The 72,089-nt window shown below is 37.3% G+C and overlaps 3 protein-coding genes across 3 annotated transcripts in view; all 3 read right to left on the bottom strand.

The window, feature by feature from the left end:
* Positions 1–5,593, bottom strand: part of LOC124160278 — a 10,436-nt gene extending 4,843 nt beyond the window's left edge. Inside the window, exon 1 of the mRNA XM_046536103.1 lies at positions 5,310–5,593. Coding sequence (XP_046392059.1) covers positions 5,310–5,321 — 12 coding nt within the window. The 5' untranslated portion in view covers positions 5,322–5,593. The remainder of the gene's footprint in view (positions 1–5,309) is intronic.
* Positions 5,594–33,330: 27,737 nt separating this feature from the next.
* LOC124161144 lies at positions 33,331–36,496 on the bottom strand. Its single transcript, XM_046537380.1, has 2 exons — positions 36,389–36,496; positions 33,331–34,143 (listed from the first exon to the last, which is right to left on the bottom strand). Exons 1-2 carry the CDS (start codon positions 36,395–36,397, stop codon positions 33,820–33,822), a joined length of 333 nt encoding a protein of 110 aa, XP_046393336.1. The 5' UTR covers positions 36,398–36,496; the 3' UTR covers positions 33,331–33,819.
* A 14,355-nt stretch (positions 36,497–50,851) lies between these two features.
* LOC124161143 lies at positions 50,852–53,142 on the bottom strand. Its single transcript, XM_046537379.1, has 2 exons — positions 52,996–53,142; positions 50,852–51,632 (listed from the first exon to the last, which is right to left on the bottom strand). Exons 1-2 carry the CDS (start codon positions 53,125–53,127, stop codon positions 51,228–51,230), a joined length of 537 nt encoding a protein of 178 aa, XP_046393335.1. The 5' UTR covers positions 53,128–53,142; the 3' UTR covers positions 50,852–51,227.
* Between the last annotated feature and the right edge of the window lie 18,947 nt (positions 53,143–72,089).

The raw sequence follows: 72,089 nt of genomic DNA, 5'->3' as shown, positions 1-72,089 counted from the left end.
AACGCTGCGAAAAAGTGAAGAAAAAGATGACACACGATATTAAATGCGTACTTGTTTACATGTTTCTGGCGACTGGGTTTTCATGTTGTATTTTGCTAAGGTTTTATTAAGCTGCATTTTCTCGTTTTCTCATATTATGAGCAAATGTAAATGAATACTGCGTCATTGAAAGCTTTTCTCCACTAGCTTTATTGTACGTTAATGACTGATTTGGCTGAATAAAAGCTCGCTTTTAATTAGCTTCGTGCATTGGTAATGCCCTTCGATGTTTCTAGAGAAGTAAATATTCAAATGATGATATTTTCACGACATTTTATGATCATTTTCCATGATTAACTGCAAACGGTTGTTTGGACTATATGTTAGTCGAAGTTTGATGGTGTAGGTTCATTGAAGGTGGGTGAAATAGTGAAATTCTCTCGCGTTAACTTGAAACTGTACCAATTAATTTGAAGATTTACCGATCAGTGGTTGTCTCAGTTGGACGTATATTATGAATGATGTATGGGCGTTTGTTGAATTCTTTTGAGCTTACCAGTATTTTAATTCTTGGAATGTTAACCTAAGGGGTTATATATTTAGAGAAATGTACTTTCAATAATACCTACATCATCAAAACCAATGAATGAATGGCCACGCAATGAAACATTTTGAATGTGAAAATGGATTTATATCAATAAATATCTCTTTATCTACTTCAAATGATGCCTCGACATGTGAATACCTAACCCGAGTATCCATTCACGAATTTCGTAGTAAAAAATTTCAATGAAGTCTGTGATGCTGTGTAAATAAAATTTCATAACAATCTTACATCCTCGAGAAAACATCGCTTTGCTGCAGATAATATGATTATGAAGGAAAGTGTGTTTTACTTTTTATTGCTGCCTTTCATGACGAGATCTTATATCATCATTATAAACATTCAAATGCATAGACGAAAAACGAATCAGAAACTCGACTATAGTTTCAAAATCACAGAAACATGTTAAACGCGATATGGAGGCATACGGCAAGAGTACATTAAGCAATATTGAATGAAAACACTTAAAATACAATGCAAGGTATAGAAGCTAGCATTTGGCTGGCAACGACATGAAAATCAAGTCTTAGCGTACGAAGGCTATTGACGCCAATGTAAACAGAATTTTGCTATCATATTCAAGTATCTTTAAGGAAAATTCTAGAATATGAACGTATAAATAACCTAAGAATTCAACAATTAACTTGTATATAAAATCAACATAAATTATGGCAACCTGTTCAACCACTTACTGTGTTGTAATTATCACACGACCGATAGAGTTAAATTTCAAAATATAAGAATTGGGTCATCTCCATCAATACCGACTCGATATATATTCAGGGAAAAGACATATATTACTTGTCTGGTTATTTCTTGAAACGCGCCAGTTTGCTGCTGTGTTCTCACCAAAAAATTAGTTCATATTCATTTCCGTAACCCAAATATCTTCATATTTCAACTTCAATAACAGCCGGTGCAGCCATATTTATTCATCCGTAAAGGACACTTTAGCCCTAAAGTGAGCTCCGGTTGGGCACTTTACGGTAAAGTGACGATTCGGCCATTTTTCCTCTAAAGTGGCGTTTATGAAACGGAAAAAGCAGACTTTAGCCCGGCTAAAGTATACTTTAGCCTAAAGTGCCGTCTATGAATCGCACCCTAAGCTGTTCATTGTTTGTCTATATATCATGTAGGTTTCTCTCAATTTTTAACAGACAGTTCCTCGTCTGGGATTGTCCACATCCTCCTCAACATCCTATTGATCTGTTCATATCAAAATACACATCTTCAACAGAGTCTATCTATCTGAGTCTCTTCTTATTCTGTAAGTATTTAACTGCCCTTTTACTTAATTTTTGACAACTTAAACCGTCTTCCTTGCAGTAACGTTTCTACTTAGTAATATAGTGCAGCTATCTTCCCCTTAACTTAATTCAACATATCCCTTGAGAATGAAGATTGTGAGAGATTACTTATTGCTGCAAAAATTAACTCCAGCTATAACTATCGTTCTTTTTGCGAAGACGGTGCTCTAAATAGCGGCATCCGGAAAGCTCTTACGTCGAGGAAGTTCACATTAATTTATATATCCTAGTTTAACTGCACCCCACATCACAGGGTTGGATTTCCCTTCACAGTAGGGCATCTGTGTAGGTGTCCCTTGTCTTTCTTCTTTGGCGTATTAGTCTACTGAACCTATTCAGAATTTTCCATATGCTAATTCCCAACTTCTATCAGTATCTTATACACATATGCCTTTCTGATGTACGGAGCCTGAAAATATTTCTCATCTGAAAGCATTGCCTTTACTTCTATATCCTGGCTTATCTGCATCCCGCTTCACAATTTCTCCGAAACTTTCCGAGTCTCAGTTTTTCTTTCGCGTATCGTATCACACAATACGATTTCCTTCTATGAGGTATTGTCCGGTAAGTAACACTTTTATGGTTACATGAAGACGATTATATAAAATAATGAAAGAACTAGGAATGAACCCCGAAGCCACTAAGCGAATATAATTTCTCCGCTTTTAATTGATACCTCTATTTTATTACGCAGTCACGCAGTGATAATTCGAATTGATCGCAGAGATAGAAAATAATTTGACAAGAGAAAGTGATGAGCAGTAGATATCAAAAAGAGAGATTTATAGCTGAAAAACCTGTCGTCATCCGGAAGAACATATTGATTCTAGCAGAATTTTGAGTAAAAAGTGGAAATTCCAGGGTGACCATTGCATTACAAAAAGCTGTTTCATTGATGAATGAAATGATACCACTTTAGTTAAGCGCAGCACATGGGTTCTTATACATTCTACTTATTACCATTAACAGAACTTGGGCTTCAAAACGATGTATGTTTTTTGGAAATTGTTTTTGGTTGGTATCCCCCAACTCCAATAATCTCTCAAGTCAATTCTTTTATTGGCATAGAGGTATAGATAAAATTATAACTTGAAAGCTATTTCCACAGAATATAAAATTAACAAGGTCTTAGAATAGCAAAGGTTTCCATAATCATTAAAAATATGAATAAATAATTATAAATTGAATAAATTATCGTATCATTTGTAATTGTAGTTGAATGATAATAAATTTGAGTAAAAGAAAGAAGTTCACCCATAAATAATAATTAGGTAGTTATAGTATTAGAAAAGTTGGCGGAAAACACGTTGTAAATGAGGTTACATACCTATAAAACATTTTAAACCGCACTCGGAGCCGTTTTTTGCCATATGAAATAAAATTAGCTACTGTCTAGTAGGATTTCATTGGTGCACAAACCTGAAGTCTCCGTGGAGGAGGAATACCGTGCATCGGAAAAATATGTTCGTGATGGATTGAAGTGCAGTTAACTAACTAGAGATCATAAATATACGGAGAAAACCGGTTTTACTTATAGATAGATGCCAATGGTACAGAAATGGTTGGGCAATTTCGAAAAATATTTCGCTTTATAAGTTCATCTCAAAATGACCATAAGAAATTATTGAAGCGCAAGATCCATTTAATCTCAAAGAAGTTATTTGAATAAAACCGCCAATAGCCATTCCCATTAGACTAACTGAGAATTTAGCCATGAGTTATTAATGACGCAAAAAGTAAGTATAACTAAAAAAATTATTCTAATCGCAACAAACAAGAGTTAAAACTAATCACAAATTATAAACCTAAGCGTTTTCACGAGGGAAACTCCTAGTTAAAGTGAGATCTTACCTAACCGTAAAGATCCATCGATAGGAGCATCAAAAAGGTAAAAATCTCATCAAAAATCGAATAGTACTTAAGGTTTATTAAATAAGAAGTGAAAATTGAACATAAAAACAAGGTTACGCTTTTGACGAGTATTCTAAAAGATTTATACCTTGATATCGAATTGAATTAAAACATTGAAGATGAAGTTGTAATAAAATGTATTAGCAGTGCAGAATAAGTACGAGAGTGATCCTGATCAGATCAGATCGAAATCAACAACCAATCACTTCCAAGTTCGAAAAAGGTAAAAAATAATTTGTATCTACGTAAGACTACGCATTCCTGGCGGACTATTCGAGTGAAGTCTTCTCATGAGTTCCGCATAGTAAGTCGATCAGGCATGACCGACGCATCCATGGATAACTCCGCTATCGTCCTCAGGGCGTTCAGAGCCGACTCAAGCGTATTGCGGCCTGTAGTGTATGAGCATCCACTCACGTGACCCGATAATCAACACCTTGAGGAAGATGGTAGGGTTAGCCATTGAATCGTCGGCGATGCCGTATCAACTTGCCAGGTGGAATTCCTTAGGAGACTTCATCCGAATTAGTGCCAACTTAATATATACTTAAGATAAGACCCTTTTGAAAATGACCATTGATAACTATTTGGCAGACAATATTTGTAACACTCGTGATATGGGCGTTGGAATATAGTAAAAAAAGTAAATGGGAATCGTAACACTATAGAAAATAATAAATTATAAAAGTTTCTGCCGAAATACTGTGAGCAAAATTCCTAAACGTTATGCTTTCTTTAATCAGAGCTTTAAGCTATTGTGTTTGTGATTTATTTACAATAAATAATATTAAAATATTGTAAACAACAAACTACCACTCAGAAGCTCAATGCTCTGACGAAGGAACGAATAGCACCTAACGAGATTGCAGCCAAAGAGTTGTCCAAAATCATTTTCATAAGAACCTCAACCACTAATTAAACAATTACAGTGTATTCCGATTATTTGGAACAATTAGGGACTGGTACATTCTACCCTTAGTAAGCAGCAGCCCCATTTCTCCGAAGGATACTGTACATGTAAATATGTGAGCCATTGTACTATCCATGATATAGACGTTGAAATGCATTAAAAATAGTATATAAGAATCGTGACACTATTCAAAATATGTAATAAAATTACAAAATCCTCTCCCGATAAAACTATTGTGAGCAAACTAAAACTAACAGAAATAAACAACCCGGGGACCAATTAAGCAGAATCCTCTGCAGTCATTTGAATAAGGTAGTGCGAAATTATTTATTTTGTAGCGTTGCACAAAAAATTTTATTACGACCCTGGGTTTCAACTACTCGATTTTCATTATCAAGGTAGTTGACTATCTAGTACTTGAAACCCAGGGTCAGCATAATAAAGTTTTGTGGAACATTACAAAGTGAGTTATTTCGCACTGTATACATGAGTTTCACCAAGTGAAGCCTGAACTCTTGCTGTAGTACATATATTTAAATAGGGGTCAGGAAATCAGTAAATAGAAAATAATTTAGATGGATCACAATAGAATACGTACTATATGCACCATATCTTCTATTTCTCCTCTCTGTCTCAATTGGAAGTCAACCCTCAGAAGAGGGCCAAATACGTCTCCAACTCCTCAGCTAATCCTTTCCCCTTTTTTCCGATGCGTCAAGGATGATTGTTGCGGACTTATATCCGGAAGATCCTCTTCGTCAAATTCGTATTTTATCTACGAAGCGATCGAGGATGCTTTGATGCGTAAGGGCAACGCGAGAGCCTGAAAAAGGTCTATGCCAAGCGGCGTCTGAAAACTCTTTGCCCATTGCGCCCCGAATGTTTATATATACACCGCGGGCAAACGGCGTTCTTCTCGCGGGGGCAAGCGGAGTTATTGGCAACGGGTCTCTGTCGGGCGGATGGTCGTGCTTACGGTACCCATCTTTCTCTTCCTCCGTGGGGTCGTCGGTGGGGTAAGGGGAGGGGGTCAAGATTGAGGAGCAAATGGGGCGCGGGGGGGCAGGATACGGGCGTTGCCCCCTTCACTACCACCCCCGCCCCCATGGAGGCTGAATCCGTTGAATACAAGAGTGCGCGTGTTTTGAAAAAAAGTAAACTAATGGCAACAATCAAGGAGATACGGTCTCCGGGGGGAAGAGATGATCGTGTGATATGGGGCAAGGCTACGGCCGTATTGTACTATGGCTGGCATTTGTATGGCGTGGTATTTGTACGTGGCGACCGACAGGTAAGGTCATTTGCGTTGTAAGGAAAGGTAGGGAATTATTGATATTTGTTCATTATCACAAAACCGTTGAAAAGTAAAACTAATTGCAAAATAGAAAAAAATGATAAAAGAATCTCTAAATTCGCTGATGCGAAAAGGTAATAATAAAAAAATAACAACGAAAGGTAATCAAACAATATTGATAGTTGGATTAAAAGGAAAGAAAAAAACAAGCAAAAATGAAAATGAAAAAATAATACTTTTATTGTCAACTAATTAGTTTTAACGAATATTTCTCGGGTTTGCAGCCAGGTTAATGCTTTTATACAAGCCGACGTTTCGGGAGACGACTTGTCTCCCATCCTCAAGGATGTGCTACTTTATGGAAGTCCAATTTCACACTTTAAAATAACACAGTAAAAAGACACAAAAAAGTAACACATAAGTATTCACCAGGAAAAATTAAAATCGTTAATTAGTTTTAAGGTTCCATTTCTCACAAAAAACACTACTAAGGACAACGGTGAATATGCGCCATGCCATTTTCATTGCTTTTTGTAAACTGACTGATTGAGATGAGAAAAGAATAACCGGAACAGCATAAATTTACGCGCCTTCGAGGCGATCTTGTATTGTGAGGAAGGGTGGGAAAGAAAAGGGCATCGGCATTAATCTGCTCTTAACATAAGGCGCCAAGGTGACCGAATCAAGAAATGACGAGTGATAGAATTGGCTTAGAAATTCAGGTCGCATATCATTAGACTTAGTCCGTAATCTAAAACGGTTGTATTTTACATGTAACATGACTTTACCTTTCACTCAGTAGGTTTTCGCAGGTTGTTCACGCCCCCCTTCTTGTGTGGGCGTTTTCCTGCAGCGGGTTTTATCGCTGAAGGATATTACACCCTTATCCTCATGTTTTTTTTCCCACAAACAGAAATATTTTGTACACAAAATTTTCACTTATACTTGTTTATCTTTTTTGAAATTTCACAAATAGTGTACATTGTATATCTTTTGCATTGTAGACGTTTATCTACAATTTTTCAATATGCTTACATTGACGATATCGAGGGGTTAGGTGGAAGAGGGGACTTCTTTGACTCAACCTCGCCCGAATAAAGGCATATTATTATTTGGTTGGAAGAAAATTACTTTGCTTTTCTACAAAACACACACTTGATTATTATTAATCTTAAAAAATACAAAGTAAACCTCTAAGATTCGTCAAAAAAATGCTTCGAGTGAACAGAAAACTTTACACAGCTTTTACACAAATTATGTTGGGAGCCGTTATAGAGTAGGAGGCTAGACATGCAAGGCCCGACATCTATTAGGGCTACTTTTAGAGCGATATGGAGAACATCAACTTAATTTTGTAATGTAGGACAAGACTACGGCTATAAAGTGCGATAGCTGACATTGGTATGGCGTGGTATTTGTAAGGAGCGACCGACAGCTGAGGTTATTAGCGCCATCGGGATAGGTAGGGTAGGAAGGGTGGAGAGAAACCTGGTGTCGGGATTTTTCTGCTCTTTACGGAAGGCATCAAGGGGACCACGACTTAACGTCTCATCCGGCTGTCGAAATATTGGACTTGAAGCAGTCTCCACTCAATATTCGACCAGGTATCGGGTAGTCTCTGAAATATCTCCGCAACGTCAGCGTTTTGTTGAGATTGAAATTTTATGCTTCTGCTGTTTCTATAAATAACATGTTCATTGTGATTGTTTTTCTTCTGAGTTATTTGACTAAATAAAAATGGAAAGCTCAATACTTGAATCGGTAGGAAGTTCTTTTTGGTCCTGAAGTCCATAAAATCTACATGTTTGAACCCATACCCTCAGGGTGGGAAGCTAGTACCACACCAAACCTCTAGCTACCATACTATTGAAGAAATATAAAATCAATTGTTGATTTAAGGTGCACAACATGCTCCACGTTAATTTAGCAATTGACGGCAAAATATTTGTTAAAAATTCATTTATAAGATTGCACGACGAATGATTTCATGCTTGATTAGAAGTACGTACGCTGTTATTTCATTTTGGTATTAGATTTACTGCACCGCGCCAGAAAGCTAACGTGATGTGTCCAATCGTCCTTTTAGATTTGAACCAATTTCCTTTATGATAACACCTCTAATGATACCCAGCATTGAAACATCGGTAAAGATACGTCGATAGATTCCTAGTATCAGCCTAACCATCATCGTGGTGCTTTACCCAAAACAAGCTTCCAAAGTTGTGTACGTTGTCAAGGTGAATGTAATAAGCACATAAGCTGCAGGTTATAATGAGACGGGGGCCAAGATGCGGGCGTTCCTCTTCATCGCCCCTCAACTCCTGCCACTTATGTAGGCTGACCCGTTAAATCTGAGAGCATGCTCGTGTTTGAAAAGAAGTAATGACAACCATCCGGAGTAGTTCTCGCAAATGCTTGTCGGAGGCTCGTACCCAGAAATTTCCTTCGCGGAGTGGTTGAACGTTTTGCGAGTTCCTTACACGAGTATTTTTTTGCGCGTTTGCTTATATATTGCAAAAAGGCGCTATTGTATTCGGTTTGTATATACATACATATATCTGTCCTCACTGTCACGTCAATTTACAGAACACTATGCAACCTAACATGATTTATATGGTGGTTCTAGGTTCGGTATGGAATGCCATTTCCAAAAACATATGACGATGCCCAGGTCTCGAATCCACGATCTTAGTCTGACGCTATGTTTGGTTAGACATGATGATTTTTTTTTGCAATTCTCACGAATTTTGCAAAATAACTCCAATATTTTTTTTTCTTGAACGTAACCAGTATAATGCTATCAATTAAGAGAGCTAAAACGTATATTTTCAGAAAAAAGAAAGAAGATATAAATAAACAAGAATCTAAAGAAGAATCACATGGTTTTTCAAATTATTTTGATAAAGTTTAGATAGAAATATGTGTTCTTCAGGTAAAAATTCCATTCATTTTGCAGTATTGTGAAAAACTGATTCCTTTGAAAGAGTTGCCATTGAAAAATATTACTTCTAGTTTTATTTGCTATCAGTGGTGCCTATAATGCACTGTTTGCTGTAAAAGAAAAGTATTTAGTTTCCTTCGAAATTCTCTTTTGTCGGTTTCATTTTAGCGTTATAAACTAATCGCAGTTTAATATACTAGTCGCAGTAAAAAACTGATCTATACAAGAGAAAATGCGCTATTATTCACTCACTGCAGTGAGTACTGATCTATTTTTTATCAATTCACAGGCATCGGAAAACCATATATTTAATTGAATAAGCTTTTAACTTAATGTGAACTGAGCTGAAGTTAATAGCAGTGTTTGGTTATAATCAAAGGGACTTCTGTACTCAATCTACCTGCCCGTTGGACCGGCAGTCAGTCTAATCATGCACCCATGTCTTTTCTTCGCTACAATGATAATGTAGATATTACTCTATGTAATTTTTATTCCTCAGTTTTATGGTCTGAATATTTTCGTGAATTGAACGATATATTTTCCTTTTTGCAAAGGATACTGACTTCATTTTTTTCAACGTGAATCAAAGGGTGGTAGAAATTATGAAATGTGGCTATATCGAAAAATGGAGCGTGAGAGGATAGGTGCCCCTGGGCTAGTGATCTCCTCAGCAGATGCATCGCGTGTTGTCTCCACGAGGGAAATAATGCCGGGGGAGGGAAGGCTGAATCCCACGATATCCCCCTGTAAAAAAGAAAATTGATTTTTTTGTTTTTTCCTTTAACGTGATGCGGTGGCAGAAATTAAGAAATTTAACTGAAACGAAAAATGGAGCTTGCACAGATCGTGGGTACCGCGAAACTTATAAAATCGGTCACAGTGAGCAGCTGTCACACAATGTGAGGAGTATATAGGGGGCACAGACCAGACTAAGTGCCTGGTCTGTGCCTCGCTATGAGCCTGGTCTGTGAGAATATTTGTCACCTATCCATTAGGCAAAATATCGCTCTCAATTTAATGTTATTCTCGGATATGAAAATAGTATGGGGTTCAAATATAAGGTTCTTAGTGTCGCTTTGAAAAATATTTGTTTTTACTTGCTCAATTAATCTAAGCCTAGCGCTTAGCCTCTGAGTTATTTGCGGCTTATTTCAATATCCATGTAAACGCAGTTTTACGCTCTCTGTTTTCCCGTAGCAGATTTGACGAAATGCGCAAATTTCATGTGCATTTTATTTAATGAACGGATAAAATATTCCTGCGACGGATCCCATACGCCTTCCACGTATTGAGATGCGGCCATACTAGTATAAAGTAGCACATCTCTGTCACTTTTTCTTCCGAAAACCTTCCAAATATAAAAAATTGGGTGATCTTACAACTTTTCAGTTTTTTTAAGTTGCAAGTGAGGTTGAATGTTTTGGTATAGTATCGCAAGAAAGCAAACAAATACAGAAAAATTCAGCTTGATTGCGCAATATATGGCCCTGCTGAATCGCGTGCGAAAATAACGGCTGCATTTTATCGAAAATTGGCTTTTATACACGGGAAATTCACGGGTTTTTACGTTTCTTAATGGCAGACATTGCAGTTATGAGCAAAAAAAACTTTTGGTGATAAATCTTAACATTAATAAAAATTCTCCATTTTTAATAGGGTAAAAATTTTTGATAGAAACTTAAACCTCACCTCAATCACAATGGCCTCATACTGAGAGAAAATTCTGGACGACTGAATCATAATTCATTAACTTCTGCCATTTAGGTTCATTTTTGCATCGTAAGAGAAAATGTCCCTCTTGGCAGTGCAATTACCAATATTATTGAGTTTCATGTTATCATCAGATTTATAATCGTAAAATATGTTGAAAAAACTACTCACTTGACGAATCCTAGCTTCTTTAGGCCTCTTCCACAGATATTTGTAACTTGCTTTCCCCAAGGTAGGTTTGAAGTACATATGTATATGAGTCACAGACTATGATCGGGTAGAGGATGGGATACGGGCGTTGCCCCCTTCGCTGCCTCAACAACTCCGTCTTCAATGGAGGCCAACCCGTTGAATCCAAAAGCGTGGGTTTTTTTAAATAAAAAAAAGAATGGAAACAATCAACATGATGTGCTCGTGAGATACAGTCCGAGAGGAAGCGATATTTACATGCTATGGGGCACAGTTATTGCCATACCGTACCGTGGTTCACACGGTTAGGGGAGGGAAAAAAATAATGTATAAAATTCCAAATTTGCTCCTGAAAAATATGGGGATTGAGGGTATTTATTCAGGAATTCAGACAACATGCCACCAATTACATGGTCAGTAGCTAGGGGACATCTCTGATTATCGAGTGCCGTACGATATGTTAAAAAAGTCTGATAAAACACAAATTTTTAATGGAATCAATTGAATGACAGTATTACGTAAGAAAAACCAATTAAAAATTATTTAGCGCCTTTTACAGTGAAAAATAACGTAATTTTTATTGAAATTTCTACTGGGAATGCATTTTTATTACTTATATTCTGCAATGGTTGTCGATGTCTCCGACCTTCCCTTGAGATTTATACCAAATTATTACGTACATATTCTTTGTACATACATAATCTGATTGTGAGTAAAATGAGCCATTAATGATGTCCAGCATTGCAGCATACTGTTATGTTCGTTTATATCACTTTGAAAATCATGAATCACTAGTTTATATCGTAAGTGACACCGAGAAATTAATGCGTTTTAAAAACACGAGAAAATACGTACTTCAGTTTTATAGGTAAACCTGATAAGTTAATCAACTGTAATGCCGGTAATTGGTGGGGGTAAAAGCATGAGTGCCATCCTTTTCTCATCCTTTTTCCTGACGGAAGCTAACGCGTTGTTTGCGAGTGCTTGTTTTGAAAAAAAAAGATAATGGAAAGCATCAACAGCAAAGTTCGCGTGATATGGCCTGCAGTAAGAAATAATGACGTGATATGGGACACGGTTGCGGCCATACTGTGTAATGTTGTTATTGACGGGAAATAATACGGTCAAAGCACCATGGATGTTGCCATAGTAAGGTACTGACTGCAACAATGCCTATTGTGTCTCTTGCGCAAAAAAAGAAAGCAAGTGGGTGCATTCACTTCATCTTTGAATACTCAAATTAAATACCAATATCAATGAGAAAAGAGTGCGAGTGCCTGTTTTGAAAAAAAGATAATGACATCAACAAGCAAACCTCGCGTGATACGGCCTGCGGTAATAAATGATGAAGTGATATGGGGGTACGGGTATGGTAAAATAAATTCGATTACGTTCACCTAAAATGAGGCCACCCATCCACTTGGCAAAATTTGAGTTTGTTCATGTATTTAAAAAAATAACAATCGTAGATTTTATCCATCCTTAGCGATCTGGATCGATGGTATAAAAACCATGGCGATAAATTATGTAATTCCCCCACTTTAAATGGGTGAGTGATGATTTTGACACAGCAATTCAGATAAAAGGCCATTGAGTTGTACGCAAAGTACAACCACGTGATCATGTCAAGATTGTGGCTACATTAAATTAACTTGCATGGGGCTACGTGATTATACCTTATTTCCAGGCCATAAAAACAATTTTTTCTCTAAGAAATCCCTGAAACTTTCCTCCGCTTTATTTAGACAATATTAAAATCATATTTAATGGAAATACCAATGAACATCGATATTGATGACTTAGTGTCTGCTAAACGACATCCCAAAAATTTCCACAGTAACTTAACCTTGAAAATTAAAATACACTAATTTAAAGAATATTAAAAACTTTTACACCTATTTGTAATATTATTAATAATTAAAACTTGGATATTTTAACTGTTAGTAAAATTAATTGACAGCAATGCTTCGAAATAATGAGGGAGGAAAACATTGGGTAATATAGAACACGTGTTATTGTTACTGATCGCTCATAAAATTAGAAAGCTAAAGCAAACAGAAGCTCTTGCAACAATTACTGGCTCGTAGGATGGGAAAATCACGTGATATGAGGCAAAATACAATAAAAATATCAGAAAAAACTGTAGCAATTGTGATCAGTAAGCACCCTTAGAACTTGAGACATCACGCAAGGAGAAACTGATTTTAGACTGTAGTTTCGTTATTCGGGAAAAATATATCTGAGTCATTATGAAATATACCTTCAAGGTATTTGGCATGAAAATTAACGCCGGATTCATAAAACGCGAATACATATTTTCGTAGTTCAATTGAGCAATTAACTATTCTAGATCATCTCGCTAAGATGTGTTTTACCAATCATTCTGATTGATATTTTACCCATCACTTGGTTTCCATGGAGCTTAATGGGTATTTTCCTTCCATAATGCCCTGATACTCCAATACCGTGTATGAGTAGGCTACATAAAGTTTTCCTTATTAATATAACAAAGAAAACGAAATCCCCTTCATAAGCTCTGGAGGACTTAAATAATTTAATTTATTTTTCTGAAAGTTTCGAAAATAGGGAAAATTCACTGATAAATAAAGTTTAAAACGGACGAACTAATCATTAAAACACCTCATAAACTCATTTCATGGCACATGGACTAATAGATTAATATATTTTCTTTGTCGTAATAGGTTTTTTCCAATTTAATATTTAAGCAAGTTCTAAAAACTTAAATGCTTGCATCCAACTTGGGCTGCTGCTCTGTGTCTGCATGTCTGCTGGCGCTGTAGATCTCAATAAAATCGTATACCCTATTCGAATGCTTCAGACCATGACGTTATCCATGGCTTCTTGCCAACAGCGAAATGAGCGTCATTTATTTTCAAAAGCAGGATCTTCCATGATGCTCCATAGTCATGGAGGCTAGGGGCAGTGAAAAAACAGGGAGAAGATCATGCTTTCGATGATATCAGCAGGTTTCCCACACAACTACTGTTTCCTTACAGCTGTAATTTATTCGCTAAAGATTAAGGTGATACTGAAGACAAGCATTATCACATAGAAAGGGATGAAAAATTTAACTAGTTCAACGTTGTTCTTGGACTCTATGAATTTAGCATTCAAGGAATGATTATTGACTACTATTCAATAAGCATAAAATACACAAGGATGAGCGATCGGATATTATTTTGGCAGCAGATAATTATTTATTCTCTAAGGGCGCATTATGTGATTAAAAAACTAAACTCAACATTATTTTTGCTAAAATGTAGTAACATAGTTATTATATTATCAATGAATATTCTGAACATTTGTAGCTACTGCGTTAAAAAGAAACCAAAACTACATCGACGGACTTTGCATCTCGCCAATATCAGATTTCCAACCAATGGCAATGTTCGCTCCGTGTAAAAGGTTAGCGTTCGTAGTTCTCCAAAGATTTTTTCTTTTTTTTAACTTAATAAAATATTTCTATTCCATTTTACTTTGAGATTTTTATGTAAGAGGTGCTGTAGAGCTCCAGCAAAGTTCAAAACCATGCCTCAATAAAGTTGTAGCTTGTATTTATTACCCGTGAAAGGTGTTTGATCTATCAAGGCAGAGAATATTAAAATCCGTGCAAGATGGAAGAATTTTAGGTGAGCGGGAAAAGGTAAGAAAGATTATAGAATTTACGGCTAGAATGCAGGGGAATAGGTCCTATTGGGAATTGAAACGGAATATTCGATTATTGGATCAGTCGGTTGATTCGCAAAATTCTCCACGTAAACCTATCTTACCGTTTGAATACCTAAATGATAAATACTCCAAATTGGCCAAGTCTCGGAAAATATTTTACTTGTTTGAACTGAGTGCTTCAACATTATTGACTATATACATCAGATCATGCTCTGACAGAAAGTTAACAGCTTCTTGACCATAGTCAGCTATTTTACTTTCTTCATCAACAATAATTAGATCAAAATATGCATGACATGACTTCAAAACATATGTTACTTGGATGGAGGATAAATGAGGATTAAATTTAAATAAAAAAATTCCTAAGATTTCGTTGTTTGGGAAAAATATTAGTGATTCAGCATAAATTATGCTAAATTTTTGGCATGGAAATTAACGCCAAATTGCGAATAAAGATTAGTGTGGTTCAATGAAGCAATGAACAATTTCTGGATCATCACGCAATGATGGGTTTTACCAACCATTCTGGTTGATATTTTACCTGTCACCTGGTTTTCATGGAGCTTGATGGATATTTCTTTCCATAATGCACTAATACACCAAAAGCGCATATGAGTATGCCACAAAACTTTTACATCTTCTCTTTAGCATTTAAAGATACCAAAAAAACATTTATTTCAAGCCAAAAAATTTCTTGATGGTAAAATTACCAAAACATTATTACACGCTGGTAATCATACAAAACGGAATAAGGCACAAAATAGAAATCTTACGATCTAATTTAAGGGAAATTAAAATCACTTCTTACACTTCCCTTTACAATGAGGTGATAGTCATTACAGGGATTAAAGAGAAGCCACTGATGTAATGAGTAAATTAGAGCTTGGTATTAATGTGGTAATACCCGCAACGTTTTTTTCCTTCTTGGCTATCAATTAATTATCTCAAAAAACTTAACAATCTGTCAGGAAATAAAAGATCTGTACATAAGTCTCAGGTCATAACTTTAGGAACCTTTAGGGGTCTAAGTGTAAGATATCCTGAAATTGGGAATTTATGAATTTTTCCCAGAGCTATTAGCAATATAATCATTAAAACGTCAAAGAGAAGGATTTACTAATAGTTCACGAGCTCACTCCTTCTTCGAAAGGAGCGAACAATTTTTTTCGTTAATGGACGCTGCCAGCAGCACCGGGAGCAATTACTGTGGCCAGAGCTTCCTGACACACTCCGCATAACTGTGAATAATGAGATGAGAAAAAGGTCTCAAAGCGTGGGGGTGGTGATGGGGACGGGGATAAAGAGGGATGAGGGGAGGTTAAAATATCGCAGGAGGGGTTGAAGGAGGGAGAACCGTAAAGTGGAGAGGGGGGGAATTGCAGTGAGTGGATAGGTCTCGAATATTTCTCTATTGTACGCTCACTTTTTACTGTTACAAGGTTCGATGATCTAGTGTTGGATGGTGAATTATGTGAAAAGAATGTTCTAAGCCTTCAATCATCGATAGATGAATGACGGGGTCTCACTAACTTGGTCCTTTAGCTTTTCATGGAAACAGTATTCATGCATATATAATTGGTGTTGTCATTAGAGATATAAATATCATATTTAATTTATTTTTTATTCTTTAATTTGCTTATTTTTCAATTAATTTATGCTGGTAGTACATACTTTAACGTTATTGGTACGGTATATTGTGCCAGTTTTAGGGATTTACCGCTGTCCCTGAGAGTAGGCCAATACCTCTCTCACTAGTTCAATATTAGGCAAAGGAGGTGTTACTTTTTTTACTTAATGTTGCTTATGGAAACTAAATGGTGTACTTGGACTGTGAATACAGAGTTACATTGCGAATACCGTGGAGCCTATCAGTGAAAAAATTTCGTAACATACGTTCCTATTTTCCATTTTGTAGCTTTGCGTTCAAAAATTCATTAACATTTTGCATTCCGGTCATTGGGAAATAATGATTCAGCCGGCATTCACCGCTATGACAGTGACATCTGCCTTTTCTGGGTCATAAACTTCATAAGGGAATTTAAATGCTTAAAAGAAAAAAAAACGGTAGTTGAAAGTCCACACTTCTTCAAAACTATCTTTGAAATGAACAATCTCTCGCGATGACAGCAAAGTCGTATATTTTTCCAGGAATAAAATGAAATCTAAAAATACCCCTCCACCAACTTAAAATTTATTTGAAAAATGGCCCACAGTTACAATTTTCGATGTCATAAACCCTCTTAAGACTAATTAGTTATTATTTCATTATGGATATTTCCAAGTGAAGGGAAGTATACTAATGAAAATTGGAAGTAAAATATCTATTTTCTTACCATCATATAATTAACCTATGGGAAAGGTAATGTATTGCTTGTAACGCATCAAAAAAGCTTATGTCTGCTGCCAATTTTTGCGAACAAAGTTTATGTTTCTGCAAAGTATAAATCTTGTAATAGCTAATGGCCATGTTTAGATGGATTAAATGGAGTTACAGCAAGAAATAAGATGAAAATAAGGTGCAGGAAAGGCTAAATTTCCAGGTGAAAGCACACATATGATTGTAATAAATGTGAAAAGAAGTGACATCATAGTCATTGTATCAGGTAAGTTAACGATACAGGATATAATTACACGCTTATGTACACTAGTTAACATTAATTACACTAGTTATTTTGGCGTGCAGCCTATCATTTATAATAATCTTCATGATTTTTAGATATGGCTGAATTGATGTTTATATCAGTGAGGTACGAGATTATCAGCCGTTGGTTGGCCTTTCAGTGAAATACTTGCGGAAACTTGAAGAAACATTTAGCATACAGTGTGGGCAATACGGTATGAGGCTAAATCACAAAATTATAAAGTTTTGAGAGCAAGGAATCTGAGGCTAAGCATAAAAGTTAATGGTGAAAACTGGAGCACGTGAAACAATAACTCATTTAAGTTGCCAATTCTAAGACAGAGGAAACAGTCGCAAAGATACGAGGAAGAAAACTGCGTAAAATAGGTGTTTCTCAATGAATGAGCGGATGAGTGAACCATTGCGTAAAAGTGTGAATAAATGTCTTGTAAAAAGTCTGATCTATAATGGAGCGCTATACGGTGCGAAAACATGGACACTGAAAAAGGATTGCAATGGAAGACTGTAAGAGTTCGAGGAACCGAAACGAGAAGAATATAGAATGGGTCAAGAGATAGAGGAACGACGAAGCGCAGGGCGACAAAACTTTACAATACGAGGTGTACCACGGAAAGAAACTGAACATCGTAATGTACACACATACAGTATTGCAATCCGAAGGCTGGTATAGTACCGCTCTTCATTTTTTCCTATCCCAGCTGATTTGCTACCTCCCTGAGGCTTTTCTTCCTTCTATCCTAGATAGTAGCCTTCTAGGTACTCGTCCTTTGGCCTTCTTCTGGGGACTTTTTCATTGCTTTGTGTTTTCAGGGAACTACTGTTTCTCACTACGTGACTTAGCGCGATCTCTATCCTCACCTATCCAAAATAAACCCTCTGGTTAAAGGAATGAGTGTCCATTGGCCGTTTTCAATATGTAAATAGGAGAGAGCTGACGTGAGGATCGTTGTGAAAGATGTAAAGAGAAGACAAGCGAAGAGCCTGATATGAAGTGAGTGAAGCGCTTTACGGTAGGAAAACTAAGACGTGGAGTAATTTTGAAGAATGAAGGCCTTAGAAATTTTGGTATGGAAAAGAATAGAGATGGTGGTATGGAATGAGAGGAAAAAATACGAGTAGGTGCTAGACATGGTGAATGAAGAGAGGATCCATTTGGAGGGGATGCGAAAAAGATAGAGGGCTTTTGCTGGAGCGAATACTGAGAGGGGTTAGGATGTCAAAACCCATGTAAGAGGGTTACATTAGGTAAGCTGGAAAGAGGGTGGAAGAGAATAGGAGTTTTAGATTCGATAAAATGAAAGGGAGAAGGCAGTATTGTGAATTGAAGAGGGAGGTCCAATCAGGGAGGGGGGTGTCGTGATGGGGTGATTTGACGAAGTAAATTTACCTTAACCAATAGGAAACCGGAAATAATAACCATAATCATCTCAGTACTATCTCTCTAATGGCGGATGCTTCGTTCTACTTAATCAATTTATCTAGTCCCCAGCTCAAGATATCCTCAACCATTTGCAGGCTGCCATGGATTACACTTACCTGTAAATAAAAAATATTAATCATTATTGCAATCTCAATAAAAAGTGACAATTAAGATTTCTAAAGAATAAGCAGTATGTGACACTCAAGAAGTTATTATTATTATTATTATAGTATTCTACCAATTAAGGTAGGTTTCTATGGAGTTCTAAAGAAGTGATCTGGGAGCCTCCCTTTCCTTTCAGCGCTACCTTCTTCAATTCACTGTAAGGCCTACTCCCTTTCAATCTATCTAAAAATCCTATTCTTCTCCTTCCCCTCCCTCGTTTCCCTAACAATCTACCCTCTGTCAACCATTTTCAACATCCACTCCCCGCTAAGTATTCGCTCCATCCATACATTGTGTTTCGTCCGTACCTCATCTAAAAGCTGCCTCTCCTTACCCACCATGTCCAGCACTTCGTCGTTTCTCCTCCTCTCTGTCCATTTCACCCTCTCCATTCTTCTCCATACCCACATCTCGAAAGCCTCCAATCTTCTCTCGTTTTCTTTCCTCAGTGTTCACGTTTCCGCACCGTAGAGAGTTACACTCCAGATCAAACTCTTCATTAACCTTTTCTTTAAACTCTTAGATAATGATCCTCTCAGAAGCGCTTTCTTGTTTATGAACGCCTCCTTTGCTAGCGCAAGAAGTACTCGAGTAAAAATTTGATGGCGAAATAAAATAAAATAATAGCGGCTTATTTTGATAGTTTCATGTGTCTCATTAGGATTTTTCATGGTTACACTTATTACATTATAGATAATGACTAATGAATGTTATTTATGGGAAAAATGAGAGATTACTTAATGATTAATTATTGATGGCACGAAATTTAAGGTCAATCGAAAAAGCAAGTTTTATAGTTGTACATGCGTATGGCTATAGTATTTCATGTGGAAAATAAGAGATAAATATTTAACCGAGGACGGGAAGGGAATAATGCAATCGAAATATTCAGGAGGTCGTTCTTGCGCTCACCATGGCGTAATATTTTTCGGATCAGTTTCCGCGGACGTTTCGGGATCATCTAAGAACTAAAAAGAGTGCAAGAGCGTGTATGACCCAAAGTCCGTATTTGAAATCCTACCTATCGAATTCTGAAGAGAAAGTGGAAAACGTTTCACAGTACGCTCTAATAATAAATTTTATTAAATTAGTGATATTTTTCTCCTTTGAGAGCTTTAACCTTTCGTCGGGCGCAATGGATCTGACCGGCACGGTACGAGATTTTTTTCATTTCTCTCCGTGCCAATAGGCGGCATACACCATTGACGCTTATTGTAGCTGTTTTTTTTACTCTATGCAGGTTTCCACTTTACGCATTTATGCCGAAAGGTCAGTGGATGATTATTCAGCATAATTAAGCAAAATTAGATTAGTATTAGCATATTAGTAAAAAAAGCATTATTAGATTAGTGAGAAGGCAAAATAAAAAACACTGATCCTTATGCAATTTACATGCGAAAATATATAACATATAATAATAATACTTAATATCCTAAATAGCACGTTAAATCGCAACTTGCTGGATCGGTCCTGGGCCGTATGACGGCATGTAATCGGTAATGTAATGTACGGCCTATGCATACCACGAAAGACATCATATAAGTGTTCGACCACACTGATGATGGGGCTTTAAACTTTAAAGGTGTACCATTGAGCCATGCTAACGGTTAATCATGTTTTTTCACATCTGTGCCTGTCAGGCATATCGCGCCTGAACTCGGTAATTCCAATATTGACGAAATGTTAAATTCGATCAAAATTAATTTTCCAGTCAAAATTAACAATTGCGAGCAAAGGGTATTGTAGTGTGGGTCAATCAGGTACATCACGTGAGCTAGATTTTACCCATTTTAATCTTGGTTCCATACACAGAAGCCTACGCACCTTCTTGTATATTTTTCATCTGCGATATAAACTGGCAGCGTCAAAAATCCAGTCTCATGAATTTACATTTTCGTGCGAGGAAGGGTCTCGAACTTTCTCGGGCCGCGCTCTAGCGCTCGCGATTGTTTACTGTTACGCGTCGGAAGAGTGAGAGAGGTTGATGTGGGTGGTTTGAAGGGGAATAGAGGGCGTAATGGGTCGTTTTGAGCGGGCAGAGCAAAGCAACGGGAACTGGCGACGAGATAAAGAACTGGAGGAGGAGAGCGGCGTGTATAGGGCAGCGGAGGTCGCGAGGAAAGAGATTGAAGTCAGCCCCGAGGAAATGATGAATTCCGGCATTACGGGATCGAATCGGCGCGAAAAGTGGTGCTCGGAAAATATCAACGAATGCTCATTGAAGGTGGCAGAACCACTTCAGAATGAATGGAACACTGAAAGTTTACGATAGAAAGTATGAGTAAAGTGTACGAAATATAGCTTAAAACAAACTTTTCTGAAGACAGGTTCTACCTTTTTTTTGAGGGAGTTCAAACGATGAGGTGTAGTAAAATTTATAATTTATCTTTCAAGAAATAGTTTTGGAAGCATGCTATGCACAGAGAAAGATTCAAGACATATTGAAATTAATAAATATTAGAAATTACATAAAATGTGAAATTTATGTTTGAGATATTGAAAGCAGACCCGAAGAAATTGTGGATTCCGGGATTTAATCGGTCGCCCACCAGTGTAAAGCTATCTTTGGAACAAATCTACGAATGCTCATTGATGCACAGCCAGGGCGATTTATTGTTCGATGTAATTTGCACAATATTTGGGTTTCAAACAAATGTTACTGAAGCTGCATTTGCTTTGGGGGAGTTTAAACGATGGAGAAGAGTAAAAGCAATGATTTCTCTTCCAAGCAAAATGTTTGGAAGTACAATAGGCGAAGAGAAAGTTTAACAAATGGAAAGTCTGAAATGTAAAATTTGGGATTACAAGTGAAATTTTCAGTGGATGATATCGAGAAAAATAAAACGATAGGAGTTGCTTTTATGCGTGATTTTTGGTTTTCAAGTAAAAATTTGTTAAGGATGTCAGATGCAGTGAAGAGTGGAATGATACACTTAGAAACTTCATTCATTTTCAAGTCACTCAGGGTTTTAATCCGACAGTTACTTTAAGTATACGATGATGAAGGTCTTGGTGGCGGCGCGGTGGGGTAAAGTCCTCGCCTGCCAGACCGAAGATCGCGGGTTCAAGTCCCACCTGGTTAGATTCGCAAGTCTGGACTAACTGAAGCTTCCGCGATGATCACCTCAAAAATATTATAATTTTTATCTGATTTTAAATTAAGAGGAGAAAATCCAACGTTAGGTAACTTGAGTAACATTAGCGCGATTAAGATGATGACCCTTTAAGGTGAACGTTTGATTTACCATCGCAAAGGAAATATGATATCGGAAAACGGTGAAAGATGATAAATGCGATACTGATGATGCATCAATTGAATAACATGTGAAAATTTGTAATTCAATCCTACTTATTGCGGCCGCTACATATTTCACCATTAAATTTTACAGCACAAAAGATCACGTAGTTTAAATCTTTCCTGAATGGAGCTGAGAATGTATACATTTTTTGATTTTACTTAGGAGCAAAATCGTGTTATAATGGTGGTAGATCCAGGGTGATTTCAGTGTTCAATGTAGAGTAATGAGTACGATATTTGGGTTTCAAATTAACACTTACGATGACAGATACTATGATAAAGTAGAGTAAATTTAATGTTTTTCTTTCAAGAAAAAGTTATGGAAGTGCGCTACACGTGGAGAAAGTTAAAATAATGAAATAACATAATATTTTAAATTTAGTTTCAAGAGATTTAAGGCAGACACAATGGAACAAACGGCGGTCAGAAATTGATAAAACTGTGAGAACGACCACAAAAAGGCCGCGGGCCCTTTCTGGAGGTGGTTTGGGAGATGAGAGCCCCCTCAATTGAGCGAAAGCGAGCCTTAGGATAAGCCTCGGGGCTGCGACTTTTATAAGCCTTAGGAAAATGATCATTTTTTATCAACGTGCACTCTACAATTACAAGAATTTTTTTCGGGTGTAATCAAAAGTTTCACAAGAGATTTTAACCGTATACCTATGGTCATGGCCAAACGCTCGACCCACTAGATCATGAAACTTCGCTTATTTTCCATATAATGATGTGGAACGCCAACTTTCTCTCACCGGTAAATTCTGATGTTTTGAGATATTTTTGAGGGAGGAACATATGATAGGAGATATATTTTGTTAAGATTTCTTAATAATTCCTATATTACAAATTCTAAAGCATACGTTGTAAATTTTCATCGAGGAATAACCAATTTGGCCTCACGCAAGTCTGGGTAAACAAATGCTTCTGATGTGATCACCTCGAAAATCTTAATTTTTAAATTTAAATATACGAGGGGGGGGCCCAAAAATAACCGGACGGAAATCGTTGAGTACTTAACTCTTATATTTCGGGCTTATCCCACTAGATGGGTGTTATTTCATCTTTTCTGAGTCAGTATGCCAAACGGTGTAGCTTTAGACGGTTGTAGAGAGCCCTAGTGACAGTTTATATTCGTAGAGTTTTTTGATCTCTCCGATTTTTGAAATGGCTGAAATTCGAGAACAGCGTGTAGCGTCGAAAATTCGTTCTCGGCACGGGAAAATTTAACCGGACACGGTTAATGTCTTGGCTACAGCTTGTAAAGAACACTACTTAAAAAGAACTGAAGTGCAAGAGTGGTATTCGGAATTCAAACGCGGCAACATGTCGATCGAAGACATTCAACACCCGGGCCGGCCTTCCAGGTCCAGAACTGATGAAAATGTGGAAAAAATCATGCCCTTGTGCACGAGAATAGGAGGCGTACTATTTACGAACTCGCTGAACAATCTGATCTTTCTTTGAGTTAATTGCAGTGAATCCAAGCAGAAGATTAGCAAATGAGGCGAATGGCGGCGAAATTCATCCCTCGTTTGCTGAATCCTGATCAAAATGCGGCACGTGTTTCTGCTTGCTGCGACTTGAGTTTTTGGTAAAAACATTGCATGATACTGCTTTCTCACCCACCCTACTTACTAGATATCGCATCTTGTGATTTCTTTTTGTTCCCCCGGATGAAAATGGTAATTAAAAGGAGATGTTTTCATCACATTACGTAGGTAAAATGGAATCGAAGGCGGTCCTGCAAGGCATCGGAAACCAAAGGTATTTCGCGCAGTGGGAAAAAAGTTTTAACTAATGTATCAGTTTAAATTCAGAGTACTTCGAAGGTGACTAGCGTTTGTAACACAAAAAATTAAATTTAGAATTTTTTAAAAATTGTGACCAGTAGTATCTCGTAGAGAAGAAAACCCAATATTAGGCAAATAAAATAATATTGGCGCGATGAGGATGATGCCACTAAAAGAGAAACAGCTGATTTAATATCGAAATAGAAATTGCTGGCATTGGAGAACGCTATAAGACATATAAAGAGATATTGATGATGACATAAAATCATCGTAAAAATAAATAGCTTGGTTGGATGCTCGTTAGAATATGGGTATTTTCAACCGAATCCAATAAAAAATGATTCTATGATGGTTTCATACCTTATTCTGAATTCTGTATGGGTAAAATATCAACTCAAAATAAACGTTACAAGACTGTTCCGCGTAAAACTGAAGAGGTTTATGCGAGGTCAGGGAATCGAAAAATTTTTATAAAATAGTTACCGATATTATGACACAACTTTAAATATTTAAAGGTGATGTAATTGAAGATAATTAGAAGAAAATATCGATAAATGAAAAGCTGCAGTCAACTTTCCACTAATACCTCAATTTTACATCCGATCTGAAGATTAAAATGTGTTGTAATTGGTTGTCCAGTGAAATCTAAGTATTCAGGAATTTTTCCATCATCTTTGAATTTACTAATGCGATAGAATTCCATCAGAGTACGCCTAAAAATCTCTCAAAATGTAAAGCATAGTTTAATAGTTGAAAGAAAGAAGCCATTTGATATTTTTTAAACTATTTCTATAGAGTGACTATCAAATTAACCTTTTTGCTGTAAGAGATTAATGTTAATGAATGCATGCTCATGAAGGCGGTTTTTATCGACTTCCATATACTTAGTTTCAGCTCACAAGATGGAAAAATGAAATTGAACTGTGACCTCGCCGAAAACCCATTTGAAACTCTTACTAAATGTAAGGAAAAAATGCAGAATATATATATATATATATATATATAAAAGTTTTTTTTATTCCGTAAGAACCCACCTTAAAATTCATTATCTACTTCATTCGGAAGATATTCAGAGAAAATTTATGACGGCCATTTTTATGGAAATTTTCTCAAGTTTGAGCCTCTGTATCTCATTAAAGTGTGAGAATCATGTCAAGTCAGGTTATTTACCAAAACTTTCAATCATTTTTGAGTTAGCATGCGAAATTTTAAATTTCTAACAAAAAAAATGTAATTTGGGCCGGCTTTCTCCGATTTCTGATCACTGTGCATAGGTGCGAATGTTGGTTTATACTATTTCATAGCTACAAATAGGATCAAAAAGTCATATGGCTTTATTTGGTTTCAGTTAACCATTTGAACTCACTCATAACTGGCTAATGACATAAAATAATTCAGGTTTATTTACCTTTTTCGGGCATTATTTGATGATTTGAAGGGATACGTCACGCGTCATTTTTCCTGAGCAAACTATTCTAAACGACTACGTGAAAGCCATTAATATTTTTCATAATTTATAATCTGAGTGGATCATTATATTTTTTAAGCCCCGCGCAAGGGCGTCTCAGTTTTAGTTGCCACCACTAACGCGGCCACAGAGGTCGGGCTCGTAAGCAGCGGTCTGCGGTGGAGCATGAATTCTACGCTGCATGCTAATCTTGACCTCGTGCCTACCAAAAGATCAACATGCGTTCGTTCTTATTGTCCAATATCAAGGTGACTCAGTTGAACACACACCTTTTGGCGCCGCAAACAAAAGAAAATAAATGTTAAAAATCCTTCAAGGTCGGTATATCGATATTCTTGCCCTCTATAACCACTGGCGTTGTGCTGAAACTCAATTTAAAGATATATAAAGATGTTAATTCCAAGTTAGGAGCTTCTTGTAATGTCAAAAAAGCTATTATAACATCCATTGAGACGTAATTATTATAAGTAAAATAAAATATACATGTAAAAATGTTGGAAGCATAAATAAAATGCTACGTGAGGAATATTTCTAAAAAATTAAATAAGGGTATGATTTACAATGGCGTAGATAAACCCAAAAAGTTAGTTCGGTGGAGAGAAAAGGTGCAATTTAAGTGCTATACAACGTGATAGGTGTGTGGTGTTTTGCAACCGTTGGCCGACATTTAAGGTCATTTAAGCTATAGGGAACAGTAGGTAATGAAGAATGGAGAGAAACCTGGCGCCAGCCGAAACGAAATGCTCCAAGGCGACCACGGCTGTACCTGAAGTGCCCTCCACAAAGGCCTCTGAAAATTTTCTGATCGGGCTCTGAAAACTTTCTGCCGCATCTGAGATTGAACCCGGGCCCAGGAGGTGAGGAGTCATCACTTCAGCTACCTCGCCAACACGATCCGCATTTGATAAATACTTGAAAAATAATCACTAGAGCTGTTTTCATTATTTATAACACATATTTCTGGTAAAAATATATTTTATGAATTTACCTTTTTTAAACCAAGCAATAATAACCTTACAGCAGAGTTAAATTTCCTTTTCATCCTTGCCACAGATACTGTTTTCCACTTGTAAATAATACTAAAAAGTAATTAATGAATAATAGATACCACCAGATAAACACATACTGCCTAATATTCCGCCGCCTGCCCGAACTCTGCCCCTTGTCATCACTCCTAAAGTACCTATTCACTCATAATGTTGTGTTCTTCCTCACATGTCCTTATGTAAAGGAGAATGCATTTTTAAGGGTATTTTCGCCTCTCAAAACTAATTATACGAATTACCAGAAAAACAAAGCCCTTCGACACAATCATCCTCAATCTCCTATGGCTGAAGTCACATCAATCATACTTTTCTCATGGCCATCTCATCCTGTTACCTTGATATTTAACCACATCTCTATCATATATGAGTGGAACTGAAAGAACTGAGGTATTATCGTTTTAGATTTTAAATGCTCAGTCATGAGTAAAAATTTTCATGAAGGAGTGAAAAAAAACGTGTTGTAGTGACTTTTTAGAATTAAATTATCGGCTTGTGCTCTTCTCACAATCTTTCCAATTGTCTTAGGCATACCAGCTACATGCTCTACGCCAACGATCTCCAAATTTACCCCAGTTGTTCGCCCTATGAAATTGACGATGCCCAATCAAAAATTAATGAAGACATGTATGAGTAGAATAATCGAGTGGACCACTCGTCACGATTTCAGCCTAATTTCAAGTAAAACTAAAGCAATTGATATCGACAATTTTAGGATTATACGAAACATTAACCTCATTAAAACTACCAGCATTGTGGTTAATGGCGTTCCAATTCCATATTCCAGTAATGTGCATAATCTATGGATTACCTTAGCTGCCAACTTATCATGGGATTGCCATGTACCTAAATAATATTATAGCAAGATTCATTCTATGCTGTATCAGTTAAAAGTTAATAGATACTTCCTTATAATACTTGAAAAACATTCATATCTTCTATTATTTTCTCTGTAATAGATTACTGCTGTATTTTTTATAATGACCTCAACGAAGAAAATAATTTAAAGCTTCACCGGGCCTTAAACTCCAGCCTTAGGTTCATTTTTGACCTTCGCTTGGACGTACACATCCCACCTTATTATAAGCAACTAAGATGGCTAAACGTCAAATACCGTAGAGAATACCTTCTGGGACCCTTTTTGTTTGTTCTATTAAAAGAAATCACCGAGGTATCTGTATGTTGTGCTCCCTCTGTCTCTACAATGTACACTAGGTCTGATCCTAATATTTTATATTTCGCTGGGCATCGCACTACTGTTTATAGTAAATCTTTTCTTGTTACTGCTTGTTGTGTATGAAATAAGATGCCAACTGTAGTCAAATATTGCAGATCTGTTAAAAATTTTAAACCAAAATATTATAAATATTTACTGCTTCGGCATTAGCATAAGTTGCTCTTATTTAAAAAAATTGTGTTCTGGTTATCATGGTTCATTTTTTGATGTAGCATTTTTTTACTTGTTTAGTTAAGAATGCGTGGCTTTTGTTTGTGTATGTATCAAATCCGTCTTGGTGCTTACCTCCATTTGCCGTTTTTTACTTTGATTTCATGCTTTTGCTATGTTTGGTTATGTCATGAAATGGAATAACATAATGCATGTATATTTTTTTAAATCAGCTTATAATCATTTTAATCATCCGTCATGTATTTAATGTGCCTGCAAACTGTCATTTATTTATGAAATTTATAATTGGTTTGGTTCTTATGGAATTTTTTTCTGAACAATAAATATTTTTCTATCTATCTATCTAAGGTGGATTAATCTTTCAGAAAATGAGGGACGTAAGTGAAATGTTAGTAGGTGTATGTGAACCAATTTTAATGTCTACGAACAAAGTAACCTACAGATCATTAAGAAAACTAATGGAAAGAAAGAAAAGTCCACCCGAAGAAAATATCTAGCCCCGAGCCAACCTCTAGTTCTCTCCTCCAGCAGTGAAGATGCATCGGGATGCGACGGAACGCGAACGCGACGTCCGTCGGCACTCTCTATACATTAAGGTGCGTTTAAACTGTGTAACATGTTATGTGTAACAAGTTACTTGTGACATTTGTTTTATATTACATTGATTATATAACAAGAGTCCAGCGGAGCCAAAAATGCACAAATACCATGTTACAGATTCAGTCCTAGCCCACCCGCCAACCGGCTATCCCCACCATGCGCCTCACCTCTTTTCTGTAACATGTCACACACATTTTCCCACTTCGTGTGGGATACAAAAAACTTGCTATATAACACGAATTTTTATTTTGAAACACAATAATACTAGTAACTTGTTCCACGGATTTGTAACTTTTTCGTAAAACATGTTATATGTAGCTTGTTTATATATGTTACAAAATGTAAACGCACCTTTAGATTCCATCTCCTCTCAGAGAAACATGAACACTGCAACGCAGACTGCCTCTAAACCCCCAATTATGCGGACATGGAAAGGGGCAAAAAGTTATTGTCCTAGGAATTAATAGTACCTATTCTTTTTTGCACATAGGTACACAGCTTATCTTAATTGATTCATTTTTTTTAGAAATGCGCGAGTAGGCTTTAACTCTAGAATATTATCAATGCTCAAGATAGCACTTTTTTAGAAGCAGAATTCTTAACGCTCATGTACTAAAATACTTGAATTGGGGTTTCAATGATAGCTTTGGCTATTGGTAGCTGCGTAACCACGTTGAAAAGTTTAGTAAACTTTTTTCACCGATATGAATACCCTGTCTTCATACCATATTCATTGATTCACTTGTATCTCTCAACCACAAAAGTATTGTCCCACCAAACCAGTATCTGGTCTTATCACCAAAAATATGAAAATTGCATTTGTACACCTTGGCGTCTAGGGTCCTCAATATAAATATCGTTTTCTAAGTTTGCTAAAATATTATCGACGTACACATTTAGTACCATATCGGGGTGTTGGTAACCGGTGCGTTTACACTCTGTAACATGTTATTTAAAACAAGTTACATATAAAATGTTTTACGAAAAAGTTAATCGTCCGTTTAACATGCTACATGAAATATGTTACAAGTATTTGTAACTTTTCGTGGAACATGTTACATGTAACTTGTTTTATACATTTTATATAGCATGTTTATTGCATGACATGTTTCATATGTTTATTGTATAACATGTTTCGCAGTGTAAACGCACCTTTAGGATCGTCATGGCGTAACTTTGAGGAAAAGCGTCAGTTTATTGCGAAGATTTCAGATTCACCAGTGAAACGACGTCGAAGATCTGGAGTCTTCAATCATGATATTCAATTCGAGACTCCTTCAGTTCGCCTTGTCGCTGCGTCGCTGTTATCGTTTTCGCGCTGTCTCCAGACACGGGAGTCGTCTGTCGTCTGCGCTCCCTATACAGGTGGTTGTATTCCTTCCCACTCGGAGAAACTTAAACTCCGCGACGACGCGGCACTCGAGATGTGGAAGAAGTACGATCCCAGCCGCCTGCCCATTGTTGTCGTCTTATTGTTGCATTCTGGGACCGGGCGTCCTTCAGCGAGGCGGGGTGAATGGAACCTACCGCTCTCGGTCAATGTTAAGGTGAAACGCTTAGGCTGGGAAGGGAAGAGGACGATGAGATGAGAGCCTATACACACGCCTCGCGTTCACACTTGTTTATTTTCGCGGAGAAAGCAAGTTTACTGACTTTACCACGCGAGTACACCATAAAAACTTAATGGTGATCATTAATAAAACCCGATTATTTAGTACACAGGCTAGACCGGCAGTTTCATGGGGAATCTCCATTTGCGATCGCTTGTCGTGGTAATTCATGATTGTAGTGATTTGATTCGACCGTTGGCTCGAATTTTTGAGGGTAGAGGTCACAGGTAAGTGGTGAATAAAACCATAGAGTAAGTACACTTACTCCATGGTTTTATTATTAGAAATTATTATACAAGTTATATGGAATATACTTACTCTATAATAAAACCTATGCTTTATTAGAGGTTTATAATTAACGCACTTCATGGCACATATAAGGCGAGTTTGGAGGCCCACTAGGGTTTCCTACCAAACCTTAATTAAATAAAAAAGAAAATAGGTCTATCATATTTTGATTTTGCTTTGCACACAGTATTTTGGTACTGGGTGTAATTAAGAGAGGGTGGGATGAGAGGCTATTAGTACGCCTCGCGTTTCACCCTTTTCTTTTCACGGAGACAGCAAGACTACTGGCTTCACCTGACGAATGCAACATAAAAATCAGTGCTTACATTGCGATTTGTAATTATTTCCGCTAATGACATAAAGTAGACCAGCTGTTCTAAATGGAGGCCGTTCACCGCATAGTTAAAAAAAAACAGATATTGGCTAATAATATCACTAAAAATATTTGGGCAAGGATGTAATGAGGTATATGGAAGGAATGAAAACGAATAGGTCTTAAGAGGAAACTTCAATATGAATATGGAGGCAGGCCACGACGATCAGTAAAATATGATCCCTGTATAACTACCTTAATCACTATTATAGCTTTAGTAAAATAATTATTCCGATGTATAAAGAAATCACCATCGTCACATAGCAATCCACTGATTGGTTTGACGCAGTTCTGAAATCATTTTTCTTCTCAGCATATTTTTTAACCCATAATCTTTTGTTTAACATCCTTCATGACCCTCTCGATGAATAATGCTATGTTTTTTTAACCGATGGTTAAATCAACCATTTTTCATGCTCTTGTTCATTCCAAGATCTCTTACGGTATAATCTGCTGGGGCAGTGCATACATGAACACATTCAAGTGTGCACTCGTTTTGAAAAAAAAATAATTCGGATAATATTATCCAAAAAATCTTATGAACAATCATTTCCGTTGTTTGTGGCCCTAAAATTATTGCCACTAAGGCATTTGTGTTTATTCAATGTCCTAAAATTGTTTTATGCCAGAAGTGGCAATATCCCGAGTGGATGTGATAAATACAAATATAATTTAAGGAGTGAATAATGTGCAGTAACAAACAGACCAAGGTTAACATTATATAAACGTTGTTTTTATAATGGGGCCAAAGTTATATCATTTACTGCCAGAAAAATAAAAAATAAATCACCAAATAAAATTTTAAGATTTGCCAAAGACTGGCTTTTCTCACAAGAAATAATCGAACATTTACTTTGATGATATTTCTTTGAAGCACTCACGTATTATTTACTGCATTATTATTTTCTTTTACTGGCATAAATTTTTGTTACTTGATGGTGGTTCAACTCTGGTCATATAACCTTGGAGACCTCCTAAAGCTCCTTGTCTTGTTATCTTGTTATTCAGCTGTAAAATGAAACATGTAGGAGTAGGTAAATTATTATCATTATCATCTCATCCAAGGCTGTCCCTCCCTTTTACCTGTCCATAGAAAAATATGTTCATCAGATCTGTCTCATGATGTGGTTAAATATAAAATAAATACATTTTAAACGAACGAGTTGTCCTAATATGCTGGGGAATGATATTGAGCAAAATTTTTTTTCGATCCACTAAAAGTTATGCAACGGTGGAATAAAACAAGGAGTTAGGATTATCTTACCCTTATTGCAATGTGGCAATACTTAGCCTCCCATGCGATGGGGAAATTTTTATACTGACTTCACACAGCGCCTAAGCAGCGATAGGAATTGCCTTAAAAATTTCCACTGACTGAACAAATGCTGTTATTAATTTTACTCCTCCATGTCTCTCTATAGAAAATTATTAGCAAATTTTTCAGGCGGCATTACCACATGATACCTACTTTTGTTTCCCTTTTCGGATCACGTTCACTCGAACTAATGACTTTAAAATCTAATAGCCTTGTTTAAAGTGTTGTGGAGTCATTGGAAACATAATTGCTAAGGTAATTTCTTGCTATTTCCAATAAGTTTTGAATGAAATAAATGGAAGTTGAAGAAAAAACAGAAGAGCTTCTGTGCAGCAATTTTTTTCCAAAGCATTTCATCAGTTATGTCGGCAAAAAATGAAAATTTTAACGTTGACCCTTATTAAACGTATTTTTTTGGAGACGATGTATATTATTAATTATAATTAAGATACAAGCTTTCTCATCAGCCTTATATATACATTTTAACTTTCACTTTTAACATAAATAAGAAGTAAAAAGTCTATATTAAAATTGCAAAAAATTCTAAAAATATGGAGGTTGCACAAGGTATATATTAGCCGAAGAGCGAGAAGACCACTACAGTTTCATTTTTGAAACAGGGAAAAATTTTTGGAAGATATTTTTGGAGGCGAGAATAGTTGAGAGAAAAAAGATTGTTACGGACATGTATAAATGACTGCTAGCTAATTCTATACACGTAGCACGGACAAATTATGCATCAAAGAATACATTTCACACTTAAAAGATGCGAGCACGCTAAATTCAATGCCGCACACGTACGTTTTTCGAATAAATGTCCATTCGCTGATTTTTTTAATTTCCATAATTAGTGGGCGCACTGACGCGTATTTTTATTTCGCTAACCTGGTGCCTTAAATAATATTAAATGATTGCACCAACTCAATAGAATGGTTGATTTTTAAATTGTATAGTTTCATATCGATGCCAATATTCCCAGCTTGGATTGAAGATCTAAGTATCAATTCATAATTCACCATTATGTACAGTTGAAACAATTTTTGATTTCATTCTTTTTTGCATTCCATTAAAAAAATAAGAGCCAAAATTCAACTCAAGTTATTGATTTCTCTAGAGACGATTCCGATCAAACCTATCTTTATTTTTTGTGAGCTATTTTCTTGGGAGATATACCCAAGGTATTCGAAATACAAGGTGCTCGGGCATTTTCTAACAGTAACAACACTTATGAATTGCAATAGAAAAATAATGAAAATACGAAGATTGATAAGTATTTTATGATCTATGCCCATGCAGAGGAAATAGTACGGTACAATTACAAGGCACTTGGTAATATAATTTAGGAAAGGGAGAGAAGGCTTCATAGAATGATAACACCATTTTGATTTTGCTAATGACAGAAAATTTTTTATTGGAGAAACATGTTCCAGAGGGACGACCCAAGGTGCTTGGGACGAGTCTGTAGATGTTTTTTTGACTCACAAAAAAATACCGCCAAAAATTGCAAGTAGGAGAGAGGAGAATTGGCACAGCTGTGCAGGGCTAAGGAAGGGAGAAATTCTTGGGGGATCCAATACGCCATCCATTCCGCAAATCCGTTCGTAAAAACTCGTAAAGCCAGGGGTCTTCCGCTTCGGAGAGGCTGGAATTGTAGCTGAAAGAAGACCAGGGGCGGACGTCTTACACTGCTGGTGTCGGTGGGAAGGATTTTTTTTTTTAAAAGACCTTCTCTAAATCCATCCGTCTAGAAGTGGTATTTGACGAGGTGCCTCTTCAATTGTCCGCCGACTGGATACTTCTTCGATCTACCTTCCGGGCCTCCCTTTCGGCGGGTGTCGGTCGTGCAGATCCTGTTGACGTCCGTCATCTTACTCAACCTTCTCCACCTTGGGTACCACGGGCACGGTGTGGACGGGTGCGCCGTAGGGATAGGCAGCATATGCCACTGGGCTGTGGACATACGGATAAGCGTATGGTCCGACGGGCACGGGGTAAGCTCCGGCCGTGTAAGTGGTCACGACGGGCTTGCCTTCCACCTTGGTGAGGACGGGTGCCACCACGCCGTGGTGATACGGTGCCACATAAGGGGTGGCCACGTAAGGGGTGGGCTGCACGTAAGTGTGGGGCACCTTGACCACGTGCTCAACGGTGGCAGCGGAAGCTGCGCACACGGCAAGAAGAACAACAGCCAGCTGTTAAAAGGGAAAGCAGATGTGTCTGAGTCGAAGGTAAAACAAATATATAAGCTTATAATAATCCCCTTATTCTTGGGTAATTAGGATAATATTTGGAGGAGGAAACCTATAGCTAAGATCATTTCCGCCGTGAGGAAGGGTGGAGAGAAACCCGGCGTCGGCATTAGCCTGATCTTAATGGAAAGTGCCAAGGGAACCACGGCTTAACGTCTTATCCGACGGGCGGAGTGCTAAATTTGAAACGCCCCCCAAAAAGCACCCAAGTAGGGATAAAGCAGTCTTAGAAAAATATAGCAGTGACCCAATACGTTTATCTGCGAAGACTTCTCAAAGTAAAAGAGGCATTTAAAATTTTTGTTGATATTTTCTGGCCATCATCAGTCCTAGAAAGAGGATAATCTATAAGTTTTTTCTATCATGGTAAGTAACTATGAATTTTTCGTCATAAAATTGAATACTTTTTATGAGGAGACAGCGTGCTGCTGAGAAGCACTATCATGAAACAGTTTTAAATTCTCTAGGGAAATAGAGCGAACACGAAAATCAAAAGCTTTAAAATGTATATGAAAGCAAGAGCTGCTTACTTCATCAGAGAAGATCATCAAACCATCTAAAGATGACGAAAGCCACGTAAAGCCGTAGTGGAATAAGAACTGACTCCGAGATTTGTGACAAAATTCACTCGATGTTGTTAGGAGAGGTTGTTACTTTCTCTGATAATGCTACTGGTAATAATGCCACGGAGATAAGAGGTTATACCACGAAGATATTGTATTCAAGGTTCACTAAAACACGGTTTATTCCGTGAAAACTACATATTTTACTTAAAGGAACAGAGATAAATACCTTGTCACGTCCTTGCGGTTAGAATATATACAGTTAGAAAGAATAAGCGTAGTTTTATCGCACAAGGGCAAAGCAACAGTACCTCATAAGAGCGCCGAGAGATCCTTCAACGACGAATGATATTTCGCGTACCTATTCTTTTTAATTCAAACCAGGTTTCCTCTTAAGCAAGCAGTTTAACTATGGAGTTTAATTTAGCTATTTCAAGTGACGTGGAACATTGCGATTAACTATTTAAAGAATAAAATATTTTTGTGCCCGATTTGACATAATTTCCCCTATTCTTCCACAAAACAGTGAAAAATGGAAAAAGTTGAAGTAAATTCTCAAACCAATATGGAATTTAAATTACAATATGTTGCTAAATATACTTGTGAGCACTTAACACTGTTACAATCAGACAAGTGAATTTGCACATCACAACCGTTTAAAAACAATGATAGCAGCAGGAGGAGACATAGCAACTCTAGCATGGAATAGCACGAGAAATTAGGGAGACCTTCAAGAAGTTATGGGAATAAATCGAAAGCACAAAATAACAGGCGATTAAATTATAGTGTGCAGAGGAACTAATTAGAGGCTGTGTATGCGGCGAGGATATAGTAAGGAATAATTTTAAGGCTAACCCGAAGCATTGTTCTGAAGTACAAAACTTCTAACGGTACAATATTCGATGGTAAGGTTACCTATCAAACTCTAGGGATAGCTATCAACATCACAAAGAGAGTAAAACGTTTCCACTTGCACTGGTATAGATACAGAGTAGTGAGTAGCACCAAAATAATAATACTATGAGAGCTACTAGAGGCTAAAAAATTATTTAGCCCTATTAAAGGGCCTGAAATGGAAGAAGATACTTAGGGTCGGTTTTATAATGCCTGATTAACGCCAACTATAAGATGATACAGCCGTCCAATTAAATTGGCGGTGGTTGATGGTACTGGTCAGCCTCCGCATAAGATCACACTCCAAGTTAATCTTAAACTTTCAGCCACCGCCAAATAGCGTGGGAGGCTGTATTATTTTATGGTTTGCGTTAACCAGACATTGTATAACAGATTATTAGAAGCTCAAAATAACGCTATGGCTACTAGAGTACAGGTAATTTTCAGCCTTTTCTAAAAGGGTCTGAGGTGAGAGAGCTACCAAAAATCTCACAGTGAAGCCGTGCCTCACAGAAGCAAAGCAAATTCAGCCCATTCAACGGGTCTGAAGCGAAAGAAGGTACTAAGGAGACCATAGTGAAGCTGTGTCCCTTCGGTAAGAAAAATAAAGCGGAGCGATGGAGCAAAGTTCAGCCCATCCAATGGATCTGAAGCGAAAGAATGTACCGAGAAGCTCACGGTGAAGCCGTGGACCTCTGGTAAGAAAACTAAGGCGGAACGATGTAGCTTACCACCTTCATGATGATAGTTGGTTGTCTGAGAGACGTGGAGACGGTGAGAATACTCTGGACTCAACAACTGCAGGACGATTTGAGCCGGCAGAGGCACATCCTTATATACCAGGGGTGCCCCCTGCCCCACCCACCTCTGATGAGATGAGAGACGGTGGGGAGGAGGATTATGGGATGGGGTGGGGTGGGGTGGGGTTGAGTTTGGACGGGGCTGTAGGCGGTATTACAACGGGGAAGGGGGGAGGAGGAGTAAGGGGTTCGGGAACCTTCTTGCAGACGAGGACCATCAAAGGTAGGGTGGGGATGTACATAAGGGAGAGGGGTTCAGGGGGTGGGAGGAGGAAGAGGGCAAACTGGTTGCCATGGCAGGCAGGGGCGGTTGAGGACCTCACGGCTGCCACCCCTCGCCGTAATTCTGCATTAAAACCGAGGAGAGACCCCTATTCACCCGCCTCCACCCCAGCTCCTCCCTTCTTCAAAACCCTCCTTTTGCCTGTTCCCCCAAGAAGGTTGAAGCGACCACACCCAGTAATACGAACTTCCAAAAGGACTTGCATGCCATCATCACCGAGTCTTGAGGTGTTGAACAGTGAGGCGAGACACGGGTTACTATATCTAGAGCATTTTGGTAGGTACTTGCTAGATAGAGCTTCCATATGCTTCCGTCACCTATCTATGGGTATAAGAGCTCGATTCCTACACTAGGGGGGAGGATAATTTTGCTCTAGGGATATAGACGACGGTTAGTTAAAATTTGAGATTATATTATTTTAGTATTCAACTGATTAAGGTAAGTTTCCATGGAGTACTTAAAAAGCATTCAGGGAGACTCCCCTTTCTCCAAGCATTTCCCTTTCAATCAGGCCTACTCCCGTTCATTCCATCTGAAATTCCTCTACGATGCAAATATCTTCTCAGCAATGTCGGGTATAATGATGTCGTATGTTCAAATTATACACAATACAGTGAGCAATAGCAGAAATGGTACATAGGAAAATGTAGAGTTCACATATATCATTACAATATAGAGCAAAATATTTCGAGCACTATTTTAGGAGTATCAAAACCAAGGATCCCAGATTTTTATTTAAGCATCATTATTCTTGTTCTGAAGAGAGTAATGCACAGGAAATGCAAATATGTCCCGATTAAATCACAATGCTAGCCCATGCATGCGGGATTATTTACCTGTCAGCAAATAACTATATAAATTAATGAATTTTCTGACGAGGAATACACGCCATAAAATAATAGATCTTTGGATTTAATTCGACGGATGACAGATAGAGTCACTGCAAGTTGAGCAAGAAAATGTCGTAATAATAAAACTTCCATTTCCATCACAGTTTGGCTTAAATTCAAGGAGTGTTCGTGATTAATCGCCGAAAATTTGTTTTTCACCCTAGTCTTGTGCACTTATGAAGAATAAAGTGTATATATTCCCAATTAGGTGCATCAGCCGGACAGATGAAATGAGATATTATACAGGAGAAGAAGGGAGAAGATCAATGCGAGGGATTGTAAGAAAAAAATTACGAAAATGGTTAGTAGGTACCTCCTTGAGGAATAACAAAATTAGTGATAAAGACAAATGAAAAAAAACTGGACGAAAATCTTCAAAAATATATATATTTTGGAAAAGTTACGTTAATAAATTAATCGGCATTATATTTAAGAAGAAAGTGTTTTTTTATATAATTGAATACTATTCGAGTCTTCATTTCTCTATTAACTACGCATGATCTTTTTATATACTTAGGAGAAACCAGAACTGTCATCACTCAATCTCCAAAGACTTTAGGACTGGTGAGTTTGTCGTGATCCAGATTAATAGACAGAGCCTAAAATTAAGAAAATAACTTTATATCTTGACGTGTGGGCATTTTCCTACAGTTCAAGTATGAGTAATTATGGCTACAATGTTATATGTTGTTAAAAAGGCTTAATAATTTTTGCTTTAGTTTTCTAACGTGCTTTTAATTCCACTTGATCCTGCCTAGCGTAGCATATTTCGAAGATGTGTAAATTCTTTCAATACAAGGTGGTGGCCTGCTCCAAAGGTTTCCTCCCCACAAACATGGAAAGGCTGCCTAGACGTGCGGTCAAGACGATGCTTCGTAAAATAGTCTCCCCATGACGTTCCACCGCCATACTCCCCCTATGGAGGAGTGGAATGGCAGTGGAGAACTCGCCCTCATACCGTGAGCATGCATAGAATGACATTCTTCTACAATTTTTATGCATCCAAAAATTGATGGTAGAAGTCACAAAATAAAAAAAATCACGCGATTTAATTTTTTTCTGCTGCTTAAAACATAATGGCCTTGGAAAGTAATCTGGTTTATATATAAAAATAAAGTTATGGTTGGTAAGAGATAAATAGTTACATGAACTAGAGCAAGAGGAAAAAAAGACACTGAAGATATTTAACTAGACGAATTTAGGTATCAAGTGAACTGTTTGGCTTCCTAGTAAAGAAGAGTTAAATGAAATGGACAGGGAGAGAAACTTGTGGCAATACGTCGTTAGCAATGGTAAAGATTACAATTTGTAACCTATATTTTGCAACAAAACTTTTGATTTTTATTATATCGATAGCTAAGTTCTAACAAGACGTATCTCAAATTCACCCGGTTTGAGACAGATATCTTAAACAAAGTGAAATAAGATTTTAAAAATAAAATACAAACAAAAAACAACTCTCTCTTTGCAAATGAATGCTTATTTTTAAGTTTCATGAACTTTTGGTTTTTAATTTCAGCGTACAAGTAAAAAAATAATAGTTTTTTTTTCTCTCCTGAAAATTTGCTATTTTTGAGATTTGTATTGCTCGAACTTAGCCATCGATATGGTAAAATTCAAAGACAATCCGTTCTTTGCATGAGTTTTATCGTGATTAGGTCTGGAAGCAATGGCATGGCAGCCAATCCGAGCTTCCGACACTATGTTTGTAAAACGGACTCATCCCAGCCTGTTCCCCTGCAATTAACCTTGATCTTTCCCTTGCGCGATGCTTATGCATTTGAAATATTTTATGAAAAAATATTGCCAGATCTGCTGATAAAAATGGGAATAATCACCATGCAAAGACCCTCAGAATACCTGGTAGCATGACTAGCAAATATTATCAAGGTGGGAATAAGTACAATATTAATATGATAAATACCAATGAAACCAGTGATTGCCCAGAACAAGTATTTTTCGCACGCCTGTATCTTGAAATGGTGTGAGCTCCAGCCTTACCTATGCAAAACAACCTCCATACTGAAAGAAAAGTGAATGAATAATACGACCATGGAAATTACCTCTCCTTTCTGATATTTTGGTGAGGAGATTTAAAGAAGGAATGTAAAATTGAGGCTGACATTGAAAGAGAGGACTTTTTGCATTTATAAAATGCTATCATAGAATTTGGTGATAATACAATGGATTGGTAGGATTTTTAAGGTAAAACTATTGAACGTAATGAACGTGGAGGAAAAAGGAAATTACCGCTAACTTCAGTTAAGTTTTCCATTTTTACTTTAATCCAACTAAGTCTTAAAAAATAGTTTTCCAATACCTCCTATTTCTATGAGAATCTTGCAATGAGAGGAAATTACGGAACGTTATATATGAATGAAGCCTTATGTATATAAATTTGCCGCCTTTAATACCACTCATGGATCTGTATCCGTATGATATGAGAAGTACTTTGCATATCTGGATGAAAAATTTAGCAAATTTGGATTGTAATAAAGTTGTTACCAACACTGTGCGTGAGTCAATCGTTTACATTTGTTTTCATTCAAATTTTTTGAATTCATATGTGCTTGGATATGGCATTTTTCATCATGGAATTAAGCCATAATTTTTATCTGCACGAAGACAAGAATTTTTAGAAAATATACTGCTAACTTCTTTTCATGTTTTCCGTTTTTATACGATTCTACAATTTTCGACAATTCTGTACCTGGCCCATTTTTCCCTGGTATAATAGACGGTGTAGCCTAGGTGTAGATTTTCCGGGGACCGGACCAGAAGAATTTTACACATTCCTATGCATTGAATGGTGAAAAACCACTCAGGCGGAACTCGAACCCCTTTCCTCAGGATAAATAGGCGAGGACTTGACTCCATCGCCACAGGAGCCAACAGTTAATACCACATTGTAGCTATGGGTAAACTTCTCTCGAGATTCGCTCCGGGTTAGAAACTCCTCATCTGCATGACGTTTCGAGCTCTGTCTCGGGGCTCCTCAGGGCTACTGAATGTGTTTTCTAGGAAATTGGCCGTGTTATTGTGGAGTTACTTGTGACGTGGAGGCATTTGTTAAAAAAAACATCTAGTCAAAGATAGAAGAATGCACAACAAAGGGAAGGGAAATAGGCAAATAACGATGAAACATGTATGTACGATACATGGAAGAAAATTACTAAACTAGGCTTCAAAAATAAAATCCATGAAACCAATGAAATATTAGCAACATTTGAAGTATTGGTTCATTATATGGCTGCTATTTTTCATATTCGATAAAAAAATAAATGCACGATAAGAAGCCATATTTCCTCGAAATTTAGCAGCTCTGAGGATGACCCCAGAGTCGTAGCTCGAAAAGACACGACGTCGAAATGTCGCGACGCGTTAGCAGAATTGGATTTTATAACCTGATAGGAATACCGGAAGAATTTTACCCACAAAACACGACGGGAAAGCATAAAATATTTGTACAAATTTCTAGCTTTTCAAGCATAGCAGAGCACAATTGAAAGAGAAATTTACATGTTTCCATCATAAAAAGAAGGTGGTTTCTTGCATTAAAGATTTCCACCCTCAAAGTCTCGAGACAGCTTATCCTTGGGGTTGTAAAGCAGTGGACTGGACCCATTCCGCTGCCATCAACCCCGCAACAACCCCTTCTGCACCGCACTACTAGCATGATATCATCCCCTTTTCGTCCCTCGACCTCTAAACCCGTCCTCTTAAAACACCCGCAGTCGCTCCTTCCATTTCGCCGTCGGTTTAAGGAGCGAAGTGGGAGGCACAGGGGGGGTTGGGCGTGGACAAGGGGTGGCAGAGAATGTAGGGAGGTTCGATGCGACATCTCTGCCTCCTTCCCTCAGCCGATCGGCGGATCCGAAGGTCGAGCTAACACGAAGGCTTCGTCCGATCCCATGACGACCAAGTTTGATAAATTTCCTCCTTGTATATCACTGTCTTTCTCCTTTTCTCCTGGCTCGCTGCCGACATGGATCCAGGGTCTTCAATCACGTGATGACAGATTCAATCCACTCTCATTTTCGTAGTTCATCAACCAGATTGTTGAGATTTCACTCGTTTCAATGCTTTATGCAAAACCACGTATGAGGGCACAATCAATCCTACTTCATAAATATTTGAAATAAATTTTCAATTTTATGTAAGAATTTTTTCTTACTTCCGTGGCGGCTGGGAACAACCTTCACGTGCCAAACCGAAGGTCTCGGGTTTTAGTCCCTTCTGGGTAGCTTTCCCCAATCCAGGATATAGATGCCTTTGATTATCTATTGTTATTTATAGTAGTAGTGTAAAGGATTATTAGTGCTATTTTCGGGTATGAAGATAAATAAATAAATAAAATTAAAAGTTATGTCTGTCTGCTTGGACAATTTAAAAGGGGGACACAGGGGCACGTGTCCCACCCCCTCCAGGCTCTTAAAAAATAGATAAGATTTTGAGTACTGTTATCATTACGTTCGTTTTATTTTGTGTATTACGGAGCCTCAACCATTCTATTTAATATTAATAACTTTCATATCAAAATAAAGGCAACATTTTATACAGTACTTATTGTACGTAATTTTTTAATCTCAAATATGAGATGACCAGTAAACACCCCCTAGAAAAAATCCTGGATCCGCCCCTGCCTGTCTGATACTCACTCGATAACTACAGAAGCGATTAAGACGAAACTTGGCAGGAAGCAGGGGCGCAGGAATTAAGGCTAGGGGGGGTTTTAAGGTAACTAATACTTATGGGTGTGGAGGTTTTGTATACCCACCAGGGTAAGCAGGTGTTGCGGGGGCCCTCCTCCAGAAAATTTTAAGAATAATGGTTCAAAATGGCGAGTTTTACGGCTTTCTGAGGGATATTTGATAAATCCTAACACTATTCTATAAGTAATACTGATCTAAATAAGTAAAATGGATTAAACTTAAAAATTTCTCTGAGCCCTGGGAGGGGTTTCTGATAGATTGGTATAGCCGGTACATATATAGGCCGAATACAACGGCTTTGGGGCTCTGGAAGACCCCTTAAGTGGACTGCTTCACTGCAAAAGGACGATAGAACTTGGGAGTAGTGCAGAGACTTCTCTCTCTTTTTAAAATTACTTGAGATTGAGGGACTAAATTTTCACAGCTAATTGAATGTATATATTAAGTTTGTTATTTTTTTATTCCGTTTGGTTCTACGAATTCAATATTCTGAGGAATTGCGTGTATAAGGTCACAATCAGAAATTATTTCTCTTTTTTTTTTAAATATTGTCTTTGAATAATAACCATTGATGTGGAATATATTTTCGTGCATTTGAGCTTCTGCTTTACAACCGATAAATATACAATTGAATTTTATTCACAGGTGATTTATGTACATACATTCATATACATAATATCATCTGCTGATAAGGGATTTGCTACTTAATTTTTAATATTCACCCCGTCTTTTTCTCATTCCCTGGAGAATTGCGACAGGTACCCACGATAGCTACTTTACATATTTTCTGCTAATTAAAGAATGAATATCTATGATTAATCCCTATATAATAGCCAATATTGCTAATAAATCTAATATTATTTCCGAGAGGTAACACAGTTAAAATCTAAGTGTTAATGAAGACAAGACGATACATTTACAAGTGATGCAAAATGAAACGCTGGTACACTTTGAGTTTAAAATTTTTCTTTTGGCTTCATGGCCGTCACACTTCACGGCCATGAGATGACGGATTCAATCCACTTTTATTTTCACCATGCATCAACCGCATTGTTGTCATTTTACTCATTTCAATGCTCTAAAATCACATATAAATGCACCATTTTTCAATCAATTTTCTACTCATATAAAATTCAATGATAATGAACAATATATTAAGCAAATATTGTTAAAATTCCGACCGATACAACAATTGATAAGTGAGTTTTACCAAAGACAAACGATTAAAATGCAACAAGTTATAAAAAAAGAAATGCTGGGACGGTTTCATTAAATTTTACACTTTTCCCTTGACTCACTCCCAATATGGTTCCAATGAGTAAATATTTGAGACAAAAACCAAAAATCCCAGCCAAAACCAAATCAAATGAAAAATATAAGGTTATGGAAGAAAAATACTAAAACAGACACTGAAATGAAGCGCCGTAAAGTGCTGAAAACACATTAGTGACATTAGCAGTATTAGTTAATCATATGGCTGGCATTTTTATTTAGAAAATTAAAAAGTTGTGTGCGAGGAAGCAAAGTTAGACGAAAAGAAAAAATGATAAATATAATATTTCACCACTGTGTTATTTCAACAGTAAATCCGTAGAAACTATAATATCACTGTCCATAAAAAACTGGAATCGATAAGAAATTAGACTCCTTAACTGTTTTTGTAGAAAAATACTAACCAGTGAAATGAATTTAAGAGAAATAATCCTAATGTAAATCGTTAACTGCCAAAAGGCATCAAGTCCACGTTGGAGGAATTTCCTTTTTTTTATTTGAGTTTGGAAGCTGGAGTGAAAGTGGGAGGAATGATGTTTAAATCGGTAAGGTTCGCGGATGATCAGGCGCTGATTAGCTAGTCAGCGAGGGGACTGCAGACTCTAGTAGTTGTGCTAGACGAGCGGTGCGAGGAGTACGGGATGAGGATTAATCACAAGATGACCAAGGTAATACGGTTTTGTGAAGCATCGCGAGTGAGGAATGTGAGACTCAAGATAAAAGTAGGTGGGGATAAGCTTGAGCAAGTAGAGCAATTAAACTATTTAGGCAGCACATTAGAGGAAAATGGACACGGTAGCAAAGACATCAGGAAGCGAATTGCACTAGCAAAGGAGGCGTTCATGAACAGTAAAGAGCTTCTGAGAGGATGATTATGTAGGAGTTTAAAGAAGAGGTTAGTGAAGACTTTGATCTAGAGTGTGGCTCTCTACGGTGCGGAAACGTGGACACCAAGGAAATAAGACGAGAGAAGATTGGAGGCATTCGAGATGTGGGTATGGAGAAGAATGGAGAGGGTGATATGGACGGAGAAGAAAATGAACGACGAAGTGCTGGATATGGTTGGCGAGGAGAGGCAGCTTTTAGATGAGATACGGAGGAGACAGAAGGTATGGATGGAGTTAGTGCTTAGCGGTGAGGGGATGTTGAAAATGGTGTTAGAGGGTAGTATGTTATGGAAACGAGGGAGGGGAAGGAAAAGAATAGGATTTTTAGGTAGATTGAAAGAGTGTATGTTAAAAGTTGATGTAGTGCCAGCCGTTAAACCAAAACGCAATATTTACTTATTTAATAAATGCAACTTCACTAAATTTGGCAGGATGCTTAATGACTCCTACAAAAATTTCGTAGTTATATCAAAGGACCTAAACACAGATGTAACATGGACTCACTTCTTAGAAATTCTGCGCCAAGGAATCAACGAATATATTCCGAAAAAACTGAAATGTGATAATAAGGAACCTCGCTGGTACAACCACGATGTCAGAAGGGAACTTAGGAAACAGAGAAAACTATACAACTTGTACAGAAAGTCCATCACGTCTTGTAATAAATCGAAGGAACTTGAAGCTAAAGAGAGTTACGCTGCTCAACGCTCAATAACCAAGAAATCAATGCGAACTGCAATGCGAAAGTTTAAGAAAAAATACTTGGTGAATTACTCGAAGAAAATCCGAAATCCTTTTGGTCGTACGCGAGAGAGCTTCAGGGAAAACATTCAACTGTAGATTCGTTATTTGATAAAGATGGTAAACTTGTCACCGAAAATATTGACATAGCTAACACTTTAAATGCCCACTTCGAAAGTGTATACATTACTGACGATACTCAATTCAATTTAGACATCCCATATACTGAGGACTTGATGGAAGAAATATCTATAAAACGTGATGGGATAACTAAACAACTACAATCGATTAAGAATAGTAAATCTCCGGGTCCGGAGGGAATACCCGCGCGTGTCCTCAGGAAGTTAGCTCCACAGATTGCGCCTTACTTAGAGATCATATTCAAGAAGTCACTCTCCGAAGGGAAGTTACCGCCCGACTGGAAAATTGCAAGCGTTACACCCATTTTCAAAAAGGGAAACAGACATGACCCAGGCAACTACCGTCCAATTTCACTAACATCAATTATAGGCAAGATACTTGAACATATCGTCGTTAGTAATATCATGACTTTCTTGGACAGACGTAACTTCCTCCATGACTGTCAGCACGGATTTCGAAAAAATAGATCCTGCGAAACACAGCTCGCGCTCTTTCTTCAAGACGTTATAAAATCTGTTGAATCGAAAAGACAAGTTGACGCTCTATTTCTAGATTTTAAGAAATCTTTCGACACTGTACCTCACAACAAACTTTTATACAAATTACAGTCATGCGGATTAAACGAAACAGTTGTAAACTGGATACGCGACTTTCTCAGAGATCGTAAACAAAAAGTAGTTCTTGACGGAATTAGCTCTGATGTTGTAAAAGTTACATCAGGTGTTCCACAAGGAAGCGTAATCGGCCCCCTGTTGTTCATTATATACATTAACGATCTCTGCTCCCGCATTAACAGTAAAATACGTTTATTTGCTGACGACGCTGTCATCTATCGCGAAATTAGTGATCACTCTAACTATGGAAATCTATCATCGGACTTAAACAACGTTCATTTGTGGAGTCAAGAGTGGGGACTCGAACTTAATCTGAGCAAATGCATGGCGGTACATTTCTTGCGGAATTTGTCCAACACTAACCATGTTTATGCAGTGGATGGTATTAATATAAAGGCAACAGACGAAATGAAATACCTGGGAGTTACGATAACCTCGAACCTCACGTGGGGAACACATATAAAGAATATTTGCGGCATAGCCCTGAAGAAATTAGGATTCGTCAAGCGTATTGTGGGAAGATTTTCAGATGAGAAAGTAAAAGAAAGGTGCTATTTCGCTCTCGTCCGACCGCACCTTGAATATGCAGCGAGCGTATGGAATCCAGTGCAGAAAGACTTAATCCGCGAACTGAATAAGATACAAAGGAAGGCTGCGCGCTTCGTCAAAAACCGCTACGGGCGTAAAGACAGTGTTACCCAGGTGTTAAGCGAATTAGGCTGGGAGCCGTTGGAGACTCGGAGGCTGCGCGCTAGGCTTAGATTGCTTGAACAATTAAGAATGGATATCTTTAAGAGCGACACAGAGAACATAATCTTAGAGCCACACTATATTTCCAGGTCCGACAGAAGCGATAAATTAAGAGAGATTTTTGCCGAACGGATAGATATGGGAATTCGTTTTTCCCCCGAACAATAAAGGACTTTAATAAACGCTTGTCCCAACCTCGTTAGAGCTCATCTTTCTTTTTTTTTAATAGCTGTAAACGGCTGGTGTCCTAACACCCCCTGCCACACGCCTTTTAGGCGGCTTGCGGGGTATTATGTAGATGTAGATGTAGATGTACAGTGAATTGAAGAAGGTAGCGCTGGAAGGAAATGGAGTCACTTCTTTAGTACTCCATGGAAACCTACCTTAATCGGTAGAACACCATTATAATAATTGCTAGGTGCAAGACTCAACATTTACCACTAAAAGGAAACATGTCATGCTTATAACACCGAGCGGATATGTTTACTTTTAGTGGGAAACGTTGAGTCTTGCACCTGGCAACAATTTAACGAGAAAAAAGAAAAATCGTCCAACTTGAACATGATGTGTTTTTGCAGTTACCTATTCATATAAGAGTTCCGATTTTTAAAACTTGTAATAAAAGCTGCGATTAGGAGTAATTTTTTACCAAGTATAAAAATGAATAATGACATTATTTGACGCCACCCTATTTTCCCTGAGAAGTACCGGAACTCCGCTCCAGCCGAGATTAAGAACTGCTCTGCAAATTGTTTACACCAGTATCGCTGTAAAAAAGGTCGAACGCTGAACATAAAGCACTTGTATAAGATTCTGTCGCAGCTTTATAGGGATGTGTAACGTAGCGTTTTACTCAATCTTTATTTTAATACAACAATGAATCATTAAAAGTTTTTCAATATAACATAAAAGTGTTTAAACGTGAGCGTTAACATCTACGATTGAAACAGTGAAGGATAATACGAGAAAAATGATAAGAACGGCGAAACGGGCTTCTTCCGTCTCGTCTTCTTCCTCTCCTCACGGGCAAACTATTAGATTGATGCACTTAATTATTTTTTAATAGAGAGAATGACATCTTCACATTACAAATAGCTTTCTAATATAAAATTTTACCCAGTGTTTGACTTCTTAAAAGGCTGAAAGGTAGATTTTCATTTCCAAGCTGTAGAAAAGTACATTATTATTGAAGTTACGTATGCTAAATGAAAAAAATAGTTCCAAACTTTCATGTTAGGAAATGTTGTTATTGTTCCTCTTGCTTAAAATCAACCACAAAGACAAAAATCGCCATTTCGGTAGTTTGAATTGTCGTGGGTTCAGCCTTCTACCTTTTTTTCGCCAATGGCAGGTTCGGATTGTTTATTCAAATGGCGACAGAGTTAAAAACTGTATCCTTTGGATTTAGTATTTTACCGGTTGAAATTACGACATCGCTTACTCTCAGGAGAAAAAACATGCAATAATATAAGAAAATGTTCTTGAGTGATAAAATTGAAAAGTGAAAAACATAGTCACCGACTAGAAATTGATAATAACGTTATATTTTCCCTTCTGGTTCACGATTATAATCCTTAAGGTGTAATGGCAATTATTTTCCATCGCTTCATTCAAGGAAAAAATAGGGTAAATCAGGGAGAAATGCCGCACATTTAGTAAAACAACTATATTTTGACCTATTTTAATTTTTTAATGAAATTAACAATAAGTGGTAAATATGGTGACTAGCCTTGTTTATGACGTACACACAAAAACGTATACCTCTATCATTTTTCTCTTAGTTGTAAGAAATATTTTTGTAAAAAACTACTTCGCGGCGTCTATCCCGAATGTTACGAATGATATTTTTCTAACTTGTATAACATGCCTACGATTTAATTCAGGTCGTAAAACTAGAGCAATTCCTATGTCATTATATTATAAACATACTATTTAAACATCAAGAAATTTGACTAACATAGGCTTTATATACAATTTTATTGGAAAATACAAGTTGAACCGAAGAAATTCAGTTAACAGAAACTTAATTTGGGAGTATTTTTTAGGATTCCAAAATACAAGTTGGAAATAAAATTTACGCAATTTACTTTGGCAATTACATTGCTTAAATCAAAACTTTCTTGCCTACAAAATTACAATAGAAAATAAACGTATAAAAATTAAATTTCACTATACGACACAAAATAATTGTATTTAGTTTTGTTATACACACAAAAACAGATATAACTTTGAGGAAAACGTGTTACAATTAAGTTGAAATCATAATTAATTCCGTGCGGCGTATATCCCATTCGAGGGAAATGCAGCATGTGTACCGAACTTCAGTTTCATGTATCTCCCTTTCCTACACGTGAAATGCCGCACTTTGTGGCACTATGGTTTTTAAGGCATGGCGTAACTAGATTGAAAACATCCCGAGCAGAAGTAAATGTTTTTGCAAACCTCAAAAAATCGTAATATAGCAGTGGTTCAACGTCCGTTACGAATTTAGTGCAAGGCGAGGAAACATTTGCGCTTTAAATTAGTAAAACCAATGAAACACAAACGGGACATCCTCACTTATTCCCTGGCATCTAATTCGCCTCTGCACTGCTCATCTGCCCACAATTTGTCAGGCAACGCCTAAACTAAGGGGTATTCGCAGTCTATCCCGTATGCGACGTCTACCGCCGATCAACCCTAAATAAAAACCCAAAATATCAACTTTTCGACGAATATTCTTACCTACTGATAATAACTTGAAAATATTCTGAATGGATGTATATTCTTAAAGTATAACCTTATATTCTTTGATTTGGTAGGGCAACTAACGGTCATGAATGCATATTAGCAATTATCTGCTTACTATCACCGCAAAAAGGTAGAACGCTTTACTTTAATCCCCGCGGCAATCCACGCTACCAATATGGCGATTTTCGTTATGTTATATTTTAAGTAAGAAGAACAATAGAAAAATTTCTTTAAACGAACATTTGTAAATTTGTTTGTAAAAGTTTGTAAGACTTGTGTTCTCATTTCGATTAATTTATAGTTTTTAAGAAAAAATAATTCAAACTAATATTTATGTACATTTCCACCGTAGAGTTACTAAGTTGGTCACTCCTAAAGGTAACCTTCAGTCGCAACGACCCGCGGTATTTGGTGAGGGGTTACGGAAAATATTAACTTACGATGTATATTAGAGTGGAGAAAAGTGTAAAAATGCTTTTTATTTAAAGTAAATAGCTGAAATTAAATAGAGGCGGCCCTTAGGCAGTTTAAACATGCAGCATTGAGAGAATTTTTCAGATAGGGATTACAGGGTAAATGGCCAAGATTTCACATGAATCAAATTCATTCCACGTTAAATAGGAATAAATGCGCTTCTTTACGACGAAAAACTTTTTACTGGCCACTGTAACACTCAAACTCACGTTGCTTAAAGTGTTTCGAATATACCAGATCAAGAATTAGTAATCCTGAAATGCATGCAACACCCAACACATGTAAGTTCTCAAAGGCTTCCAGAGAAGCAATAACTTGCATTTTGGTAAAGAAAACGGTAAATTATCATGTTAATAATCAATTTAAACATTTTTAAAACCTGATTTCAAGAAATGGGCTCCTTAGATTCATGAATGTTATGTTCCCTTGAAGCACTGGGAGGACTTGATTTTAGAAAATAACTTCTTTAAAAAAAGGTGGATCTTTGGATTGTAATTACCAAACTTTAAGAAAACTGCGTTTTCAAGGATGTGCAACGTAATAAAGTGAAATACCTTTGCATAATTGTCAACATATCAATCAAAAATCCTCAGAGGAAATTTATATATCTTAAGTTTTAATCCTATATAAAAGACTTGCACCCTCGAATTTATTTAGATACGTATATTGATTTGACCCCTTAATATGTTTTGGCATTTAAGTCTCAGGAAGTAACGAATGCTTTTATGAAAATCTTCAAGAAAACGTTGTAACTAGTTTTTGTAAAAGATTCAAATAAATTCAAAAGCCAAATCAAAAGAATATGATAACAGCACGTGAAAGTAACCTCATCAAACACAGTACTCATCTCGGGGAAATATTGGTTTCAAGTACAAATAAAAAGAGTTTTTTTTAGTGATGATTGGAAGATTTTTATTGACAAACAATCCCTACCGGCACGCAGAACGTAACCGATAGAACTTGAATGACAGTGAATGAGCCATGAGAATCAGGGGAACATCGTCTCCTCCTCTGGGAAAGGTGTGTTGGGAAAAGGGATTTAGCTGTCCGTAGCGTCGTCCATCCGCAAAACCGTGAATTCGTCGTCGGAAGACTCCAGCCGCGGGAAGACTTCGGACTGCTGGAGGGCCGGCGGGCGTCTTGGCTGAGAATCAGGCTGGAGGGGCGGGCCCTCACCCCGCTGATGTAGTCTTCTCCTCCCTTACTTCCACCGGCAAAGTCCTAGATCATCCCGAAAGCAACCGGAGTCGGTCGTGCAGTCAAGTTGTCATCCGCCTTACTCAACCTTCTCGACCTTGGGAACCACGGGGACGGTGTGGTAGGGAGAGCCGTAAGGGTAGCCGGCGTAGGGAACGGGAGCGTGGGCATATGGGTATCCATAGGCGTAGGGATAAGCTCCAACGGGGTAGGGGTAGGCCCCAGCGGCGTAGGTGCTCACGACGGGCTTTCCATCGGCGACCTTAGCGACGACGGGCGCAACGTAGGGCTGGGCGACGTAGGGCTGGGCGACGTAGGGCTGGGCCACGTAGGGCTGGGCCACGTAGGGCGAGGGCACGTATGAGTGGTGAGGCACGACGCCCTGTTCCACGGAATAGGCGAAGTTTCCTCCGTGACGCTCGACCTTGACGTTTTCAACAGCCGCGGCTGAGGCAGCGCAAACGGCGACGAGAAGAACGGCGAGCTATGGAGGCAAGGGAAACAAAATGGTCAGTTTAGAGTGATAAACGTATTATATTAAATAAATTTAAATACATATTCATTAATAGATTTTAAAAATTCTCTCAATTCCTATTTTAGTTTGCATTTGCCGCATGTAAGTGTGAGGAATTTGCGAAAAGTGAAAGGAAAAATGGCAAAGAAAACAAAATTTCAAGCCTAAAGAAATAAATCTATTATATTAAATGAATTTAAATATGTATTCATTTACACGTGAAATAAAGTCTCTCTATCTCTATTTTAAAATGTATTTTCTGCATGAGTATGTGAGAAAATATGTGGAAACTTCAACGACCGATTTTCTAGTGCAGCATAATACGGAGAAGTGATAAATGTGTGGAGAAATATTGAGAAAATATCCAGATGCCTCAATGTCCTATTTTCAAGTGTATACATTATCACGAAGGATAAACATATAGAAGTGAATGATTCTATTCAAGCGTAGACGAGCAATGATAATACTAGATAAACAGAAATTTGAATAATGAATATAAAATACCGACTTAGATATTTCATTGGATAAACAATATTAATATTTCTACTTGAACGATACTTGATGACAGCGGTAACGGTGGCAGAGAAAAGGAGACGCATTGACGCACTTATTTGAGATAAGAATACAAGCATCAGTGAGGCAGCGAATTTAATCAATATCCACATTCAGCAATATCAAACTATTTGCTCATTTTTTTTAAGTCGTACCTTCTTTCTTAAAAGGACCCAACGGTAAATTTTAAGCAACAGAAAAGCACAAACAGTGCCTGCTAACATAGTTGGTATAGCGCAAAATAATAAAACATTCTAAGCAGCTAGAAAATCGGTTAAAGTAAAAATACCATGTAATTTGGCTGAATAAAACATGAAAAAATCCAAACTTAAAGAGTTTTAAACAATCGAGTCTGGTTTAAAAATTTGCATTGGTGACATTGTATTAATAAAATCAACTGATTTAACCAACGTGTAAGTAAAAAGCAAACACTTTAAGCATGTTTAAGGAATACTAGCTTGGATGACGAAAATTAAATTATATTTTAAAGTAAAATAATCCTAACTACTGATAGACAGCTAATCAGATTTCTAAAAAATCAGAGTTGGATAACAAACTCTGAAAGTTGTTGATGGATACTGAAAGTCGACAATTGAATAAGGTTTCTTATGATGGCGAAACATGTTCTTTAAAATGATCAATTTTACTATAACAGTTCGTGCAGTAAATATGATGTGAGATTGCACAAAATATTGGGAAAATATAGGAGCAAGAGATGAAAAATCACTTGCTATTTCAGAGAAAATTAAGTTTAAGAAATATTCTTGGAGAAACTACTTACCACCTTCATGATGATGAGGTTGTTGGGAGTGAGTGTGAGACTTGGAGAGTAAGTTCTGGACTCAACGTCTGCAGACAACTTGTGCTTGCTCCGCAGGGTCCTTATATACCCCGAGAAGACCCTCCTCCCCATCCCACGTACCCTTCGTTATTGGGCGGTGTTCCTCCCAAGCGGGGGGAAGATTGGTAGGAGACGGAGCGAAAGGGGAGGGTTTAAACCTCATTCCTTCCTCCCAATCCGCGAACCACTCTCCTCACACCACTGAGGGCTCATCCTCAAGAACAACCGAGGGGGAGGAGAGGACCCCATCATTTTCCACCTTTCTCCAAGGAGGTGGGGGAGACTGGGCAAGTCTGAATGCCATTAGCAACAGCCCGGCCCTCTGAGAGCATCTTCTCCTGCTTTCTTCGATAACAGACCTCCGTCTCCAGGGTGGTTTAACATTTTTCTATTGCAGTTAGTTTAAGATTTTGTGAAAAAGCACCTCATCAATGCCGATGAAAAGGTAAAATTATTAATATTTTGCCCTGATGCATAATTTTATATTTATTATTAAAACTGTTGTTAAATTTTTAGCAATAAGTATGAAGTTTAATTTAAAAGATTAATTTTAAATATAGCTTTAAATTTTATCTAAAATATTTAACGATCAATACTCATAATCGAAGGTGAAAGTGGTGATGTCTGTGACATATAAACGATATCCTACATTTAGCGATGACAGATGTAAAGCAATTTTAAATAGCTATTGACGATATAATTCCCGCATAACATACGAGAACTGATGTGAAAGGAAGCATTGATTCCTCGCGGAATTGATTAATTATGCATTTTTGCTCAGCTCTCCAATGACAACTGATTAAAGTATCTAATAAATCATAGGATTTGGCCAAAATAAATCAGTTAAATGTTAAAAGTTTTAAAACCTAATTTTAAAAACATTTCCACCAATCGCCTTTTGACAGCGTTATTTATCCCTCAATTGATCAGGATAAGTGTAGGTACTGCGAGACTAACCGCGAGGGGTTTCCCGAGAAGAAAGGTGTAATGAAACTCTCAGAACCACAAAATTGAAGGATTGGAGACATATATTAAGGAGGAGCAAATCATTTCCATGCAAGTAAGTTTGTTGGAGGTTCCATGCTTGAAGCTGGATAGAAGTATTAATATACGATTGCCTTCTCCAGGTTTTCAATAAATACCACATTTTCCCCACATATGGCAGAAAAACTATTTACATGGGTGAATCACACATTTATCTTTAACTATGGGAGTATGAAAATCCTAATCGTGGCTTCAAAAATTATAGCAAGAAATTCATGGCATTTCTTCAAATGCAATATTTGAACTTTTGGCTATGTTTTTAGGCTCAAATCAAAGGTAAAAAACTAGTGTAATATAATTAAGCATCACGTAATTGATGATAAGTCTTTATCCTCGTAAAAATTTAAATAAAATAATGCAATTATTTTTCTTTTTTATTGTAACCGCTATTAGGTGATCAAAGATCCATAATTTTCAAGTTCTGATACTTATTCTCTACGTATGTATGATGATATGAGAAGGCGCAGAAGGTATTCTGATGTCCCAAATCATCTCTTTTCTATAGTAATGAGATTCATTCGAGCTCACTACCTGTGGTACTAATTACTTACTTTATACGATATAATATTAGTATACGATAAATTATCAGTTTAATGTTAACATAATCCCAAGCTCCACTGAAGCCCTCACTATAAACTTAGTAAACATGTAAAAAGTCATTCCGCCAAGGAAATATAACAAACCGCTTGTGGCATAACAATATAAATTCTTCTTAAAAATAAGGTAATAGTTTTATAATAAAAATTAGATTAATGAATGGTCTCGTCGCGAGACTGAGCGTTATTTAATCATATTCATACCCCCAAAATGGTTTAAAACTAGCAAATTTTGATAATATTGTTTGCAAATGATATAATTTTATGAATTAAATGCTAAGGAAATCAACGTAATAGGAGTATTATCAAAATTCATGACGCAAGACGAGGTTTTCAAAATTCCTCTTGAAAAAAAAAACACTGGCTGATTTTGCCAGCCGGCCGGTAGACCAGTTGCCCGGCGGCGTGTAGCAACCCAACGGCGGCGGTGGGGCAGCATTTCACGGGAGGCTCAAAGTGGGGGCGGTTGCTGTGGGGCGGAACTGGGGGCAGAGGATGGCACTCCCAGCGTCCCACGCCCTCCTCGCCCCCCCTTCCTCCGTCCCACCGCCTCCCGTCGGAGTGCTTTGCCTCTTGTTGGCCGGATTTATGTTCTCCGCGGAAAATGCTCAGGATAGAAGGATTCCCTGCGTTCCGACGCCGCTACATCTCGGGAAGGAAAAAAAAATGAAAAGACAAGCATCCGAAGGAAAAGATAAACCCCTACCAACGTTGGACGGTGGGAAGCGTCTTTTTTTTTACGTTTCCTCCAACAGCGAAGGTAGACGGAAGATTCCGCGTTTCAGGGACGGAGAAGAGGATGTAGCCTGAAACTGGCGAAGATAAAGAAAATGTCTTGATATGGAACTTAGAGGAACATTTTGGCCAAGGTGAATTTCTCATGAGAGTCTACATTATATTATCTTGGAAATAATATTGCTCAACCTGGTATTGCATAAAGATTGTAACCATTTCTGGTGTTTAAATTTATGTAAGCTTAAATATGGTCACTTATTTTTGTCACTTTCACGCCTAAGCACATATGGTCAAATAATATTGATATTCCCTGAGAAATCAAAGAAAGGCTGAGCAGTTTCTATAAGAGTTATACTTTTTTCTGACGTCCACAGGAAGGACTAATATTGGTCACTTGTAAAGTACTCAAAACACATAGGAAAATAGTACAAACAGCATATGCTACCATTGAAATAGTACATGCATTCACTCGAAAAAGTGCATGATCTCATGGAAGTAAAGATAAGATTATAAATAAAGATAAGGTTTTAATAAAGATAAAAATAGAGCACTAAGACAATTTGATCAGTATCCGCTGAAGTATAAGAATCATCAAATTGAAATAGCTGTCTTTTTTTAGATAACATTAAATTAAAGAAAGGGAATGTACTTGAAATTAAAATTATTCAAGAGGATTGCGAATAATTTCGGTAAAATGAAATAAAAAGAATATTTAAGCCTGAACTGTTTGATATAATAAACGATATTCATATTAATTAAATATCGAAATTGATTCTAATTGTTCGAGAGTCATAAAAGACTTCATGCTGAGAAAATTGCTCTTCCATATTATCAAGAGGAAATAATTGTAGCACAAAGATTCAATACCCTAAAAAGGACTGTTAATCTTGGAAATTCCGTTATTCTAAAGAGACGGTAGGTTGAAGAAGAAAAATTATTAATTTCCCCAAATATTTTATGAAGCATGCATATTTTTTGAAAATATCTCATTTGCTTTTAATGAGATGCACCTTTGCAGCTTTAAGTTAAAAAGTGTATTTAATAAGACTTGAAAAATACGGCACATAAAACTTTCCTGAAAAGTCTGTGCCAATTTAGCAGTGCTAGCTTTATTTTATTTAGGAGATTTCCTCCTTATCAATAGTCTATGCTTATGTTTTATGCAATATAATAATTTAGTTTTGGCGAGATTAAATGTAAGGTTAAATGACAAATAAACATCTAAAAACATATACCGATTATCAAGTGATCACACAAATGATGCTTTTCCTTCAGTTTGGTAAAATTTAAGATTTTTCCAATATTTCTTTCCTTAAAATAAACTCCAAAAATAATATTTTAGGTCGCAAATTAAGGTTTCGTATGTAATTTCCACGCTCTTGATATAACACGGTCAATATAAAAATTCGATTCTTACTATTCGGAGAAGTATTATAAATTATTCCGTAACTATCGCTATTTTCAAAGGGAGTCGGAGTGATTCATTTCTTTACCTCGCAAATCGTTCTCGGGTCAAATAATTTATAGCGTTTTGCCCGACCCACCATCCTTCAAAAATCTTCCAGCAGTTGAATAAAATCGTCCACTTTTTGCCCCCTCGAGAGAGTTCAACGAATGGCTTCATGATCATAAATACCTGGGACGTGTTACACGCCACCCGTGGGATGCCGTATCCACTTTCGTTTTCCGCAAGGCCAAGATCAGAAAGGGAAGGCCATGATCACCGCACGGAAAGCTCTCTCAAGCGGGCCAAATACATTACCCACGCATTGGATAGGGAGCCAACGGCAGGTTTCTGCGTCGAACACTAAAGCCTCTTTAGCCACTTACTTTCGTCGGTACTTCTTCCGTGATACCTGGAATAGGGCTTCCTTTCTTACTCTAAAGATTACGTATTACGTGAAAAAGATGTGTAAAAGATATTGCTGGTTTTAGCAATACAGATATGCTGAATGAAATGGCTACTGGAAAAATCTTGGAAGAAAGTAAAGATAAATTACGCGAATTATCTTCTCAAGCGTCCACTGTGAAAACGAAAAATGATAAAAATGAAACTATCTATATTTGAGAATATTTTAAATAATCATTTAAAATGTTTTGGCAAAAACATAAATAGCATAACTGTATAAAGTTTTGTTAAGTAGGTATTAGATGCATGAACAATATTTTTGGGAAAAATACTATTATTGCACATAGGGCAACTTCGTTGGAATTACTCAAATTTAACTATAAATGTAATTTAATTTTCTGGCGTCTTATTTAAATAGTCCGTATTCTAAACCTCGTACACATTAATACATGTTTTGTAGCATTATCATGAGGAAAACTATCATCTCACGGTTAAAGAATTTAAAGTCTCTTTTTCTTTATAAAAAGTAGTAAAAAGGCTTTAATTTACTGGTCAGATCTTTAGTCCAACAAGAACTTTTACATTAGCGTGTTGAATTCAAATATAATTAATGGAGGCAATACGTGTTATTTACACAATTGCGTATCATTTCCAATCTTAGTTGAGTGAACGTTTCCAATCCTCTAGATCTCGAAGAACTCGTAAATAGACCTTTTGCTTGATGATGACCTCTTAGACATGCACAACCCGTTGCAAAAGAATCATCATACAGAGAGGAACAAATAGCTTCCGTGAAGTCACGAGAATAAAATAACAGCACGGAAGATTCAATATATATATTAGAAATATCAAAACGGAAAATAATTAGAGGATTGATTATTTTTTGACAGTTCAGCTGAAGTTATAGTTAGAATGTAGAAAACTAGCAGGCCACCAGACGTTGCTCGGTAGGTATAGGTAGTACCCATAAAAGTGGGAAAATTTTGAACTTGGAATTCATGGTCACGTAGCTGGATATTTTAGCTTTCTTTTTGATCCTGCCAAGAAATTTGCCTACCCGGCAGGATGACCAACCACAGAAGTTGTTTGACGTGACGTAACAAACAGTATGCGTCGGTTGCTGACAAAAGTGGCACTCATGGAGTTCGAAAGAATGAGATGCATCTGTATACTAACTTTGGTTGCAATCCGTTTTAGCCGTATGGAAACGCATAGTGGACAGCAATGAGACATCCTCTTTTGCATATGTAGAAGATTATATGAACATGAATAGGAGATTATGTTGAAGTTGAATGGGAATTATAAAAGGTTACGGAGAGGCGAAAATAATAATAAAGCAAACTTCAGCCACGTGACGTATCTCGGTTACCAAGGCTTCAAATTCTACGTATCTTGCGATCGTCATTCAGAAACGGGATTTCGTGTGGAGGACCGGTGAATTGCCGTCATTTCCTTATTCTTCAGTCAGCTGACCCCGGTGACCTTTACCCTTAGCTAGTACCTGTCTCCACGTCTGTCTTCCTCATTCAAGTCCATACTTCCGCGAGTCACCGCGAGTAATCTGGCCTCTCATAACTCAAAACAACAGGCAAAAAACGAGTTGTTACTTGGATTATTCGCGATATTACGTTTAAGTTTTGAACGCAATTATTTCTATCACGAAAATGAAATAGTTTGGCAGATACACGACACTTGCAAAAATCGGTTCACATTACCTCCTTGACACTGACGCGCCTGAAATGTTGTTTGGAATATATAAACGGTATACAAATTGATATTTGAAAGCGTTTCATCCCTGCAAGTAGATACACTAAATGCTTTTGAACAGAGTTTTTAGGTACTCGTTAAATAATTATTAATCCAATTACTTTCCGTTCATATTTACCTTAAAAATAATAAGGTTTGTTTATAGAACAATTTTTCCCAAAACGATGAGAGTTTTTTTTCACCGCTATGATGTGGATTTTCCTTCTAAGCCTCTGGCACCATGAGCAAATACAATAGAATTTAAAATTTGTTTATTAATAAATTTTTCGCAATTTGTAGAGAAGAATTCGTCAATGATATGAAATAATTTAAATATTATAGTGAAATACTGATTAATGTAAGACTGCATACCACCGTAAGATAGCAACTTAACCAGCTGTTTTGTGAAACTGTAAATGAAATGGTAAATTAGAACAATATTCCATTCATTTGGGGCATCTAATAACGGGCAGCAAATCAATTAAACCAAAATTCGTATATATATTTACCACCACAAAAATACCTATCAAACATTAACTACAACGAAACTGTTATACCATCTTAATTTTTATTAACTTACAATGAGCACAATTTTATTTATATATGATGTTTGTAAATGTGAAAAAAATAATTCCAATTGTCAGATTCTACAATTTTGAGTGAAGAAAAGCAGGCAAAAAACAAACTATTCTTTTATTTTCCTATAGACGGACCTTTCCAAAACCTAATATCCGTGATACCATGTATATCCGGTCAAGTATACAGATCGTATATTATCCAGGAAATCGAGATTGTATTTTTTTGGCACGGCCACAGTCTCAAATTTAAAGTGTCGTCGACAAGGGATGGCGAGGGAAAGGTTGGGACAAGGGGCGGTGTATTCTCTCAGAAGACGTTCTCGGCGACCCGTGGAACCGGAATGGGTGGTGAACAGGGGCGGGGGATAGAGGGCTCGTGATACAGGGGATATGGGTGGGGGGGTGGAGAATGGAAGAAAGGTCGAAGAAACGCCTTTCGCTTTTTCAAATCCTTTACGTTTATTCGACATCATGGCTAGCTTAGAGGATTATCTTCAATAGGTACCTCGGAGACAGTGGCGGATTCAGTACCAAATGGTGAGGGGGGTCACCACCTGGGTTCAGGGAGTATGGAATATCCCCCAGGAGAGAGGGGTGTTTTTAAAGTATGAAGTGCCACCCTCTACGATAAATACAACTCAAACTTCTCTCGAGTTTTGGCCTTTTAGCCATGCATTTTCATACACACTCCCTTTACAAGGATACAAAAACTAATAAACTGTTAAAGAAACATATTTTTTGATAGAATTTGGAGGAGCTATGAACCCTGGGACCCTCTCTCAATCCGCTCCTGCTAACTGACACGGCTATGATTGAATGAAGCACTGCATTCGCTGTTTCAAAATTAAATACATTAATATCTCACTCAGTTATTCAACGTGAAGGGTTTTTTGGATAGGTGAGCTCATCCACTGGCGTGTGAATTTCACAATTTCAGTAAAATTGCCAGCTCATTTCCCTGGGATACCTCGCTGGCCCTGGGGAAAGAGGGGGCTCGCTCCCTGGCCCGGGGGAAGAGGGGGCCGGATTATGGCCTCACCCGGGCCAGGTAAAATAAAAAACAAGTCAAGTCAAGTCTGGTAGAATATGTTTGTGTAGGGGTGTCCGAAGGACGTAACCACCAAATATGATTATTAAGTACGTCAACTTTTCACTTTCATGAGCTATTTGAATACAGAAATTGCATTTATTTTAATTTCGACCTTGTATTATCTGTCAAGGCTATGATCGATATTTTTTGCCGTTGATAAAAGAAAAAGACACTGATTCATGACGAAAATACAGTAGTCGATAGGAAAATCTGAGCCCACATCTGCTAATTTGGCAATAACTGCTGTGATAAAATTTATAAATAAAATATAAAAAAAAGATAAAAACTAGGGCTCTTCCGATCCATGAGTCTTTGAGCGGTTTTATTAATGTTTTACACTCCTTTCGAAATCAGGGCGGATGAAATAAATAACATCACATTGAAATTTGAGAGAAATATTTATTAAAAAAATATTTTAAAATATGGTACACATGATATGAAACAAGCCTTTTACATATGTAAAGCTAATGCTCAAACAAAATAACAGACTTTAATAAATAGCATTAAAAATAAAAATGACTTCCCAAATGTATCCGTTTGGCAACTTATACGTCTTAATTTATTACTGAAAATGTTAAAAGAGGTCCAAAACACCTAAATCAACATTTAGCTCAAACATGAAACATTAAAACCATTTAAATCTCAAACACAATTTTTTTACTTTTAATAAATAATGCCTCCATACTAAACTTTTCAAATATCGTATTTATACTGAGGTATCTTTTATTCCCTTGAGCGGAATACAAAGCGGAAATATTTTTCACTTCTGACCGATTACCATTGCTTTATCCGATTCACGAGGAATCGCAGAAGCAATCGTTCAAGCTTTCGCATATTAATTAAGCTAGCCCTGTATTTTCATGTCTCTACTGAATCCATTTAATTACTGGTATTTAGAGTCCGTTCAATTTCCACCCTAAAAATCTCAAAATGATAAGATTAAGTCGACAATAATGCAACACCAGTAAATGAGAAGCGTCCTCTTACATGGCCTCACTTCTAGCTGATAAATATGCCTTGCGTGACTACCCGATTCCGTGCTGGGCATTGCTCATGTAATGTGCTCATGAGAGAGTAACTCTCACCACGCTGCCGAATCGCTAATCGCAGGGGGAGTGAATTGAAGACGTTCCCCCTCGCCAAATTCAGGCCCTCCAGGGGACAACGGTGTCTGGACTGGAAAGCTATTATTTCGGGGCACATCTGCTAATCTTGCGGGAGTTAGTTTCGGAAGAGCCGTCCGATCGGGGTTGACGTTCGATCTCAAGGGCAGGTCGGTCGTTTCGTTCTCGATTTTTCGAGGAAAAAAAAGACGGATGGGCGGCGTGGAGAGCAGAGAAGATGGTTTGCTTGGCTCATCTGCCCGTTTGTTGCCGAGGCAGCGGCGGAAGCAAGCGATCGTCTAGGATTAGGCAAAACCTTGACCTTGGAAAACGCCGCGGCGAAAGAAAAGAAACGTTTTTCTCAGCTCCACCTTTTGTAAACAACAAACAACGACTTATTTTGTATCGATGCCTTCCCTCCATAAACGCTCATCAATTGCCCACCGAATCAAATCCGCTCATCTAGTCCTTCAAGGGCTACTAGAGCAGGTTTGATTCGACGGGAAATTGTTGAGCGTTTTTGAAGTGAAGGTATCGACATATATTAGGTTTGTTGCACGTCAGTCTGTCTGCATTTTGCGCAGTCATACTAAAGGGTCTATCTCAGTAGTACCAAGTGCTACAGGGACGGGGTTCATTGCGTTCGACGCTGAATCTTTGCACGCACATATCCCAGTGATTTAGCTCGACATTGCGCAAAGTTGCGGGAAATAAACGCGCAAAAACGAACCAAAAACAGGCTACTATCAACAAAACGGGAGGCAGTGGCAGGACACAATTAATTCCTGTCTCCCCACTGCCATGGTTCTCCTTTGCAAAACTATAGCAACCAGAATCAGGTGAAATTCTGTTAGGCAACAGCGCCATAAAAATAGGCGAAAATGTAGCGATCGCTGGAGGAGCAGAGTCAATCTGGCTGTGGAACAGGTAGGTTGGAGCTAAGAGTTAACTAGCATAACCAAACTAGAGAAGGGCCAATTCCCACATCATTTATGAATGAAAATAATATACAAACCCATGGAAAAATGTTGCTTTCAATGAATACCTAGTTTTAAAGGTGAAAAATGATATCTTATGTTAGATTAGATAGATTTTTTTTAAGATTATTAGATAGAAAGAGTTTTATCTCGTTGAAATTTCTTATTTGTTAGTGCTGTACCATTTCACTATTCGGTTTTCCATTTTGTCTCTTTTTCCATAGCATTTCATTATAAATATCATATTTTCCGATTCTTTCTTCGCCAACCGAAAATCCTTCCTGTGTAAGTGCTTAAATCATATTATCACCTCCCCGCTCACTTATTGCTCTATTCTAATCCTCGTACTTCTTTTTACATCCAATAGAAGTTTCATCTCCTAATCCATGCTTAGCCCTTCCTCTTTCTTTTTCTTCCTGTTCGTTTACCTTTTCACTTCTCTTTCACACACATACCTCGAACGTCTCCGACTAATTTTTCATGCTCCTTGCATATTGTGTCCAAGTTTCAGGACCGCACAGCAAAACACTCTAGTCAAATTCTTTGCTAGCCTTTATTTTTTTGGCTACGGATGTAATTTTTTTTAATACAACGAAGATCCACTCGGTAAACATGCTATTAGAGCAAAAATACTTATTTTCCTAACATTTATTTCAAGTATAGATAAATGTATTTTTAAAACCGTTGAAAATGAATTATCGGAGCTTCAGCGTGAATATGCACTTTGATATTAAACGAGTCGATAGTCGCTTGAACTCATCAAGCGGGTAATTAGGGGGTTGGGAGCATTGCTGTGTCACGTGTTTCCGAGTTATGTGCCCATAAGTTGCTTAAAAAGGAAAACAAACTCATAGGCCCGTATCATAAAAGTCCCCTCGAAGTTTGAGCTGAGGAGGGCCTCGTTTGAAGCCGGCCTAGCTCGACGAGGAGATCCCTCGATCGCATCATATCATAAAACCCTCCTCCAGCTCGGTTCATAGGAGGAGGGGTTTGAGCCAGCGGAAATGACGCATTGTTGTCGACGATGTTTCGGGTTTCAGAGTTGACAGTCTTCCAGTATTGTTCCACGTTAAATTTTTCGAATCGTAATTTCGCAGACATGCGCAGTAGCGATACACCGAATGCGACCGGGGATATACCCGCTAATATCAACAATATAAACAGAAATGGCTAAGTCGGAGCGGATGGCCAGGCAGGAGCAGGAAATTTTGTGCAATTTGGTGGTCAAGTACAAGGACGTAATTGAGTGCAAGCGCACGGATGCGGAGTCCGTTTTGAGCAAGGCAAGATGTTGGCAGAAATTAACTGAAGAATTTAATAATCACGGATGTGTAAGACAGGTAAGTCGACATCATATAGAATGATCTAATAATCGAATAGTTTTTTATATATAACGCTTTCGAGATCGGTTCTGGAATATATATGTAAATCAGTTGGTATTATTTTACAAAAGGTTCAACTGTGTTATTTTTCAAAGGTTCAAGGTTAAATCAGTTCAACTGTGTTTATCTTATGATGTATTTCGGTTTTATTTTATTCGTGTAACTTATAATTTGTTATTACTTAGCCGTTATATCTTTCACGAAATGTTTCTTTGTTTTCCATTTATTTAGCGAAACTGTAGACAATTGAGGAAGGCGTGGGATAATATAAAAATGAGTAGGAAAAGGGTGCTAGCAGAGGAAGCACGACGTCGGATGGGTACAGGCGGAGGACCTTGCCCATCCACGTCGAAAGACAGCACCATCCCAGAGTTGGAAGTGGCAATTCCATCGATCGATCACCATCTGTTGTCAGTTGGGGATAGTGATCGATTGATGGAAGCACCCAGCGGCCCTGAAGACTTTGTTATCATTGATGGAGACCTCGGAGGAGAAGGTAAGTTCAACGGGTCATTGAAATGTATTCATTAATAATGTTGATTACTTATTTAATATTTTTGTCGAACAAAATTCTGTCAACTGTACACCTCAAAGTTTATCAAGACATAATTAGATTGCACTAATGAGTCGAAGTAATGTTCAAGGATACCTAAATACCCATGCACTATTTTTCTTATCCCTGGCAAAAATATACAGTGACTTTTCAGTGATGTACACAGTGAATTCAGTGACTACTCAGTGAGACCGTGATTTGCCCAGTGACATTGGGCCAGTGGGCTTGACAGTGATCAATATGTAATTGATATTTTAAGTTAAAACATCGATATATTAAGTCAAAAATTGAACAAATCATTCAATTTAAGAATAGTTTATCTCGCCATATTTCAACATGACCAGTGATTTGTTTTAAAATCAAGAATCACTGGCTAAGTCACAGGCTGCCACTGCCTAGGTCAATGGATATTTTTGCCGGGGATCTTGGGTGTTGTGCTGTGCAATGGCCTTTAAAATAGTCAGTTATTGATTTTCCATGATACTATGAAACTTGTAACATAACTTTCATAAGTAATAATTCCATGTAGTCATATCTGAAAGTATCCATTTTATGACAATTATTTCTCATGTTTGCAACCAGGTTAAAGCTTTTATGCAAGCCAACGTTTCGGAAGACTATTTGTCTCCCATCCTCAAGGCTGTGTTATTTAATGGAAGTCCAATTTCAAGATTTAACCTGGTTGCAAGCCCGAGAAATATTCATCAGAAGTATTCACCACTAAAAATTAAATTCGTTTATCCATTTTATTTTTCAAAATGAAGATGCCGCTGGGTCATGGAGTGAACCCCACCAGTTGGAGGAGACACCCATAGTGGAAGCTGTGGGATCTCTGTTGTCTCTGGCTCTGCTTCGGAGCCAAGGCAGGCTGTGGATACCCTACAGTCCCCTATGGGACCTGGTCCCTCTCCACAGCAGCCAACAGACTGTGTGGGGGGGAACCAGAAACACCACAGCACCAAGGGCTCTCACAAGAGCTGAAGCTCATCAAAGGGAGTTGGATGCAAGGTTAGCCAGAATCCAGACTGTCTCAGATGATGAAGCGAAGATGAGGCAGGCTGCCGCAGAGGATGAAGCTCTTCTGCGGCAGATAAGGATTCAGGCAGCACTCGAGGAATTGGAGCATCAAAGAACATTGCATGCAATGGAAGTAGAACATAAGCGGGTATGGTATCTCTGTTTGTAGATCCTTATATAACTTAGTCACTTTAGGAACTCTTATGTTAATGTATGCTTATTGTTTTTATATCTTACTTGCATCATTTAAATAATAGTATGTTTTTTATCTCTCCTGTCTTCCATGTGGATTTGACTGATTCCTGAGTAACTTATAATTCATAAAATGGCATTCATGTACCTACACAAATTCATGATAATACTTGAATAATATAAATAACAGGCTGCATTTTTAGTTACATTTAATAATGACAATTTGTACTTGCAGGGGCATAGTGGAAGAGTGCCTTGGAATTTTAGATGATTAATTGTTAATTTTCTTTTCTTTCTAGCAACAATATAGTAAGTGAAAGGTGCTGCTTATATTCTACTTGCAATTCCTCGAGTGCTACAACCTTGCATCCATCTCTCCTGAGTGCCCTTGGTGCTGTTGGTTTACCTCCACTGCTGTGATTCACTCCATGTGCCTATAGCTCTGGGTGGTGCTTGTCGCTTGCTTTCGCTCCAAGCACCCTTTTCCTCTCTCCAACGCCTTCCTCAATTGCTGCATGTCCATGATTATTTCTGCCAACATCTTGCATTGCTTATGACGGACTGCATACACTGAATTATGTCCTTGTACTACCAAATTGCATAAAATAATCTGCTTCTGCCTGCATGGCCTGAAATATATTTATCTGATATGGCATGAAATTGTTTTCTTTACAATGCCTGTTTATCCCTTAATATGCATGCTGGTCAATTGGTGTTGCTTCTTTTAACTGTATTTATTTAAGAAAGTTATTAATTTTGGGGGTATGGAATTTGCAGAATTTTCCTCTGGGTCATTCAATCAATTAATTTGTCATTAGTTGGTAAAAACCACAATAAACATTGTCAAGTAGTGACCTTGGAAAAAATATACATTTTCATGCAAAGCTAAATAGGAAATTTTGAATCATTATCTAACTAAATCATTGCTTGCATCACTATCTGCACTCTTTGATTTTTACAATATAGTTAGTAATTAAATTATTTTTTGGTTAGAATTTAAATTTATCTGGAAAGTAATCATCTAAGATTTTATTCAATAATATATTAGAAAAAAAAGGCATCAGTTGCTTGATATTTTTTTAATAATTGCAAGAGCAGGGATAAAATACATAAATTTTGGCAGAAACCTCAGTAATCATATACTTTAGCAGGTATAACAAGTTAACAATAACATATTATCTGGAAAAGAAAATAATGTAATATGATGTAATACACAGTTACAGGTAGTAGGAAAGCATATGATTTTAGAGATTTTTCTTTTGTTAAAATAATTACATAATCTAATCAGTTAATATCCAGTGATAATTATTATGAGCCAAGGAGCAGACGGTGCAGCATGTCCACTAATGTCAAAGGCAGCATCACCTAGTTATAATAAGAAAAGCTGTAATTAGTCACAACATTTATTTAAACAAACACTGTACTTGGGAGTATTTTAAGTAAAAACCAATTTCCAATCCAAGAGTGGGTGGTGATATTGGTGGGTGGTGATATTGGTGGGTGGTGGAGGTGTGTGACAGCTGAAACATAATCACTGATACACTATTTCATGTTCCACAAAACCTTTTAATAATCTGACCTAGGTTTCGACTTGGTACAATATGTCATTCTCAAAAGTTAAAATACATGTTTGGTGATCTTATACTGTTTTCTTATACCTTATACTGTTTGATCTTATACCTTCAAATGACTTGTCTTTACCCCCCTTCACCTTTCCAAAACAGTATAAGAACATAAAACATGTATTTTATATTTTGAGAATGACATATTGTACCAAGTCGAAACCTAGGTCAGACTATTATAAGGTTTTGTGGAACATGATATAGTATATCAGGGATTATGCTACCAAAAGCCAATTTAATTTGAAATTGGATCTCAAAAGTTTACATGCACCACAATATAGACATGCTAACATTGTTTAACCCCTCAAAAATATCATTTACCACTATCAGCAGCCAACCATTATTTGTCATAATTTAAAACCTGATTTATCTCTGTTTTCATGTATGTACGTAACAAAATGATCATGGCGTGACATTGTGCACTCTATGCTATGCTTTTGCGGCCTCTTGATGTCTTGCATACATTGCATTGCTTCATTACCCTCCTGACAATTTCATTTCCTATTCAGAGCCCAGACATCCCATTCTCCTATTTTCAATCATGTTGTGAGAAGTTTCCCCACCTCCCTCTTTCACCTTACAGCATGCAGTTATCCTTGGATGAAGGTAAAGTAGCGATTAGTGAAAGCCCTTCTTTCAACTATGGCACTGAGATTTCTATTTTGCACGGCAGGTATTGGAACATCAGCATGGGGATCTTGCAATTGTATGTGCTCTGGAACTGGCTCCCTCTGGCTGATGGCCACGTTGTGGAGCACAGCTCAAGCCAGTATTATTTTAGCTGATGTTTGAGTGGCTGTTCTCATTTTCATTGAGAGGCAGGGAAATCGCCTCTTCCATATCCCAAATGCCCTCTCCACTGCAGATCTGGTTGCAATGTGTGATGCATTGTACCTGAAAAAAATAAATAATATGTATACAACCGCTATCATTTCCATGAAATCATTTTGTCACTGCACATCACCCTTTTCAATAAAAGTTAGACAATTTATTTTTTCCTCTAACCAACCTATGCTCAGCTGGTGTGGCTGGGTTGCGCACTGGTGTGTAAAGGTATCTTAGCTATGCTATCTCCCAGCAATAGGCCATTGACTTCATCTCTGTTGAAGCGGAGACACAGTCAGCTGTTGTGGAAGATCCCAGCATCGTGTGTAGACCCAGGCCATCGACAAACAATATCCAAAATCTCCAGCCTGGGACCAGCAACCACCTGTTACATGCAGAGCAAAGCAAATATCACTTGTATTTGTTCTAATACTAAGGTAAATAATCATATCAAATCAACCCCAGGAAAGTGTGCCACTCGATACAAAAGTCTTCTTGCAGTGGCTAATTCCTCGTGTGATTGAAGAATCTTCACTACCTTTGGCAGCTTCCCAGTAATTTCTGTACTAATAACCTGCAATTTAATTGGGTCAAATCATCAAACCAATGTATTGTATATTTTTAAAGAAGTATTAATCATTACATTTACGACGTAGTAACACAAGTTAAATTTAATTAGGTTTCCAACTCTATTGTTCTCTTTGACCAAGGCAAAAGATAAATGTAGAGAGATGATTCAGATTTGTGCACAAGGGCGTACCCAGGATAATGACTAGGGGGGCAAGCCATGGTCTAAATGGGGGGGAACCAAGATGTAATATTAGTGTATGAGATTATTTCCATGAAAAAATAGTTTTACTTTAGTTACATGTATTGTGCGTATAATTTTTCACCGGTTTAAATAAAATTTGTTGAATGCTTTCGTTTAAATTCAGAATAGATTTTGTTTAAAGACTTGCGATTTTTTCTTCTGGGGGGGGGGAAGCTGCCCCTCGCTGGGTACGCCCATGATTGAGCTTAAATAAACAAAACCGCATGCCTTAATTAACTTCGACATTGTCGACTGAGCCAGTTCGTGGAAATCGCCAGAGACTATCTACAACAATGACAAAAACACATGATAATCATCTATGGCGTTTCGAAGAATATAAATGATATACTATGTAAACATTTATCTGAAATTCGTAGAGAGTTGCACGTATGTAACACCTTTAGCTTATAATAAGTTAATATATAAATGCTTTCGTCAACTAATATAATTTGCGCCTGGTGTTTCATTATTATTAGTTATACAGTGACCGCGAGAAGAATAAAAGCAATGATGTACGTAACAAAAAATATCAATGCACTACTACACCACTAAAAATATGTTAGGAAAAGTATTTAAATCACTCACCTGAAAACTGTCCGTGGAATAAAACCTTAGGAAAGCAAGCAATTATAATTACCTTGGGTCAGGAACGCCTCTCAAGTCGGCGTTATCCCGGCCGTAGCATCGGAAGTAACACGTCGGTTATATTTACTTTTTGAAACCTGTACCTGACGAAGAATTCCTCGTTCGTGTACCAATCTAGTGGATTGTCTCCATCCGCTAGACGGATTCTGGGTGCATATACGAAGGCATCTTCCTCAATATGACCCAAAAACTCTTCCAGATCGTATTAATCCTTCACATTCGGGATAGCATCCATCTTCTCACAATGGCGGAAGACACCTCAAACGCTTTGAGCCGACAACAATCTAACCTCAAAGTTTGAGTCGAGGCTGGCTTCAAAATTCGACGTTTTTGAGGTTGAGGTCGGTTTTATGATATCGCATCTCCTCCTCCTGACGACAATGAGGTGGAGGCCGGCTTCGAGGGGACTTTTATGATACGGGCCATAATATGGTTTAAATGGATGAAATGTACGGAGAGTACGCTTTTTCGCCGTCAACAATACTTAAGGTCGTCTTAGTAACCACGGTGGTATAAGCGTCGAGAGATTGTTTTGATTTTAATATTTACGTAATGGGGAGAAATAAATTAATAATGACCGGTGAAGTTATTTAAAAAGGCCGATTTTTTTGTAATTTAGACCTTTCTCTATGATTGTAGCTACTCACACTCTGTTCGTAAGGGTTTTAACCCAATAAACTTAAGCAATTTATAACAGATTTAAAAAAATAAAAGATCTGAGACCAATTAATACCAATACCCAGCCGCATATTTAACATATTTCTATTGGGCATTGTGAGGAATACCAAGATGTACCCATTCACAAAATTTCTTTGGTCCAAATTATATAGTAATCAAGTTATGCCAATTTTCGTATTTGCTATAATTATCGAATCGACCTTTCGATTATACTGATAACTGTACTGTAAAATCTGCAACGATATTGATTTTATTTCCAGTCTATGGTCATCTATTACATAATTCTTGGTCAACTATGCCCTTGGATGTAAAATACTACATGTTATAGCAATTCGATATATTTTAAGAAAAAGCATATTCGATATATATCGAACGTGAGACTACATACAAAACATATTTCCATTGGGCATTGTGAGGAATACCAAGTTGTACACATTCGCCAAATTTCATTGGTCCAATGGATATACTATTCAAGTTATGCCAATTTGTGTATTTGCTGTAATAATCGAATCGTTTTTTCGATCATACTGACATCTGTACTGTAAAATCCGCAATGCTATTGGTTTAACTTACAGTCTATGGGTATCTACTATATAATCCCTGGTCAACTATGTCCTAGGAAGTAAAATCCTATATGTTATAGCAATTCGATATATTTTAAGAAAAAGTAGATTCGATAGATATCGAACGTGAGCCAATATACAAAACATATTTCCATTGGGCATTGTGAGGAATACCAACATGTACCCATTCACCAAATTTCATTGGTCCAACGTATACACTAATCAAGTTATGCCAATTTGCGTATTTGCTATACTAATCGAATCGTACTTTCGACTATACTGACATCTGTACTGTAAAATCCGCAATCCTATTGATATCCCTTCCATTCTATGGTCACTCCGTTATCCCTGCCTTCTCTACTATCCCCGAATTCAAAATTTAGCCCATGTTCTTATATTGATTACGTAGATAGACGCGATGCGTGTATTTCTTACGGAGGCCTAATACAAAAAGATATAAATTCATATTGATATGTCTGCATTAGGAAACATTACTCATCTAAATAATTTATGGGTACTAGTAAAACATTCCGTCCCTTACCTATTGTTAAAATTTTTATCCCCGTAACTATGTAAATAGGTCTGAAAAATGGCTCCATCGAATGCAACCTTGTATCGATCATAACTTCGACTCTAATCGCTCGATCCGCTTGATTTAACTTTTGTCGAAGAAAAGATATTAACAGTAGTATCATATTCATAACTTGATTAAAAAAAAAGTTATTAGCGATTTAAGCGTAACCAAGGAGATTGGTATCGATATAACTCGCACATGAATCGATCGAGCGAAATGGTCATCATTGCAAAAGTTGACCATTTTAATATAAGTATTACCCTAAAAATTTCATTCATCTAGCTGGAACGGTTGCTATGATATTCAAGATTGTATGCCCCACAAAAAATGGCGACAATGATTTTTCGCGTGCAGGATAATTTTCGGAATTTAATTATGAATTAACCAAGAGGGTTACGGGGAAAGCAGATAGAACGTGAGGGTACGAAGTACCCTCTACGGTTTTTCCGGAAGA

The sequence above is a fragment of the Ischnura elegans genome, chromosome 6, assembly GCF_921293095.1.
Source record: "Ischnura elegans chromosome 6, ioIscEleg1.1, whole genome shotgun sequence".
Classification (NCBI taxonomy): Eukaryota; Metazoa; Arthropoda; class Insecta; order Odonata; family Coenagrionidae; genus Ischnura; species Ischnura elegans.
The sequence above is the reverse complement of the archived record's forward strand: the minus strand, read 5'-3'. Positions and strand labels throughout refer to the sequence as shown.

Coding starts and splice junctions, on each gene's coding strand:
- LOC124161143 (XM_046537379.1), bottom strand. CDS start 53,127: ATGGGGAGGAGGGTCTTCTCGGGGTATATAAGGACCCTGCGGAGCAAG. Junction 51,633..52,995: donor ACCTCATCATCATGAAGGTG/GTAAGTAGTTTC, acceptor TTGCCTCCATAG/CTCGCCGTTCTTCTCGTCGC.